Source organism: Pyrus communis, chromosome 1 (genome assembly GCF_963583255.1).
Source record: "Pyrus communis chromosome 1, drPyrComm1.1, whole genome shotgun sequence".
NCBI classification, from domain to species: Eukaryota; Viridiplantae; Streptophyta; class Magnoliopsida; order Rosales; family Rosaceae; genus Pyrus; species Pyrus communis.
Genome location: NC_084803.1, coordinates 43191417 through 43260566, shown reverse-complemented (window position 1 = coordinate 43260566; position 69150 = coordinate 43191417). Strand labels below are relative to the sequence as shown.

The following is a 69150-nucleotide window of genomic DNA, read 5'->3' as shown; positions in this document are numbered from 1 at the left end:
CACTCAAAGGGAAGTGTTATAAACATAGTATTTAAGGATGATTGTGTAAATCCTAGGGCTTGTATTCCTTGGAGGAGAATGATTCTTCCCTCCCTTATTACTATAAATAAAAGTACTACGTAGAAAGAATAACACATCCTCTACACAACCCTGCAAACACATCTTTCTCTCTGCCATGCCCCCGCTCTCTCTCCCTATATATTAGAATAAGCAACAACACAATATACATACTAATAATAATACATTACAATTGCCATGAACATTTACATATAGAAGATATTTGGGTTAATCTCAGTTTACTACCCTGAAGTTTCTTGGTTTTCAACATTTCATACATGATTTTTTTTTCGTCCCATTTGATACCTAAAATCATAATTCTAGGACACTTTCATACATCAATTAAATTTTTCGTTAGAACATCTGTTAACTGATGACGTGGCATCCAAGTGGACAATGACTAGGCACCACGTGTCAATATGGGCCCATGGGGGTATTAAAAATTAAATAAATAAATAAAATAATAAAAATAAAAACGTTTCTCTTCCCCTCCCTCTTCTCTTCCAGATTCCATTCCTCCCTCTTCACCTCCCTGACCTGCCTTCTCCCTCTCCTCCACCCTCTTCACCCCCTTCCATTCTCTCTCCCTATATCAACCTTCACCCACCCCTTTTTCTTAGAACCATTCAAATGCCACCCTATATAAACCACCTCAATCTTTTCCCCTCCTGAAACCGTCGCCAGTCATCACCCTATTTCCTCACACCCTCAATCTCTCTCTCTCTCTCTCTCTCTCTCTCTCTCTATAGAACCTTCATTTTTCTCTCTCTAGAAATGGTGGGTTTAGGAGTGGTTGCGATGTACGGAAACAATGCAATTGCTAAGAGCAAGAAGTCATCATTCTCCGTCAAAGTGGATCTCGCCCAAATGTTTCACAGCGATGTGATTATAGACATCGTCAACGACCAGCAAACCCAAGTCATGGAGGAGGCCGGTGCATGCACCATCATGGCCCTAAAGCTTGTTCCCACTAATATTCGCGCCCAAGGCGGCATCGCCCGAATGTCCAACCCGCAACTCATCAAAGAAATCAAGCAAGCTGTGACAATCCTCGCCATGGCCAAGGCCTCTGATCAAGGCGTTGATCTCTTCGTTGGTGGCGAACTTAGCAGCGCCATCGATTTAGATTTAGAAGGTCTGGATTTAGATTTGGAGGGTTTGGATTTGTAGGTTTAGGGTTTGGGTGACGGGGGTGATGAAGGCGACGGGGGTGGCATAGTTTGGGTTAGGGTGGGTGAAGGTTGATCTAGGGAGAGAGAAAGGAAAGGGTGATGAGGGTGGTGATGGTGGAGAGGGAGAGGTGGGTCGGGGAGGTGAAGAGGGAGGAGTGTGAGGGATCGGGGAATAGAAACGTTTTTTTTATTTTTTATTTTTTAATACCCACGTGGGCCTATATTGACATGTGGCGCCTAGTCATTGTCCATGTGGGCACCACGTCATCAGTTAATGGATGTTCTGATGAAAAACTTAACATATGTATGAAAGTGTCCCAGAATTATGACTTTAGGTACCAGACTGGGACTAGAAAAAACTTCATGTACAAAATGTTAAAAACCAAGAAACTTTAAGGTAGTAAACTAAGATAGTAGATGACGACGTGGTAACTCCCATAGCATGGCGACTCGATATATTTAATTTCTGCAATAATATATATATATATATATATATATATTTGTACGTAGTGAGCTCATGACTTGCAATTACCTAAGTTAAAGGCCACATGCAATTTGACTCTATACCAAGTACTAGAAGAATTCACCACGAGAAACATATTTCTGTATTTATATATTCGTATGCATATTAATCAACGTGTAAGTTCATAAATGACTAACTGAAAATAATGTTAAATGCAAAAGTAATGTTACATCATGATGATAAACCTTCTGACTTGGTGTTTCCGTCCATCATGCATGCAGGTGAAGTCAATATCCTATATGTGTAGCTGAGATTCTGAAATATCTGAAGCGTCAAAAGGAAAAGAGAATCATAAAAATAAAGTTAAAAATATATGAACAAAGAGGTGAGAAAATACGAGGTCAATGGTATGGATCCGGAAGAAATTAAACAAGTGGGCAGCTAGTGCTACACCTTTCCAGTAAGGACTAATTGAGGAGGACAATTCCAGTAAGGACTAATTAAGGAGGACAATAAGACTTCATACATATATAATAGAATGTAAGATTAATTATCTGAGTAGGGAGCCAAATGGTCGGTCCATCCTGAAAATGACTCGCACGCGTGTATAATATCTATTATAATATATATTATAGTATTAGGTTATGTGTATATTATTAATTCGTGGCATTAAGACAAAGTCAATGTTGATCGGCTTGGTGATGCATATGATATTGGAAGTGGGTGAAAATTATAATCCTAACTCTTCATTTTTGTCAAATTAAGCTCATCACCTACCTCATATTTGATAGTCTGTATTAACAAATTGGTAACCAAATCTTTATACCTATGGATTCTAGTTGGAATAATAGGCCTCTTACCACTGTGCTTTTTGCTGATTCGTTAGCTAGGTTTGATCAGCTTCTTCCAGTACTGTATACAATGATAATAGCTAGGTTTTTTTTTTTTTTTTTTTTTGGTCGAAACATTCAATTTATTAAATTGTTAAAGATATAATTTGTGATGCAAGAGCCCAAGAAGCAATGTTTGAGGGAAACTTGATTGTATATTTTCTAACAAATAAGAAAGTACATTGTTAAATGCCACAAACCTTGCATATTAGGCTTTACTTCTTTAATATTAAATGAGGAGGTGGCAGAATGTACTGTCCAACATAAGATTATCTTACAACCGCCAAAGTTTATTGTCCAACATATATATTAGATAAATTCTGAGTTGATAGATTGAGTTACACTACCAATATTGATTGTTATATCATGAACATCTTCATCTTGTTACTGTGCATACGTAAATTATTCTTAATGAATGTTGTGGAATCACCGATCATCTTTATTCATTTTTGGGCTCCCTAACTTCACATTAACATACAACGTCAGCATTGCAAGATGGATAACATTACACTATCACAGTCAAAGTTTATAGTCCAAGACAACAAAATAATAGTACAGTTATAGTTATAACACAGAACGATATAGTTATTACTATAACAAAGTTGGTGTTTATATTGTAAACGCTCTAATAAAGTAAAGATATTATACATCAAAATCTCTCTATAGTGATACTCAAAAGGAATAACCTTCTTATAGTCATAAAAGTTCTAGTCTCAACTTGGGTTAATTATATATAGGAATAAACTCTACATTATAATAAGTTATATTTTTTCTGATCACATCTTAAGAAAATTGGTCTTTATTAGTTATAATTGTTATTTAGTCCAAAAGTATGCATGTCACAAATAAAAAATTTAGATGAACTACAATATTTTTCTAAAGTTTTTTTGGGACAATGCTTTATTGTTTAGAATTGGTGTCACGTCTTTGAACTTGTGAGTATCGTCAACATGAACACCTTCTTGTTGAAGTCAAGGTGTTTCTAACTTCTCAATCATTTTTACTTCTTCTTGACATGAAACTTTTGGTATGCCTTTAGAGATTAAGTGTCTCTCTTTTTCAACGTTACATCTCAGAAATTGGCGTACTTCATTAGTTACTAGTTCTCGGAATCCATACAACTTTTATTAAAGATAATTAACTAAATTTATTTAAGTAACTTTGTGCCAACATGACAGAGGGGGCGTTGGGGGGAGCGAAAGGTGCATTCGCACAGGGCCTCAAATTTGAAGGGATCCCAAAAATTTTTGCCATGTAAAGTTATGTAAAAGGGAATTGTTATTAGCACTCCAAAAATCTAATTTGACACTCCAAACTTTCTATAATTAGAAAGAAAAATACACTTGTGAGGAGTGTAGAATGAGATTTTTGGAGTGTTAATAACAATTCCCATGTAATAATGTTATATATTTAGAACATTGCTTCTGTTATTACTTTAAAATCTCATTGTGCATTCCTTATAAGTGTATTTTTTTTCCTTTCTAAATATAAAAGGGTAATTATAGGGAGATTAAATTTGTGAACTAAATGATGAGTTACTAATAGGAAATGATCACGTTTATTAATGCTTAAATAATAATTCAATCATCAACTTACATGTTACTATAGCGTCACTCAATATAAAAATTTCTAGTACAATGAGATATTCTGATTGTCAACAATAACACCCTAAAAAACGATAGTTTTCCAATTTTATTATATAATAAGGTTATATATTCAAGTGAACTTTAAAGTTAGAGTTTTGAAGTTTTTTTTTCATGTTTGGTTGTTTAAGATTGAACTGCTTTTGATTATCTAGTGAAGGTTATGTTTGTAAATTTTTTATTTATAATTAATGACATTTGTAAACTTGCAATCAGTGAGTGCTAAAGTTTATTTTGATTTAAGTAATTGTTTTCTAACATCAATACATTGTTTTACTTTTTTTTAATACTATTTTAAGGATGAGCCCTTTTATAAATTTTACACAAGATTTCCGAAATCTCAGAAACAACCCTGCAACATGACTATATAGAAATTTTACTATATATGGATGTGATTGTTATCGTTCAAACTAAAAGGTGTAAAGATAATTTTTTTTTTTTTTTCTTTTAAAGGGTATGTATATACATTGCAACCTCCCAGGATCCAAAGAGTCAAGGTGATCTTTCTCGAAGGCGGGCATCATTAGTTTCTTTCAACCCATTTGAGACTTGGAAAGAAAAGGACAAAAGTAAGCGCGCCGGTCATGTCACTTGTATGCCTAAATGCACAGTTCCATTCTTCCAGATGAGTTAACAACCCCTCTAATTCCAAGAATTCTTCACTTCTTCACGCGTTCAAATTTGTTGGTGTCTACTACTATCCAGAGGAACCTTAATTAGCCCTTTCTTCTTTTTTCTTGGATTCCTCCGGACCCATTTTATGATGTATATAGTCATATAATACGACACGATTTGGCTTTTACATAGCAAAGCTAAAAACAAAGACCCAAAAAGTTATATTTACAAAACTTAATTGTAAATGACTGGCTGCATCCAGTGGAGAAAGAGAGATGGTGATGTTGACGATGACCGGATTGGATGAGAACGAGGAGTCATCATCATCCAGTGAATTCAAAACTTGTCAACAAATTAAAGTTAGCTTCTAATGTTAATTTAGCAAATTTTTGGACTTGGACGAACAAACGGTAGGTATAAAAGGATGTGAAAGTCAGACCACTGCTACATTCCCTACATTTGTCTTCAAAATCTTATTCATCGATTTTTTTCTTACAATTATTCGTTGATTCTCATCACGTAATGTGTGGTTTTCCATTTTAGATCTTGTTTATCAATAACTTTGAGGTGGCAGAGAGTGGAGTCTCACTTTTGAAAAAGTTCCCTTAGCATTCATTTGAATTAGAATTCAAGAGTGACAATTATGCAGCAGAAGTGAAGGAAGAAGCAGAGAGAGCTAGGAGGAAAGCACGAAAATGGCAGCTGCAAAATATCTTTTATTACAAAACGTAAGTGTTGGCCATGGAGCAGGTTTGGTATGCGATGTCCTGCTGGAACTTGCCTAATCTTCTGTTTGGCGGATGCTTGTAAGAAGATTTGAAGATACGGCGCATCACAACTTGTTAATGGTATCCCAAATAATCATGCCAAAGCAAAAATTGGTGTACAATCTCTAATGTAGGGCTGGCCACATGGTGGTTCTCTATGGGCGGATGGTTGTAGTATACAATAAGCCACTCACGAGACGCTTCATCTTCTCTAGAATACGATTCTAGCCATATTTATAGAAGTGATGCATAGAAATTCAACTATGTTTTCTACAAAGGTTTCAACGTGATAATTATTGAAAGAGGAAAGATGTGCTCAAGCATGCGAAGAAAGCTCTTCAGATCGAAAAATAAAGAAATAGTTAATATATTCAAGATAATTACGTATTTACAAAATATTGTCTCAATAGCTTATCACAGTTCGGAAAGTCATATACGTAAGGGCCCTGGCCGAAGGTGCCTTAGGTCATATCTCAAATGTCTTTAAAGCTCAACAACGTTCTTCTGGAACTTGGAGAATAAAGGGCCTCTTTAATGACCAATTTAGTGTCATTTGACAACACTATACAGGCCTATTTGTATCCTTCTATCAGGTTGATGTGCCTGAGATGATTGTTAGAGGTGCATTCTTAGGTACGAAGTTAGTAAAATAGGTGCGTTCACACAAAGTGGTGTGCGTGGTTGCCCTATTTGCCAAACAACTAACTTCCCAACTAGTCATACATAGAATTAAATTAATTGAATTAGTCACTAGCATTCATAAGTTTAAAAACAGAAATGTCATTGAATTAATTATGCAAGAAAATAATCCATTAAACTTAATATCTAAAATTAAGACAAACACCAACAAATTATCCAAACATAGGAAATTATTCAAAACTTAAACCAAAAAACATAGAGAGGTTCGGCCACATAGGGAATTCGACTTGGGAAGGGTAAAATTCAGCCAGTATATGGGCCCATGTCTAAGAATCTAATCTTCCATTGGAGCAGATGCCTCCTGAAAGTCAGAAACCTCCATCTTTGTATCCTCTAGTTCCTCCACTTAAGCAAAGTTTGATTCAAACTTCTTACGACGAGAATGATACTCAACTACAATCTTGGAGAGAGCTCGAAAAACACAAGACCAATGGTCCTTCGCACCACGGCGGTAGGACATGTCCACAACCATGGTGTTGGCTGTTTTGCCCTTATTCTTGAAGTTTGACGCCTTTGGACAGAGGTTGAACACTTCAGGGCTCTATTTCCTCCCTTGGATGGGCATGCACCCTGTTGACCTTGGTGGGACGGCTTCTAGCCGTGCCTAAAATGACAGTTCAACCGTCAATTTTCATTAATATGTGTTTCAGGCACAGCGATCGAGCCAGTAAGTCAAGCTTGATGATTCTTCATCAACAGTAGAGTCTGTTTTTCAACAAGAAGTAAAATTGAGATTAAATCAAAAAACTTGGTGAACTTTTGAGCCCTATAGTGTTACTGCAAGACAATATTAATCGTAGAAAAGGCCGAATATGTCTTTTCCAGGAGAACTTGTTAGGTCAAGTCTTCGTTACAGAACTTAAGAAGTGAATGGATTCGACAAACTTCATAATTGTATTCATTCACAGACTTAAAGACATAGAAGTGCAAATGCTGCTAGTCGTGTCTTGTTTTAGACAAGAATATTCTCTTTAGTGATCGAAACGATCCGCCAAGAAACCCATAAAGCTTATGGATCTTCCTCGATGAGGTACTCGGTTTGCAATGCGTCGTGCATGTGTCTTTGTATGAAGATCATGGCGATGACTTTGTCAACTTCGCCAACCACGATATCAGTCTCAACTTTTATGGTTGCTCTAGGGCTCTTAGCAGTGAGGTGGAGCTTCACATCTTGGACCCATTTTAGGTAGTTTCTTCCAAAGACCTCTAAAACGGTAAAGTTGAGTTTGTTCAAATTCAACATATCCCTAACACAAAATAAATGGACAAGATTGTGGTTAGTACAATGGAGACAAAATTATCAATCCATCCACATAGAAGTAGAACATTTGGGTTCTATTAGGCATGTATTGGTTTAAATTTTCATGAAAAACTTCAGGTTTTCAAAGCTTATTATTTGAAACTTCAGGTTCGAAACTATATGAACTTCAAGCTCATGTGTTCCTACAAACACAATATATATAGAAAAATATGCAACAGATAAATGCATGTAGTTCTTCAGGGCCTACGATAATAATTTTTTAAGTTGACAATTGTTTGTTATTGAGCTTCGGCCAATAAGCAGTGATGGTCAAAAAATATTAAAACCCAATAATGCCTGAAAAATCGAGCGTTGAAATTAGTGGTTCGAAAATTGAACCAAAGCCCATATGGGCTAAAAACTATTTAAACCGAAAAGCCCAAGCCTAAAAATTGCGATGGGTTTAACTCGGGCTATGTGGGGCAAGAAGAGGTTGCAGGCCCTTCGGTGGTTTTGGGTTGTGGAGCAAGCCCATGCGGGGCAGAAGGCAGAAAAATCCCACGGGGAGGGGGTGATCTGCTATATCGCGGAGCATGGGAACACCATAGCCACGGGCTGGTATTCACGGCCCGAGCAAAAGGAAAGTAGTGGGCGAGCCCATAGAAAGAATTTCTTTCACTGCAAGTCGAGGGGAGAAACACCAAAGCCTAAAAGGCTGGTGTTCGAACCAAAAGGAAACCAAGCCCATCTAGGCTTGGGATTGGACCAAAGAACATCCCAACGTTGCTGGGGTGAAGTCACCAAAGAGGGGAACCAACAATGCCGCTTCTAGAGGCCATGTTCTGGGTCGGGGACCTTCGATGCAAGTTGGGGTTCAACAAAGAACCTCGAGTATGGGACGACAAAAAGGTATCTTGACGTCCACAAACCAAGAACCTAAGGATTTGAAATTGGGGTTTCGAGTTCCATTGAGATTCTAAAGAATCTCGATCAAGTCTTCATCGCCGATGACTGCAGGTCATCAGAGGTGGCCCGACATCACCAAAAACTAGTGAGTCACGGTGTTTTGGGTCAGCTTGAGGTGAGATCCACAGTGATGGTTGCAACACTGCCAAAACGGCATCGTGTCTGTTGTTCTGGTTTTGGAGCCTAATCAGCTTTGTGGTCTTAGCTTGCTCGGGGGCGCAGCTTCACGCGATTGCTCGATGGGTGGGTTTTTCGAAAACCCTAATTTTTAAAAAAAGTTTAATGCAATTTCGATCAACAATATCAATTCACATAATCGCAGTGTTATAAGTATAATGCATAGACAATTTATGTAGATTTTAAAGTTCGTAAAACGTAAAGTTGGATCATGCATTATGATGAAGGTTCATGCAATCATGGTTGAATAAAATGTTGAGATTAAAACCATTGTTTTTTGAAGAACCTGATTGCGTGATTATATTGGTGAACTAGTTTGTAGCAGAGAATTTCCCATTAGATTCCTTAGCGCAGTAAATGAACGTGTTGTGGCCTATATTTAACTGAAAGGGAAAAGGGAGATGCGGCTAGAGAGAGTATGGAGAAAGTAACTTCAATGGGAATAATAGAGACATCATGTATTTCATAAAAGTAACTTTAATGGGGAATAAAAAGATGGCTCTAGCATCTCTATTTTATTCATGAAAATGGCACAAAATGAATAACATGACCCGAATAAGAGTGTGCTTGCAAACAAAGACGTGAAACTGCAGCATAATCAATTAATAATCTCAGATATAGCAACAAAATGAAAGGAGGAGGATCTATAGAAACCAATACTCTAGTGTTAGAAGATCATATGAGAGATGAAATTCTCAAACTAATTGTGGGATCAGAAAATATGACTCTACAAAATATTTATACGAACGGATTTGAACTTAACTCGATTGCAAAAGTTAATACTAATCAAACTGAGATACAAGAGTCGCTTGTGATAACTCTATTATTATTAGATTTTGGTTTAGAAATTATTATTATCAGATTATATACTGTAATTTTCAAGATATGAATGTACAAAAGCAACAAAACAACAACCACTTTATGTGATTATCAGACATAAGAAAAAGAGAATGGTCACGGGTTCCTCTTGACTCACCTATGCACTCAGCATGTCATCATAGATAACTACGTATAATAAAAACATATATATATATATATATATATATATATATATATATATATATATATATATATAACCTTACATGCATATTGAATAAATATATATACTTCTTTTGAGATTATGAATCTATTATCGGAAAAAGAAAGGACTTTGTACTTGTTTATAAGTAGTTGAGTTACTTCTCATATAGAAAATTGTTTTATGGTAAAATCTCAACTTTCTCTATGGTATAAGAGCAAGTTGTCCCATTGTGAAACTCAACGACCACATATGCTTCATGACACTCAATTTTTATTGTCCACGTATTAAGTTTGAAATTCACCACACGTAATGATGCATATTGAAAGTATGAATTTCATATTAAAAAAGACAAGAACTTATATTGCATGTGCTTATAAACAGTTGAATTACTCTTTATATTGCGAATTTATTTACCCACGTAGCCAAATGTTTTGAGGCCTAGAATATATGAAACGTGTCTATGAGTCAATATATAATTGTAAGTTATCACCCACATTATGAACCTCCTTGTATATATATGTTCCCACCCCAACCTATAATGCATATGCATGCGTTACTCCTGTCAAGCCCCACATCACCACTCCCAGCCAATTACTTTCATACAAATTTGGATGCATGAAAACGAGATAGATTCCTTGATTATCCTTAACATGCATATGTGTTCTTCCTAATGCATGAATACATGTGTGCGTATATATGGCTATTATTTTCAGACACGGGTTAATGATATACAAACATAGACTTCACCCCTTAAATTTTTTTTTTTTTTCTTGAAACTTATCAATTTTATTTTAGTAAATATGCATAAATGTTTTGTAACTTACTAACTAGTTCTTAATTCTATTGGTTTTTCCATTCCAATTTGTAAGAGATCTCAAATTTAAATCTTATGTTTCCCGTTGAACAAAAAAATTAATATTTTGCCCCCTTATAATTCTCATATTGCAAAAATGAAATTTACATAGTGGATGACGAAGAAAAGGAGGGAGGTAATTATCATAGTGATTAAATTTGATTAAATTTTTACACGATCTCTTATTTTTGTCAAGGAGGGAGGTAATTATCATCTAACGACCCATTTATTTTGACTCTTTAAAAATTGTGATAATTTTTTTATCGTTAGATGAAATTTAGAAGATTCGGATCACTTGATTCGATGACTTTGGAGGAAGAGGATCTCTTCCCAAAATAATACACCCCTACCCTAGCATCGCATCACTGAGCATGTTCAAGTGTGGAGTGAAAAATAGGCCTAGGTTTGAAAATTATAATAAGAAACGAAAGGAATTTATAAAATTAATTTTTAACGATAATGAAAGAAAAGTCCAGGGGCACCGCTAAGGGGCTGTGGCCACCCTGTCTTGTTTTCGAAATGTCACTTTCTCATCTTAAACACCGCGCATACCTCTTCTATGTGGGGCCTCAAAGCTTTTGTAGATCTTTCTATTAACTACGCTCTACATTTTTCTTTTTCTTCTCTCTCTCTCTTTCTATTTTTTTCCTCCTTGTTCCTTTCCTCCCCTGTTAAACTGGAGAGAAATAGAAAGAGAAAATGAAAGAAAAAAGAGTAATGTTATTCGTAACATATTTTTGTACCATATTTTCATATCATTTTAGATGGCATTTGATATGAACAGCTACATCATTTGAATTAATCAAATTTTTAAATTTAGTTCATTATTTAATAAACTAATAATTAAGAAAAAAAACTAATTAATTAAATAATAATTGAAGTATACGAGGAATCTTTCTTCTTCATTTCCTTGGATTTTGCAAATGTTTCAAATGGATGTGAATGTCCATATCAGATGCCACCTAAGGTGGTAACGTAGTATAAAAATATGGTATGAATAGTATTAATCAAGAAAAGAAAAAAAACTTTTAATTAAGGGCATGGAATGACATATTAACCTTTCTCTTTCCTCGCCTACCACTTGCGCGCAGTTGCATATACCAGTTAATAACCTTTCAAAATAACTGTTGTTGAGTGAGTTTTTGGTATAAAGAGGGCAGCGGGATGCCCAAGCTAGGTATAGGAGGAATAACGAGTACAGACTAGTGCTTGACGAACTAGCTAGCTTTAATTAATTAGTTAGTTTCTAATCAGTTTATGGCAATTGCAGCAACAAGAACAAACACCTCATCATCATCAACAATGAGCCACGACGACTCCAACAAGGCCGATGATCATGATCATGAGCATGATGAGCATGTTGATGAGCATGAGCACGACATGGTGATGCCGGGCTTTCGCTTCCACCCTACTGAGGAGGAACTTGTAGAGTTCTACCTACGCCGTAAGGTTGAGGGCAAGCGCTTCAATGTCGAACTCATTACTTTTCTCGATCTTTATCGCTATGACCCTTGGGAACTTCCAGGTATATATTCACACACACCGCACACACAGATCGATCCAAATAATCATTTGGATTCGCCATATACAAAGCAGTACATATATGTGAAATTCAACTCACCTTCTTTAAGATAATTTTATTTTATCTCAACTTGTATGAATGATTTTGTGCAGCTATGGCAGCAATCGGGGAGAAGGAATGGTTCTTTTATGTACCAAGAGACCGCAAGTACCGCAACGGCGATAGGCCAAACCGGGTAACTACTTCTGGGTATTGGAAGGCAACTGGAGCCGACCGCATGATCCGAAGCGAAAACTTCCGCTCAATCGGCCTCAAGAAAACCCTAGTCTTTTACTCTGGGAAAGCTCCCAAGGGTCTTCGTAGTAGTTGGATCATGAACGAATATCGCTTGCCTCATCATGAAACTGAACGATATCAAAAGGTACATATATACATATATAGATTAAAACTAAATTTTCAAACTCATTTGGAAATGATTTGGCTCTTCGGGATTTCTTCTTTCTCTATTTACCCAGAGCCTTTGGGACTTTTCGAGTACTGATGGTGAGCGAGTAGGACTGCTGCTTGTCATACCTCAACTCACAATCTTCAACATATATGAGAGAAACTACATGAGACATATGTCTTCACTACTACCTAAACTTTGATCAGTTCACTATATATACATAGCTTAATATAATTAGCTAGTCTCACTATCCAGATTATAGATCTTGAGTTTATCTTAATTCTTTTTTATATATCATAGACAATTTGGCATAAGACGTACAAGTTAGTAGAAAAGACAGAAGATAAGAAAACTTCTAAGAACACGGACTAGATAGTTTGACATGCACTAGCTAGTTTGAAACGGATCATGTATTTTCTCCAAATAAATCAATATTGCTTCCTACTTATTCAACATATGGATTGATCCTTTGATTCTGCTTTGGGTGAATCGATGTCTAATTTACATTAATTTAATTTTCAGGGAGAAATATCGCTATGCCGAGTATACAAGAGAGCGGGAGTTGAAGACCACCCATCACTCCCTCGTTGTCTCCCAGCATCCAGGGCATCCACGTCTGGATCATCAGTACTAGTAGATCAATCGACGACCATGTCAGACAATAAAAAGCAGCACACCAATAATACCAACACAATTGATACTGTGATGGAAAAAATCCAAGCTTTCAATGAAGGCCAATCGCAGCAAATTCATCATGATCATGAACATCAGATGGATCAAAAGATTAGCATCGAAACTGAAGGTAGTAGCGGAAATTCTGATGTGACAACAGTTTTGGGACTTTCCAAGTATAAGGTGTACCATCACGGCCACCACCAGCCCCACAACATTGAGAGTAGTACTAGTACCGCTGCCGCACTTGGACAACTGGGTACTCCAACTCATCCTGTGGATCGGGAAGAAGGGATGCCTGCTTTCTTGCACCACTTAACAAACTCAAGGCAAGTTGCTGCTAATTGCTATTCGGGGATCTCAAGTATTGGCAATTCATGTGCAGCGCTCTTCACCGGTGGTTCTTCTTCTGTTTCATCTTCCAATATGAATGCAATTGATGATCTTCATAGACTTTTGAATTACCAACCTGTACACGTACAGCAGCAGGCTGCTCCCAATCATTACCAACAGCAACAATATGTACACCATCATCTAGTACAATACTATGATCATCACCATCATCCTCCTCCCCAACCCAGCAACTTTTTCTCCACAAATTTACCTGCAGCAGCGGCAGCACTATCAACTATACAGCCACAGCCGCAGCAGCAGCTCCCCCCCAACGCACTTCCAACTGCTTTCTCTGACCGCCTATGGGACTGGAATCCAATATCAGAGCCAAACCGGCCGGACTACAACAATCCGTTCAAGTAATCAATCAATTATATATATATATATATTGTTAAAGTGCTGATGACCAATGTTATTCTTACATATAGATCGATAATAGTTCTATCGATAAACTTCTTAATTAGTTATGCTATTAGCTATCTACTCTCATGAATGATTTATCTAGCTAGCTAGCTAGCTTACCCTTAATAAGTTCTAAGTCTAGAAATCTAATTGCTTAATGTTCTAGCTCATTAAGCTCATAATTATTTTTTTTTTTCTTTTAATGTTATGACTAATATGTATCTTGTTTCATAGTTTCTCTTCCGGGTTTTTGGTTAAAGTAAGTCTAATTGAATTATTCCCAACTGCCTTCTCTTTATGGCCACTCTATTTATAACATGTGATAGCGCTAGCCTTAGAACTGTTTTGGATGAATATATGAGCACTACGACTGCATGCATTGGTGAAGGTGCTTAATGAATTACTAATTAGGGTTTCAAAGTAAATCGTATGGGTGAATCACTGAATCTTCTTTTCCTTTTGTGAACGTCGTCTCTTATTCTCTTTATGATTTCAAGTAGTTCAGAGATCCTACAACTTAACTGGAGATCAAGTGCTGATTAGGGTTCCCGGTCATGTGTTATTCTCTAAATTCCTCAACATCACTTCTTTGCTTTATCAAAAGTTTCATTGTGTACGATTCAGGTGTAAATATTTATTTCCAATGACGACAAGAAAAAAGAAATTATTGGTGTGTGTGTGTGTGTGTGTGTGTGTGTGTATTTGTAAGCGTTATTATACATACTATATGAACATGTGAGGTACGCGTATACTTTGTGTTCGGGTGAAGATTTCTCCGGAGATGGCTCCTCGGCTCTCAGCACAGCTCCCCAAGGGATTGGCACTTTGGATGTGTAGTCAGGCTCTTGCTTGCTAATGTACTGCAAGAAGAGGATAGAGTTAGTTTTGAAAGGTGCCTTTGTAGGGCCTTAGGTGTAGGCCTTGAGGCTCGCAATCAAAACTAACTGAGTGCTAAGCGTGCCACTGCTATCTTAGTATAGCAGATGTAGAACAAGTGTGTTTTAGTTGATTGCTTGCGCCCCAAGTTACTCAGACTTCTTGTTATCAAAGGATTGTCGTGGATGGGTTAGGTCCACATTAAGTTCTTTTTCTTGCCTTTTAACAAAGGACTTTAAGTTCATAGTCTTGTATGTTCGAGTAAGGGGAGTCCAGATCCCCTTAAGTCATCTACTGGGTTCTTGATTGGTTTTAAATGAAGGCATATTCATTTAGGTGACTAGATCCAAGCACAAATTAGACTCTTAAAGTAGGAAAACAGATGGATATAACTTGAATACATGCTAGAGAATACATTAAACAGTAGATCTATTAACTTATAAAACAAACAAAGAGCTTTGAGCAAGATTTCACCTTGTCGAGCAAGGTTGAACTTCTTGCAATCACTTCTCTTTTGAGTTTACAGGGTTTATATGCTAAGAAGGGATGGATGGTAAACAAGTTTACACATGGGAATCGATACTACGCCACTAGGGGTGATAGCAGAGCTTCTAAACTAAACAAAAGATGGCTTTTGTGGGGGATGATCCTGAAAAGGATTGAGATTTGGGTTGATTACAGCTTTTAGATACAAATCTGGTTGAGAACAGAGTTTGTATGTTTGTTTGTTTGATTGGTTGAGTGTTCTTGTCTCTGGGGCCTCTTCCTCCTTTTATAGGCAGATTAGCCCAACTTTTGTAGCTTTATTCCTACCCAAAAGCAATTGAAGGGTAGTGAGTCATTAGCTTTTTACTTATATTACCACCGAAAAGTGATTTTGGGTTGATTATGAGTTAGTCCCCATCACTTGACGCTTAAATCATAGGCACATGCCCTATGCATTAATGGAGAGGCTCCAATTTGTCACTGGGCTTGATGCTGGGCTTCAGGCAAGCCTTCCTTTAATCGGTGTTTTTGGGCTCCTACACACTTGCAGTCCAAAATTCAAATATTAACCCAAATACTTTGTACTGAGTGCTAAACAGAGAATGGAGGGGCGAGGATGATCTTAAATTGCATTGGTTAGTTTTAGAAGAGTTAATCAAGGTTGATAATGTTTATATTCCAGTATAATACTCTTATATTACAGAGATTTTTTTTTTTTTTTTCAAAAGATAATCTGATTTATTAATTATCGAATACAAATCGAAATATTAACATAGCCTCTAGGATGTTAAAGAGCCAAATTGGCTCCCAATCATCCCGGTGAAACACACCACTTAACAATATAAGCAGCCACCTCAATTAGAGGCGGCTTTATTACACTTCAGAGGAGAAAACCTAAATGCAACGGACCTCAAACAGGAAGCCAGAATATGAATGTGGGACTATCCTAAACCCTAGATATCTATCACCGCCTTTGCATGTGTCTCTACCTCCCCACTCCACACAGGCCGTCAACCCAGCACGTTTGGCCTCGGCCTCTGCCACGATGCTATAAAAATCTCCTACACCACCAGCCGTGACTGTACATAACAAGTTTGATTTTATTTTGGTGCTGTGACAATACATGTATGCGCGTGCGTGTGTGTATAAATTGTAAGGGGAAGATGTAAATCAAACATTATTTGATGGATCGGAGTGGCATGGATGAGGGCCTGCATTCTAGTGCAACTCCAAGCCGCCAATATTCGTCATATTATAATAATTTCTTAAGACTTTAGGGGTGCATCGATGTATTGTTCTTCATGTGATATATACAGGAAGCTGGGTGCAGACCTTCTCTCACGGTACACGCACACTACATTCGAAGCATGGGAGAGGGGGGTAGGCACCAGTATTCAATAGCCAGCATTCTCAATGGGATTACTAGAGCTTCATATTTTAGGGTATATTTGTGAATTAGTAGGTTGGAATATTAATTATTACTTCTAAGTCTCTGACAAGTCAATGAGGCGTGCATCGCATGTGTGCAACTTTGCGGGCAAGTACGCGTCATGCTGAGCTCGGCTTTCGTGGATTGTTTGAGGAAAAATATTAATATGACATGGTTACACTTTTATAATGACTTTTCATGATAATAATGCAATAATATGTTTTAAGGTTTCTCCACATATTATTACATGATTGGAATTAAAAAGTTATTGTAACGATGTACCGGTGTCATACAATTTATTCTCTTGTTGTTAGAGAAACTAGTCCAAAGAGGTCCATGTGTATGATGGTTTTGCCACACTAGCTAGCTTTGTGGTATTAGAAAGTGTTATTCACATTTCTATTTTACTTCTCACACATTTTTGTTAATTTTTTGCCATTGATTTTCTTCAATACATTAGATCCGAAAATAAAATATTAAAAAGGATGTGTGAAAAGTAAAAACGTGTGTAGCACTACCCTTGCACAATGCCCAGGCCCCAGCATAAATACAAAACAATGCTTCTAGGTCTTCACGTGACCTAATTAGTTGTTGGCCTCTCTAGTTCTTTGTACATTTCTTGGCCAAAATGTCACGACAACATGAAAGTCCTTCTATCACACCCAATATGCGTCATTGAACGCATTCATTTAATGGAGAAATTTTTTTGTGACTGGAATACAAGTAGTACACCACATGTTTTAATATAAATGATGAGAAATTTTGTTTTTTAAGTAATTAACTTTTTAGCACACATATCCCACCATTTGTATAATGACACGTGGTGTACCATCCTGTATACCGGTCACAATGAAAAATCTCTCCATTTAATGAAGCGGAGAAGGCATGATAGCGCGTGTTATTAAAAGGGGTACAAGGTGAGATGATATATTTTACTAAAGAGAAATCATTTTTAATGAGAAATTCCAACGGTACGAGATGAGATTTTATTAAATAAAACAAGAAGAAATTACACATAGTCAAGAGAAGCCATAAACTGTACCCTCATAACAAAGAAAAATAAGTACTCATGTTTCAACGGGCTAGATGTCATCCTTAACTTTCAACGGCACACATTGAATGTCACACGTCTATGTAATTCAAAAGACACTATTTACACGTTATTAGACATTATTACTAACCATTTTCCGCCCTTAGTAGTATTTTCCAGCTTTATTAGTATTTTTGCGCCATAAGAACTACATCATCAAAATACATTTTTCTTTTAGTCATTACAGATAATTAGATTGCACTCAATTTATTTAGAGACTGAATTTAAGTTGAAATCTTGTGGAGAGCTTTTTCCCCTAGTCTTTGGGGCTAGTTTTATATTTTCCTTGCATTTGCAAGGTTTTGCTTTTCGTTCCATAGTTGTTTTAGGGTCTTCTCTTTGGTGCTCTTAGTTGATATTGGTAGATCTTGGGCTTGGTATAGAAGCTCTATCATAGAACAAGGCGAAGAGGAGATGCTAATAATCTTGGTGGTTTTGTTTATTGTTCGTGCTTTGGCCATGCTGGTGGATATGAGGCATCTGGACCTTCTTTGGTCTTCCACAATGTTTAAGCGGTTGTTTCCCCTCCTCATAGAGGCGTTTTTCTTATCCCGATTTAACGTGATCTGCCCTCTTTGGGTCTGTCTTTCTACAATATTGGCATTGCATTCAGTAAAGCCTTGTATGAATGCTTGATCGTCTTTGGTGAGTTTGGATAACATGTGAAGGAAATCTTTTGAAATAATTAAGGTGTTATTTGAATAACTCATGCTTTAAACAAAGGTTAGGCAACAAAAGCTAGATCATCATATATTTATAAAACAAAATGATTTTCTCATTATCTTCAAGGCATAACGAATCTAGTTTCTAAAGAGATAAGGGAGTAAAATCATTTAATCAAAATCCACACTTTGGTTCTAAAACCAAAGCCTACACCTTGGATAAAATGTCACCAATCAAAGCTTCTCTATACTTTCTTTGAACCATGAAATGATTCTCGAAAAGTCACCCAGGGAGATGAGATCTAAATCTCCACACGTACGCCAAGTTGATTTCCAAAGAAGATGATGAATCTTGAGGAGACAATGATGCTAGCAGCTTCTTCTCAACATTAGTGTCTTAAAGGAAGAGGAGAGATGTTCTCTCTACAAGAATGAAACACTAAAGCCCTAAACAAGGCAAGAGACTTAAAGTCCTTTGTAAAGAGCTTACACTTGAGCGAAAACTCTAGCCTTGCTATGTATGGCCGCCGGTTAAGTGTTATTGAGCATTTTTGGGATGTGTAATTGAAGTTGTCGTGCGCAACAATTTATAAGCTCAATTGGAGTGGAAATTCAAAACTTATTTGAAGGCCCAGTAAGAAATCTTACAGTCATACGATTAATTAATTTTATAACAAGAGTGGAAATATGTTTGGTGAAGGCTCATTCACGAAAGATTTTGCAATTTTTGCTCAACATAAAGTATGATGGCTGATTTTTTTTTTTTTTTTTAAATAAGACTTGATTACTTGTGTTGTGTATTTATATTTATGTGTTCCATATTGTATGTAAAATCGGATAACCTCATCTGGATGATGTATAATTTTGTTTGAACAAAGTATTAATTGATACTAAACATGTTCTAAATCTTAGTTCACTCCCTAATTCAAGAATATTACGACCTGTTTGATTTGCTACTTAGAAACTCGAACTTAAAAAATATTATTTTTAGTAAAAAGATATGTTTTTATTAGAAAATTTTAAATAAAAACTATCTGGTATAAAAATGAAAATTATTTTTAAATCTTACGAGTTTCCAAAAATAAAAAATAAAAAAATACCTACACCCACAAAGAACTCCCATCGTACCTTTCCTCTTCCCTCAACCTCCCATATTAACCCATTTCTCTTGAACTCTTCCCCTTTGCCACGACCTCCCTTTTTTCCTTAGCGCTAATTCACTTACAAGATCCATTGGCACTCACGCACGACCTCATTTCTCCCCTAACTCTGAATCCACCATTAATCTACGAGATCTACACCACATCACCAGATTTAATGATCTTTTTGCATTGACTTGTAAGGGCACAACAACGAAAAGAGCGAGAGAGAGACAGAGGTGTGAGACTGTTTTTTTGGAGTCTCGGATGCAGCATCTGGAGTGCCCGGAGTGGCTAGTAAACTCCGGTGTGGGTGATTCAAACTGGATCAAGTTCACCGGACCAAATTGTCGGACCAAATTTCTCTGGTACGCTCCAAATTGGTAGGCGAGATTCCTTTCATCGAGAAATATCTACTTATCCTCCATGAAAGGAAAACCTAATCAAAACTTGATTAGGGAAATCCCTCGAGTATTTAAAAATTCTTATTGTAACGAGATTGACGTGCGTCTCAAGCAATCATCATCCTAAGAGGAAAAGATTTCCTCTAAGATTCACCTGGTTGACTAAAGATTACTGTTCTTAAAAGTTATAAGGAGTATTCTTTAACTAGTATATATAAACCCCATAGGGTTCATATCAAATGTATCACATATGTTGGAACTAAAATTTTGCACCACTGCTGATCATAAAGAATGCGAGAACGGCCACCTACAGACAAGAACAAACAACCATAGTTAACTAAAGGTGCTGGGTGTGGTACCGCCAAAGGATCTCCGAATGTCAAGTTAGGATAAAATCTTATAACTTAAGCAGTAGGGAAGAGACTGAAGTGTGTGATATGTGCGTTACCATAGATGAGTCCTAGATGAGTGTATTTATAATAGTCGGAAGAGAGTCCTTCAAGATATAGAATTTGTATTAAATCGAAAGAATCCTAAAGATATTCAGCAAAAACAAATTGCTTCATTTGAGGATTGTAATTACTTGCAAGCGTGCGGCGCACACCAATCTCTAGATTGTATGAATCTCCAAAAATACAAGAAACCAATATGATCCTTAGTTAGATCAGGTTTTTGTATCTTGCAGAGCAAGTATGGTCGATCTCGACGAGGCTTGCTGGTTGGCCTACCATTTTGGAAACCAACTAGATGTGGTGGCATCGTTGATCCGTTTAGCCTTTACTCTAGTCTCAGAAAATTATGATCCCACATCATACTATCGTTCTTGAGCCTACTATCTAAGTTTTAAAGACACTCCTATTGACTTGATCGTTAGAGAAACCTTGACCGGTACCATGCCCGTGCACAGGTTCCTTACGATCTCTACTTTCTTTTGCATGTTACTGGTGATGGTTCTTAAATCTATATATGGAGGTACGGAAGTTTAATTACAACAAGAGGTAGATCGAATGTATAACTAGATTTTGTACTCTGGGATTTTGTTTGGGTTGGAGGACAATTCCACAACTGAAAGAAAAAAATTAACTGTAAAAACACATTTTTTGTCTTCTCAAAGAAATAGGTTGTTTTTTAGTATCTCATAAGTTTGGACTTTTGAAATAGGCTTATCAAACAAGAATTTTAAATTTGTGGCTGAAAAGCTGTTTTTAACAAGATGGTGTCAAGAGCATACTCGAAGGGCTATATTTTTTTAATCAATTTGAAACCTTTTTTTTTTAGCAAGCAATAGCGATAATATGTTAAATAGTTAGTTATAAGGAAGAAGAAAAAAAAGTGAAAATTGAACTCACACCAATGTAGATAAACATGATTAGTTGTTCTCGTTGCGGCAATCTCCGTGTGGAATCAATTGAGAGACAAAAGTTGATGAGTTTCTAAAACGTTATGGACCATTTGTTTGATAAAAATGAAAAGCTGTTTTCGGGAACAAGAAAGTGTTTTCGGAAACATAACCAAACGGGCCCTTACCACTAGCATTGCAAATTTTGCAAGTAAAACCCACCCAAATATGAAATATCAACCCTTCCTTAAATCCTCCCATCCTAATCCGAGTCCGACTCATATATTTATATTTCTCTTCGATTCTGTCTCCGCTTGCTTGCAACACCTTTTTGGCGTCTGAAACAAAATTAAAATTTATTTATCAACAGCAACAAATAATTAGAATTCCCAATTCACCAGACCAGCAAACCCTAATTTCCTAATCAGAAGAAAAAAAATCCAATTCAATTCCACCACCATGTCCCTCTGATTTTCCCGGGCGACCCATTTCTCTCCAATAGGTAGCAGTTGAGATTGAGATTGAGATTGAAGAAATTGAAATTGAGGCAGAGATAGCATAATGGAGGGCATACCGCACCCAATACCTCGAACAGTGGAGGAAGTCTTCAGCGACTTCAGAGGCAGACGCGCCGGCTTGATTAAGGCCCTCACCAATGGTTTGCCCGCTTCTCATTTTTTGTTATTTTTAACCTCTTAATTCTTTTGCATCTCTCTCTACTTTCGTATGTGAATTTCCTTTCATGGTTTTACTAAATTTTTTGGTTCATTTTTGTAGACGTTCAGAAATTTTATCAACTGTGCGATCCTGGTGAGTTCTCTTTTCTTTTTCTTTTTTTTACGTTTATGTTCTCTTTCTTTTGAGTAAAGGGACCATCTTTGTGGTTCTTTTCCATTCATATGTTTGTTTGTTGTAATTTCTAACTGTTGAACTTGATTTATAACGTGAATTTGCTGCACCATGAGCATGGATAAAAATACCCAATCATTTCAGCTGTGTTTTGTGCTGTATACCAAAGTAAAATATATATGAAGTAACTCCTCTTGTGCAGCACTTTAAACACCAAACATCATATGCCCGCTTTCGGTTACTAAAATACCCCATTTTGGTATATAGAGGCTAAGGCACCATTCTTTATAATAAGAAGTTTACTTACCAAAATTAACCTGTTCGACGGTGCATTGAATTTTATGACCTCCGAGACCCATTACACTGGCCTACTGTTGTGGAGCGATGGTGCCAAAGGAAAATGCTATAAATTTCCTGGTTGCTTTAGGTTGTTTGACTTCTTGCTATGGTATTGCAAATGTTCTATAAACTTAAGTCCAAAAGTATGTATTTGAGATTTATCTTGCTTTTTGGGTGGGTTTCTGTATAGATGGAGTACCTACTTTTCAAGTTGATCTCCAATCAGGGAACTAAGTTCATGGCCCGTAAATCAATTATTAGATCATTGGAGGAGAATTTTCCACCTTTGAGGTTGGGGTTCACTGTTATTTTTGTTGTGTTTTTCTCTTTTTTTCATTTGGTTACATTAGTAATTTTTCAGTGGATCTTTCTGCGTCATGCTTTCTTATTGGATGCTGAGCAGAAACAAGAATTTTCCTTTTCTTTTGGACCAATTTATGCCCTTTCCTTACCTCATGTATTTGGACTTTGGAGATATTAAGTATTGATTAAATTAATAAAAAAGTTTTGATAATTATCAAGTTTGCCTCTTTTCTTCAAGTTTGAATGAAAATTCATTCTATATTTCTCTTTTAATTTATAGTTGAACACATAACCAAAATAGTATTTGATGGATGTGGAGTCACTTACAAGTTACAACGCGGTTAAAATAGATTGTCTTTCGTTTTGTTTGTTTCTTTTAACATATGTTGTGCTTGCAGAGAAGGAGAACTTGTGTCTATATGGACTACCAAATGAGACATGGGAAGTTAACCTGCCTGTTGAGGAGGTTCCTCCTGAACTTCCCGAGCCAGCATTAGGTATAAACTTTGCTAGGGATGGGATGCAGGAGAAGGACTGGTTGTCACTGGTTGCAGTTCACAGTGATTCATGGTTGCTTGCTGTTGCATTCTATTTTGGTGCACGCTTTGGTTTTGGTAAGAATGAAAGGTACGAACTTGGTTTTCCTCTGTATTTGTATAATCTATATTGTAAAATTTTATTTAAAACAACTCACCTCTTAAACATATCCTATTATCAATTGGGAAATGCACAGGCTGTATTGATGAGTTATCTTCTTTTTGTTATCATATGTAATATTTCTATGTAGCACCTAGTATTGAATATAATTATTCATCCTTAGTTCTTCTTCTGCAAACATATTGAAACTTTGTTTAAAAATTTATCCAAAGTCTGTAGTACAGAGATCACGCTGTTGTTTGGTGTATTGAATTTTATTTCTTAGTTCTTACAGAATATATTCTACTTTAACAAAAGTTGCTAGAGCCCCAATTTATTATTTTATTATTTTTAAATCTCCATATTACAACCTCTAATGGCAGTTTTGAAAAGCAGTAGAGAAAAGATTTACCTGCCATATGAAACATTGAGTCAGCACTTTCTGTTGACATATCTATCAACTGAATACTATATGTCTTTTTGGTATCAGGTCCTGCAGGTTGTGGTATCTTATTATTGATAGTTACCTTGCATATGATGTGCTAAGCTGTTTACATATTCTGTATGCATGTTTGAATAAGTTACTTTATCCATGTATGACATTATCTGGCTGGTTAAAGTAAAGAAGTTCAAGAAGTTCTCTTTAAAGCTAATTCATAAATTTAATGCATATACTTATAAAAACCTAGTTTTCTACCTCGTTCTTTTTCTTTCTAGGCTATTCCAAGGAAGATGCTTATCATTTGTTTGCTATCCTCATGGTTTATATAGCCTATCCGTTAAATACTAGCATTTGATTATGTTGAAGAATCAACTAATGCTAGGTATGTAGCAATACTGATAGATTTCTTGCATGGACTGTGTTCAAGCAGATGAAATTGGAGGTCCCTTTCTGCTTTCTAATATTCTGCTCTTTGTTGCACAGGAACATCGTTTAATATAAGATATCTGCATACACTTTAGGTGGTGCTTTTTTCACTTGCACCACTGCAAGGCCTCTTTTAGGCTGCATTGGAAGCCAGGGAATTTCTTTATTGCATGGTCTAGAAAGGTTGCACCGTATTCCTTGGCCTAATTAAGTATTCCTGGTTGTAGTAGGTGAAAAATTATGTTCGTGGAGCAATCAGCTGCCTCTTTTGCCCCTTTTGATTCAGGATGCTAAAAGGGTTTTAACAATCGATAATTGGAATTTTCAAACAACCCTTCTGCAGTTCTGCAACCAAACTGCTTAGAATAAGCCTCACTGTCCTTTCATTTATGAAGGCTTCTATCTTTTTTCTTTTAGTAATTTTCAAGGCTTTCCTGTCTTCATATCTAAGTAGCTCACCTTTAGGCCATGATCTACCTGCATTAGACGAGTGCTGACATGCGAGAATGATAGACGAATTGAGAAGAGATAGTTATGGTATTTTTATCTGTACCTGATGACATTTATGGTTTTTTCTTCTGTTGAGAAGAGATTTAATTTCTTATGATATAGGAAAGAGTAATGCTATGTAGATCAACATTTTAGGCCAAATTTACAAGCAATGTAATGTGTCACCAATAGGAAATAAGCACGTTAATCAACACTTAAGTAATAATCCAATCGTCAACAACCACAATGGTCTATGAAATTTGGTCTAAATACTTGGTCTCCCTAGCATTACCCTATAGGAAATTGGTGGCTGGGATTCAATTTGGCTTGACCTTCTCAGAGACCACTGTCTGAGAAATTTCATTGCTTGGCTACCTGAAAATCCTTAAATTACAATTGTTTTACGATATCTCGAGATATATGAGCATGTGTGTGTGTGTGTGTGTGTGTGTGTGTGTGTGTGTGTGTGTGTGTGTGTGTGCGTGCGTGCAGGGAACTTGGGGGTTTAGTTAATTTGTGTAACTATATCAATACTGATTTCAGATAATCTTACTCCGTATACTTCCAATCAATTTTCCTCATTTTTTGGCTGACTGTCGTTGAATATTCTTCTGGATACCTTACAGGCCTAGCCTTGAATGAGTGAAGACACATAGTTTGATGTCTGCATTGTTATTTACCTTATCATACATCTGTGATGTTTGGCTATTGTCTACAATCATGTTTGCTTGGTGATTATGGGTATTCTGAAGATATCCTGGAGATTGAGAATGCCATAAAGAAATGTTGTGCAAACTTCTTTTTCTTGGGTCGGTGGTGTGGGAACTGATTGCAGATGAATAAATTATTGAGATTAAAGTTGACTTGCAAAATTATAATGTCAACTTAATAATTTTATGATTAATAGTTTCAATTCAGTACCAGTTGTATCTAATCCCTAAGGTGTTGGACGAGTGGATTTCTTTGTTATTGATGGGGTTGAGAATGTCAGAGTAGAGCCGTTCATGCTGTAGGATAAGGAAATATACCCTTTCTGCAAAAGCCAAGTGATAGGAGCTAAGTTTGTCTGAAGCTTTAGTGGATAATATCATATGAAGGTGGTTCTAATTTCATTTGGCTTTGAAACTTGCAGGAAGAGGCTTTTTCAGATGATAAATGATCTCCCCACCATATTTGAAGTTGTGACAGGAAATGCTAAGCAACCAAAAGACCAGTCTACTCCTCCCAACAACAGTAGCAAGAACAGATCCAGTGGAAAGGTGGTAAGCAGTGGACTAGTTTGCATGATATGATTTTGATTTTCTGTTTATACATCTTCCTTCTTTAGCCTTTGTTTTCACGTTATAATTAATCCTAGCTCTTTCTTTGTTGGTGCTGCCTTTAAGCAGTCTCGGCAGTCTGAGCCCCTGCAGAGCAAAGGAGTGAAAATGTCTCCGCTGCCCAAAGAGGAGGATGAAAGCGGGGAAGAAGAAGAAGATGATGAACAAGGTGCGACTTGCGGGGCATGTGGAGACAATTATGGGGCTGATGAGTTCTGGATTTGCTGTGATGTGTGCGAAAGATGGTTCCATGGAAAATGTGTAAAGATTACACCCGCAAAGGCTGAGCATATCAAGCAGTACAAGTGCCCAAGTTGCAGTAGCAAGAGGGCTAGAGTTTAAATGTAGGTTCCGAATGTGGAGAAGAAACACCAATCAAAGAAAGCAGATGAGGGTTTACAACTATCATTACAATTTGGAGTAAAACAGAGTCAGTTGTCTATCTTAGTTGATGAATTTGAATGATTGCAAATGGGATTCTTCTAAGTTTTGCTACTCCTTGCTATTGTTCTGTCAAATTTTCTCAGGAATTTGTTTCTAATATGAATAGTAAGCTATAAATATGTCCGTGCAGTCTCCTGGTTTGATGTTTGATGCATTTAGTGGACGTGTTTATTTATGCATGATTACGTGCTGTTTGCAGTGCAGCTTACATGCTTTGTTGTCCTTGCTGTCTTCTAATTTTCTTGGCTAGTTTTATGTTTTAGTAGTACTAGTACAATAACGTGTTTTATAAGAAAGCACAGATGTTGAGCGAGTTCTTTGTGCAGTCGTGGAGTAACTGTGAATGCTGCTTTTCGGGTAAGTTTCTCCAAGAAATCTAGTTGTGCTGGAAGATTTGGCTTGGTTACTGATGTACCAAAGTTTGGGGAATGAGTGGATGTGCCACATTTGTATCATGTTTTTAAGAAATTGCTGTGCTGAGTCGGGAGTGAAGGCTTTGGTTGTTACAAACAAGAGGTGCTCCAACGTAAGGATCTCCTAGTGTGGCTGGAAAGGTCAGTCTTTGATTATGCAGTTTCTCTTGATTGAGCAAGTAATGAGCAAGCGCAGATGCATGCTTCTCCCCTTCTGACTGAGGAAGGCGGGGTGGGGGTGGGGCTCTACACTGAATCACGGATGAACTGAAGAGAGGTTTTTCGTTTACCAAAGTAAAAAGAGACTCTGACTCGGTTTCTTTTATTTTGTTTCTTTTGAAGTTGTGTGATGATGAAAGGTATCTCTGTCTTTGCACAATTCAGAACATAGGACTCTGTCTGATGCAGTTCAAAATCGCACATAGGACTGTGTCTGAGATGCAGTTCAAATGTAACACCAACACTTTTGCATGCTGTACTCAGGTACTATTTAATTAATTCGCATGCACCACTCGATCGCATTCATTCCATAATGTAAGTACAATCAGTCAATCAATTATGGATGTTAAAAGTAAGTACAACATTTTCGAGTAAACATGCGTTGCGTGCAGCCATTCTCTTACTAATACGCAAAGCTAAACAAACTAATACAAACCCTCGTGTGGTGCCACAACGGCTGTACCCCTCACCAGTACGTTGCCAGCGTAAATGCCGCCTAATATGAACACGTTGGTGATCCTCGGCGAAAATCCATAACAACCAGAGTAGCAGCGCTATGTGCAAGTGCGCCTAGCACAACAAAGATGTGGAAGATCTGATGGCTGTGCCCTACAACATCAAATTTGCCCGGCTTCCACCGTTCTGGTATCCTAATCACATAGAATGCTGCTCCTGAAGCATATAAAATGGCCATAGCAAGTTCATAAGCCAAAGCAATGATTATATGTTGATGGCCCCAATTGATAACTAGGGCATGAAACACAGGAATGACTCCGGAGAAGCCCATCGAGAGGAAAAGGGTAGCCCTAAAAGAGCGGAAACGGGGTGCGGAGAGACTAGAGGAAAGAAGGGTAACGATGACAAGGATCCCGAGCAGAGATATGGAAGAAAGGTAGAAAAATCGAGAGTAAGGGTTGCAGGAGAAGGCATAGTAAATGGGAGCAAAGAAAGAAGAGACGATCATAAGAGAGATGCCGGCATAGTCTAGGCGCCAGAAGAAAAAATTGAAGCGTTTAGAGTGACAAGCGAAGAGGTGGGAAAGGGAGCTGCAAACCAAGCATCCCATAGCCCCACTTAGGAACACAAACCACGGCCACATTGGAAGTAGAATACCATCGTAATCAACTTCTTGGTTCGCACTCGCATTCCCATTTGCATGAATGATTGATGATGCATATCTCTCTGAGTCCTGCCTCCCAAACTACAAAAAGACCACACATATAAGCACATGTTTAAGCGCTTTTAAATAACTTATGCAATTTCAGGAAGCACTAATAATGAATTTAACCTTGGTCAATTTGACTTCTTTTTTTTTTTTTTTTTGTCTAATATTCTAGTTAACCATGGGTACATTTATTTTTGTCTTCTTTTACAAAATATGATTAATTAGAAAAGCAATAATAATGAATTTAAAAAAGAACAATACGATAATTGTAAACTAGTTCATTTTAGGTTATTTCGGTATTTACCATTTTGATCTGCTAATACTGATTGTATTTGTATGCACTGTAGCATGCGGTACTTCTCTTCATAAATATAAGTAAAAGGTTTGAGATTTGAAGTCCACTAAACCCAAATAATGCTTCCTATTTATTTCTCTTTATCTATATATAAAGCCTGAGGCCCAATTTGGGGTCACGGGTTCGACAAAAATAATAGGATCAAATTGCCTCTCAACCAAAAAAATCCGAAAGTAGCTCGATATAATATATCAAGTAATGCAGGGGTAATATGGTAATTTGGTAGTTTGGCTAGCATAAAATCTAATATAAGTTTAAGTGTGAAGAGAGAGAAAAAATAAAAAAATGGAAGGATAAAAGTTGATGGTGCCTACGTGAAGAGGAAAGAAAAATATAATACAAAATAAGAAAAATCATGAATATTGTGTTCAAAACATCTTAAGATAAATGTACTACTGATTATAAAAAAAACGCAAATAATAATGTAATTAAATAAACTGTCAAATGTTTTTTTTTTTTTAATAAACGAAATTATCTATACTAAGGAGAAGGTGGACTTAACTTCATAATGGACTAGCAATAATGTAATTTTATCGGTTGTTTATCAAATATTATTTTCTTTATAAAAAATATCTTTTGCAAGGATAATAATGTGATTAAATTAATTGCCAAATTTTTTTTTTTTAACAAACGATATTATATACGGGGAAGGGGGTGAGCGTATTCTCATAATGAGTTAGCAATAATGTAATTCAATCAATTGTTTATTAAATATTATTTTATTTATTCTTAATTTAATTATATAGAAAGGTTTATGAGAGATTTCTTCTAACAAGATTTAATAAATAGATTTAAAACATGTAAATTATGTATACCATGACATGATTCAAAATATGTCTTATGCACGGCGTGAGCATGTGCATAGTTTATTGAATAAGAAAGCAGAAAACAAATGGAAGCGTGTAGAAAAACCCAAAATAAAAACTTATGTACGCACAAGCAAGGGGACAGACTTTGTGAGACCCACGCCACGCGTAGTATTGATCATTTTGATTCCGTGGTCGAGTAAAGTTATTCCCACCTTCACTTTCCAAAAATATAAAAAAAAGTTATTCCCAACTCCCGAAAACAAATGTTAAATAATATTTAAAAAGAAAAAAGAGACTGACCGGCGAACGAGGAAGAAATGCATTTACATTGTGCGAGGAGGAGGAGACATTGATCAAGGGACCAGGAACCGCAACAGCCCTGCCATATTTACCCACCAAACAGAAAGCAGCAACAGTGAGTGAGTCGTTGTCCGTCAAGGTGATGAGCGTCAGTCCCAGGAATATGAAGAACCCCACCAAGTGGCTGCAGCACAAGTAATTATAAGTAGGCCAATTTCTTAATTAATTCAATATGATGACTAATTTGCAGGTAGTTGGGCAGAACTAACTAAGTAATTGAGTTAATTGAATAGAGGATTATGACGATACATAAATGAGGGAAAATGAATGGAGGAGGGAGAGAGATGCGTACGTACGTCCAGATGTTGAGGGTTTCGTTGTGGAAGGCAAAGACGCTGAACAAGAGATCCTTCAAGGGCCACTCGCATCTGTAATAGTCCAATATGTACTCGTTGTCTTTCATGTAGGGCGGAAGCTCTTCCAACTTTCTCAACGTCGTCGTCTCCGTCGTCGTCTTCTTCTTCTTCCTGCTATTACTGGTGCTACTACTACCCCACCACTCCATTCGCTTTCCGTGATTGCACATGAAAGCGCACCCACTCTCTGTCTCTCTTTTTTCTTCTTGTTCCAATATCGTATTTCGTGTCTGGCCTCTCCCTCTCTCTCTCTTTCTTGTCCGATTTATATACGGATTGGACGGAATTGGATCTCATCGGGATTAGACGGATAGGAACCCTTTCCGGATTATACGCCTCCAATTAATTTTTTACTTTTCTTTTGTAAAAGGGTGTAAGTAAAGAGTAAGCAAGTGGGTGGGCTGCTTTCTTACGTGTTACTTGGCTGGTTGGACTTTGAATTCAAACTAAATCAAAGTCAAAGGAGTTGAGCTAGCTCTGCTGCCCTACCCTCTAACTTTGCAAAAAACGTGGAATTACCTGGAAATCTATCTGTCTATTATTATTATTTCTTATATTTTATTTTATTTATTCCATTTCGCGTCAAATATTATTCAAATTTGGTGCAAGGCGGAGAAATCTACTTTGGGTGATCATGACTCATGAGCATACATATACATATGATATTGAAGCCATTTTTCTTTCTTGGTTGCGTGCTAACAAATATATACACCCAAATGACAAGTTTATTTTCCTCATTCAACACAACTTTCAAATGCATTTGGGTTCTAAGGTGCGATGTTAGAAAGTTAGTTCACGGGAACACAACTATGCAGTGATGGATATAGGTAATGAAGAAAGAGAGAAATCACATATAAGAGGGCAGTGCAACATTTCTGAAATAGCATCAGCACACTGCTTCCAGCAACATCCGGAAAAGCACATCTGCTGAGACTTGATAATAATTTTAAATCAGATAGATTGAACCTTAGGCAACAACAGAGAGACCATTACAAATGATAGACACTCCTGTTGTGTATAATTATGGAGACTTTCTTATTATTCCCGACTCACGACAGAAAAAGAAATAATTTCGTCTTTCCTTCCCTGGTACCGTGAATTTAACTTCCTTCTGGATCTTAGGTATGGGTGTCAGAACATTACATGACCAACCAGCCAAGAGCCAATGCATTTCCAAGGAGGGCAGGGCAAGGCAAGAGAGCAAAACATGTCTAAAGCATAAAGTTTCATTCACTTTACAATCCTTGTTTTAACATTGTTCATCCAATTCAAAACAGTATCCATCCATCTCAATTCTCAAGGGATATGATTAAAAAGCATTGTACACTCTAAAGGCAATCTAATACATGGTGTTCACAACTAGTTGGACAACTTACTTGGTATCAAAGCTTCTCTCCTAAATCATAAGAGTTCCCCAATTAGGTTGCTGAGAATGAGAGTGCAGTAATCTACCTGTACAATGCAATAGGCTGGCCTAAAAGCCAAAGATATTGCTTTGGCATGTTGGCATAGTTGCCCAGAGCATTAGCAATTTGGTATGTCTTCATTAGCATGAAAATGACAAATTAACAAAACCCATTACCAATAGTCTCCGCAAGAACATACCCTATCACTGCAACAGTGGAACCTGTTAATATCCCTCATATTGATAGCTGCATGCCAATCCCAGCACACCCTCAGATTCTTAACCACCCTAATCACTGCCTCTGCATCTGTACCAAGAAGGTGAGTATTCTGTTTGCTTAGTAGCTGAGTATTTTCTTAGTTACTATAACTAGGATTCTTGTAAGAGGAGAAAGGCTATTATTGTACAGTCATTTCTGAAATAGAAGGTTACTTTTACTGTACAATTGAGAAACAAGTAGAGAGGGTCTAACAAGTAGTATAAGAAAAAAGTTAAAGATCAGTAGTGGTTTATTGAGGTCAAAATTTCATTACGTCCGACTATTAACATGTATTCAATATTTTCAAACAGTGCAAGTGGCCCCTTACCATAGTGGTGGAAAGGTGTTGAGCCCTTACACGAAGGCATGGGTTCAAACCCCGTCGGCAACTAATCTAACACCTAATCTAACAAAATCTATCGTTTGACCAAAAAAAATTCAAACAGTGATATGTCAAGATAAGTAGCACCGCCTAAACCATAATCCATAAGGAACTCATCAAACACATAGTACACAATGTAATTGGCTGACCTAACAACGGAAGATATTGCTTTGGCATGCTGGCCTAGTTGCACAAACATATAAAAGAGCATTGTCATCTGGTAGACTTGGAATTAACAACAAAAGCCGTAGTTAAAGATGATAAAGCATTTGAATTCATATTCCATTCATACACAGGCAAATGTACATGAAGATGAGAATTTGATGATCAACTGGGGAATATAGGGAGATAACAACATGGTATCCAACAAGACTTACCCTCATCCTGCCCTTCCCTCAAGCCAAAAGAATCACCGATATGTTTTTCTCTTTCACTAGTCTAGCCTCTGCTTTCTGCATTATCAAAATCATCATCTCCATAACTGAATTGTAAATAATAATTGAACAGAAAGAAAGGTAAATTTGAAGATTTTACATCATTATTGGCGACCTTCGCAGAGAAACAAGTGAAGGTTGAGATTGCAATTCTAGCTACCTTAGCCTTGTGCCTGAAACTGAAGCTGAAATGATGGCCTGAGACAAGATAAACATAGGTAATTAAGCAAACAATGTTTTATTTTGAATTGAATGATATGAAAAGAGAAGAGCTTTGGTGTTGACTTGCCTGCAAGTTTAATGCTAGAATTTGAAAGTGCTAGAATTCGGAGGTTATAACTTGAAAAGTCTGTGTGTGAAGAAGACTCACTGGTCCAACCCAAGAACACAAGGCACCATCTCAACCTTGACAACTCAGAGCTGACACTGAGATCCAAATTCCAAATTCTTTGTAACTTTGCAGCTGTTTTTATTCTAAATTCCAACAGATGAGGAGTCTAAATATTCCGTGAACTTGAAGACAAAACACCACCGATCCAGTTGTATATATTTTTTATTTGTCCTTCAGTATTTTAAGGCTAATAAATGCTTCTTTGGTGAGAAATAACACAGAGGAGCAGCTATGACACATCGTACGTTTAAGTTTAATATCTTACCCTCACCCTTCATTCAATGCTTTGAACCAAACTGGAGTATGTAATTAACAAGGTTATGCTGCACTCCCACCTTGATCAGTTGACTCAAAAGCTTCACAGATTCTTCCAAATTTCCTTGCTTATAAAGACCATTGATCAATGCAGAGTAAGTGATAACAGAGGGAGCAATCCCTTGTCGAATCATCTCGTTCCAAAATTTAAACGCTTCCACAGTATTTCCAATTCTGCAGTATCCACCAATCATTATATTGTAGGTAACATCATTAGGAACTAACTTCTTTCGGTAAAGTTTACGGAAAAGCCTCTGTGCTCTATCCAAATTTCCCGAGTTGGACAAGCCATTTATAAGAGCATTATATGTGGTAATGTTAGGAACAAGATCCCTCTTCAGCATTTCATCTCGTAAGTTGAAAGCCTCAGTCACATTACCACCAGTAGCAGTGGCATTGATTAGGGTGCAATATGTAAAATTGTCTGGAGAAATACCATTGAGCAATAACGACGATATTAATCTCCTTGCATCAGCAACTTTCCCTGATCTGCAGAGCCCCAAGATAGCAATATTGTATACAACCGGGTTGGTCAGAGAGAAACTTTCAGCACTTTCATCAAGAGAATCTGCAAATTTTTGAATTTCTTGATTTCTACTACCAACTTTGCAAAGCTTCGAAAAACATTGCTGATCTGAAAAAAAATCAAAATCCAATAGCTTCTGCAACAGACTATTTCCTTCATCAATCCTACCAAGCCTATACAGAGTACTGACAACTTTGCTGCAAATAATTAAATTGGTGGTGAACCCTTTGTCAATCATCTCAAAATATGAACTCAAAGCTTTATCCAGCATCCCTTCATTGCACCAACCAGTGATCAGGGCTCCATATGTAACAATATCCGGGGTTAATCTCCTTGTCTGCATCTCAGCAAGAAGACCATTCACTTTACTTAATTTCCTGGACATAAAGACACCACTGATGAGAGAATTGTACATTTCAATGGAAGGAAGTATTGCTTGCCCTTCCATCAAACTCTTAACTTTGAAAGCTTCTTCAACGTTCCCAATTTTACAGTACCCATCACTCAGGGTTCTATAAGTCATCTCATCAGGTAAACATCCTAGCCCCTTCATCTTTTCGAAAAACTCTCCTGCTTCAACCATTTTTCCCATCTTGCATAACCCATTAATCATTGTATTGAAAGCAAACTTACTTTTGGTAAAACCCTTTGCTAGAATATCTTTCCACAGAGTTATAGCCCCATCAAGATCTTCCTTCTTCAAAACCACATCAAGCAGAGAACAATAGCTAACCTCATCAGGAGCCAACCCTCTTTTCAACATTAGATGCCAAAGATGCAAGGCATCATCAAAAGCACCCGCTTGACATAAACCCTTGAGAAGCGTATTATAAGTTATAACAGTGTGATGGATTCCTTCCTTAAGCATCTCATCAAAAAGCTTCAATGCATCACTTGTCTGACCTTTCTTACAATACCCATCCATAAGGGTATTATAACTATAAGAATCAGGGTTTAAGTTCCAATATCTCATCCGCAACAACACTCCCTCCGCGTCACGAACTTGACCGACCTTGCAGTACCCATTGATCAAGGAGTTACAAATGAAAATATTCATACTTAAACCCATGGTCAACATCTCATCCCGAATCCTAATAGCATCATCCATTCTGCCAGCTTTACAATACCCATCTAACAAGACGCCATAAGCACGTTCATCCACAACCACAAACTTGTCCCCCTCCTCCTTCATACCTCGAAGCACCTTCTCCGCTTCCTCCATCTTACACTGCTTGCAGTAACCCTTAATCAACAGTGTATAACTCACTACATTTCTCTCAATTCCTTTCTCAGACATCAACCCCAACACCAATCGGGCTCCTTCAACATCTCCCGAACTGATGTACCCATTAATCAGACTATTATAAGTCACCACATTTAATTCAAAACCCAAACTTTCCATCTCTTTGACAAACTCCGCCGCTCTACTGAGCCTCCCTTCCTTACAATACGCATTCACCATTATCGAACAGGTATAAACATCGGGAACAATCCCCAACCTATTTATCTGCTCATAAACAAGCAATGCATTGAAACATTCACCGTTTCTGACCAAATTACTCAACAATGAATTACAAGACCTCAGACTAGGAACTCGACCGCACTTACCCATATTATCAAACACATGAAGTGCATACTTGGTCATGCCCTTCTCAGCAAACACCTTGAGAACCATATCAAAAACCGTTGGCGAAAACGTAAATTCCCTGTAAACGCGAACAAGCTCATCCCAGACCACGAATGCTGAACAATGGTTGCTGCAGAGACGGACCAATTCGTTCAAATACGCTCTGGTTTGGTCGTGCATTCGAGCTCTGGACAAGATATGAACAATCATACAGTAAGACTTGAGGTTGGGCCTGAACTTGTGCTGCTTGGAAGCCAATTTGAAAAAGGCTAAGCAGGCGGCAGGGTTGAGCTTCAGTTGGCGGAGGACGGTGCTGAGGAGGCGGTCGGAGAAGTCAAAGGAGAGCTGGTGAAGGGCGTCGTAGCGCTGGAGGAGGAGGAGGCGGGATATGCGGTCGTGTAACTGGGGGCGGGTGAGCTTGTACTCGTCCCGGAGCTTCCAGTGGGGTGTTCGGGACACGTGGAGGGACCTGCGCGCGAAGTAGCAGATCATTTGGTTCGGCTGAGGACGGAGTAGTCTGGCGATGGCAAGTTCACTCCCTAATAGCTCCCCGGCGTTTCATTTGAATTCAGTTTCTTAAATGAAACGGGTAGGTTGAAATCTTTGATTTTATTGTTTGGTTGGGACTTTTAATATTTAATTTTGTATAACACTAATAATTTACTCTAAATTCACAACTAAGGAAAAGGAGATCCGATCTCGGGTGCAAAGGGACAGGGCAATGCCACTCTGATCGTCAACATCTCTTGGCACACGGTATTATTATTCAAGTTCAATTTCAATTTGATTAGGAATGATATTCAGCTTCTAATTACACACATAAGCACTTTTGGGTGAAACGTGATTCAATTAATCACAGTATTTTCTTATAACTTGGTCTTGGGCACAGTCACATTAATAGATACTACACTTGTATAAATATGATACAACTTATTTATACGGAAGAAGAACAAAACTAGAAGCAGTGGCACAAAATCTCATCCCCTTTAATGACCATTTTTTGAACTTAAATTAATTTTCGGCTTTAGTTTGGCCTCCACAAGGGAAAGGAAAGAAGAACAAAACTACAAGCGCTAGCACAAAATCAGTACACGGAGACTATTCAGGAGAAGACTTTCCTGAGTTCATACTCAGTATTCTTTCCGCAAGTAATAAATCATCCGGCGTTGTCACCTGCAAAACCAAAACACCAGCATCGTTGCATTACATAGCATTAACGAACTTTCCAAATACACTGAGAAACGTTTACGTCAGACATTGGAACTGGACTGCTCAACATTGCTCAACAGTCAAAGAATCAAGCTTGAATTAGGATACATATTTCACTACCTTGATGTTGGTATAAGATCCTTCACTGATGTACACCGGATGCTTAAGGTGCTCAACAATAGACACGTCGTCAGTCACTTCAAGCCCTTCTCTGTGGGAAGCACAATTTGTTCAGGATTTGTATACCAATCATATTTAACTTGAAGGACAAGGATACTTGTAAATTCTAATTAGGAGCCCACATGAAAAAAAAAAAAAAAAAAAAAAAAAAAGTGAAATATCGAGAAAATTATAGATGGCCAACAGAATATTATGTTTCACTCGTACACCGACGACAATTTCAAAATAACATAAACAACAAGCATCAGCCTCTTAAGGGAACGCTCTCATTTACTCAGTGCCTCAACATTTATCAACATGGACTCATTACGCTAGTTTTGCATTCTTTAACAATCAGTATGCTACTAAATTGTGCACCATGAATTAGTTAGTAGTTAGTACCTATTGACAAGCTCAAAACCCTCTCTGAGCAACTGAGGTTTGATGACCTGTAGGAATTGATCAGCATTCTAAATTAGGTCCTCAAATGACCAACTAAGATATATAAGTTGAGGAGCAAACCTGGGGTGTCTGCATTTCCCAAAGTGTTCTCCTGTCAAGGGTTTTGACTACAAAAGACTCACTGTTTGCCTGCATATAAAAATGGAAAAGAAAAATAAAGCACACGCATAAGCTCATCAAGTTTTGGTTCAATCTAATCGATTGACGAAAGTCGAGTTATTTGAAGCACTGACACGGCAAATTGCTCGTTGGTCTAGCAATGCGTAGTTAGACTGGAAAGCAACAATAAAACAAAAGGGTTCTGCTACCCCCAATTATGATTGCAATTCCATACATTTCCAAAGTGCGCTTTCCAAAATTTAGACATTGTATTATTTATGTGGTCTTCAAGTAATGGCCATCACAGAGTCAAGGAAGACCATTTCAAAGTCAATTAATGGCGATCCTCCGAGGAGTGGATCATCGTAACTTGGTGACAAAAGATGGGAACAGAAAACTACCACTAGTTGAAAGAATCTTCTGTAAGGTCTATGTCACACTACTATGTCAAATGTGGAGTTGAACTGTTGGGTAAAAAAACATAATATCCTTTGATACAACTGAACTACAAGGAAGCATGAAACTAGGAGCTGCAAGATACGGATTAAATGTGTTTCACTGAAAAGAAACCAAGGAGATACTAAACGGACACAGCTTTAGCATAAATATTACTAAACTGAAGGTAGTACCTCTTTGATTGTAGCTTTTACTGGAACACCAAGTACGGCTGCACCATTTAAGCAACCATCTTTGAGAACCTAAAAGCATACAGTTCCAACTCTAATCATTCTTTTAAATAGCCAAGGGAAGAGTCCGACTTAAGAATACAAACAGATAAACAACCATACATAATATATAAATGCCTAAATCTAGCAACTCGAACCCACAATAAAATTTCCATTTCTTTTATTCTTCTTCATTTATTTTTGAGAGGGACCAACTATGACTGGACATATTGACTCCAGCACTCAGAATGTGTAAGGAAACGGCCAACTGTGACAAGTAAGTCTTTGTATCCTATTGGTGAAACTAACTATTTGAAATTCAACAGATCCTCTGTTTTCTGTTTTCGTCTTTTTCTTGTTGTGAAATAACTGAGATGAATGAATTTTTTACCATGATCCAGAACGAACGCATAAGAACATAGTACACTACATAATAAAGGCCAATGCCCCATTAAGTACGTATAGTCAACAGACAATAAAAGCCAATGCGCTAGATAAGCAGGGAAAGAAATCTGCATCTCAAACCTTCGCTACATCTCCTGATGATACCAGAGGTCTAGCAGAATCATGGATACAAACAAGCTCCGAGGTCAAATCAATTGCCTGTCCACAGAAGAATTGTATTCAATCATACGAAGATAAGTTTATGCTCCCAATAATCGTCATACATCAGTTTCATAATTAAAATTAAAATAAAAAAGCACCAAACGATCAATGCAGTTGAATATATCAATGTGAGAAATGCAGAATCATTGGCTTCTGTCTTGTTACTAGGTGGTTACAAAGTGCAAGACCAATACAGAAAAATGGAAGAGTATCTTGTTCATAACAACAACAAACAAACTTCAAAATAAAAAACAGAGAATAGGTCTAATGGCACTATCACTCCAGAGAGTGTCGTTACAGAAGGATTTTTTGGTTGCTCTTGAAGAAGATTTCAAAATTCATCTGGAAAAATTTAAATTCAGGCTCCGGGCTACCTATACCAATCTCACATTTCTCACACTGAGGCTTAGGGATTAAAGTAAAAATGCATCCTGCAAAATAGGATAAAGTTGCATTCCTACTGAGAAGAAAACATTCAACAAACTTCAATGATTGAACCAAAGTTTCATTACAGAAGCGTTGTCCCGAAAGAACAATAGACAGCCTTCTCAGTTTCATATATCAAGTAAGGTAATGCAACAGACATTGAGATAAAGCAGAGCCAAGACTTCATTATAATTTTAAATCAGATAGATTTTGTTTCTACAAAGAGCCTTTGGCAACAACTGAGAGGCCTTTACAAAATGAAAGAGGTTTTTTAATTCTTGATTAACAATGGAAAAGAAGGAATCTCTGTGCACCTGGAGTCCACTGTAAACCGAATCTTGTCTTTCCTTCCCTGGTAGTGTGAATTTAAGTTCCTTCTGGATCTTATGTTTGGCGTCTGAGAACATGACCAACCAAATTAGTTTCAATGTCTCCTGCATCACTACATCGAATATATAAAGCATGTCCAAGCCAAGAGGCAATGCATTTACAAGGAGGGCTAGAGAGTGAGGATTATAACCTTCAAAAACATCCTTGTAGGAGGGATCACAAACTACAATTATTTCCTTTACTTCAATCATTTGGGAGAAAGTGTAGAAGCTGCATGGAGTGCGAAATATCATTCAGAAGAGCATAAGAAATGTATCCCCGGAAAAAAATAAAATAAGAGAGTAGAAAGTCAATTAATATTTCCACGAGACATGAATAAAAAAACCTACACAAGAGAATCTGAAAAGGACTATTGCAACTAGAACTATAAAGACCCAAAGAGGTCAGGTTTCCGTCACAAAAGAGTAACTGTGTCTTGAAATTGGCATCCAATAATCCACCAACTCAAACTTGGTATTGTCGGTGTGAAATTTTGGCATCTACAAGCAACTGGGTCTTGCAGCCAAATAGTCCAAAGCACCAAGGTTCATTCATTTTATAATCCTTCTAAAGTTACAAACTGAAAGTGCTTATTCATCATTATAATGAACCAGATAGACATTCAGCTAATTAAAAAAAAATAACGCGTTGTAGTTGGTTTGATAAGTTGTGTCCTAAAATTAGAAAAGTTCCCCAAGTGGTTTGACTGAGAGAGTGTGAGTCAGTTACCTGTATAATGCAATTGGCTGGCCTAAAAGGGGAAGATATTGCTTTGGCATGCTGGCCTAGTAGCACAAACATAACGAGAAAACATGATCATCTTGTGGGACTAGAATGACAACCAAATCCATAGATGAAGGTGATGGGGATTCTATTTCATCCATATGCATTATGCAGGAAAATGAAGATGAAGAAAGAGAATCTGACGATGTAAATGGGGAATGTGAAGAACTTACACCCATCCTTTTGCCCTGCCCTCCAGCCAAAAGAATCACCGACACGCTCTTCTCTTTCACTATTGATCTAGACTCTGGTTTCTGCATTATCAAGTAAACCATTTACAAAAGTGGTGGTGATAATTGAACAAAAAAGAAAGGGAAATATGAAGATTTTACATCTTCATTGGCAACTTTCGCAGAGATTCTAGTATGCAGGGCCTTAGCCTTAGCCTTGTGCCTGAAACTGAAACTGAAACTGAATTGTTTGCCTGAGAGACAATAGAAGCATGCAAGCATATAGCTAATTAATTAATTATTAAGCAATTAAGCATACAAAACAAATGTTTGAATCAAGGAATTTGAAATGAGTAATTTAATGAGATCAAAAAGACAAGAGCTTTGCCTGCATTCCCAATGCCTGCTTCTGCTGCTGCTGCAAGTCTGCGTCTAAGGCCTCCTCCTCCTGCTGCTGCTGACTTTGAAAGTGGTGGGATTCGGAGGTTATCATTTGAAAAAGCTGCTGAGGAAGACACTTTGAGACTGAGGACGTCCATGTCTCAACCCACAGACCTCAAAACCTCACCCTTCCTTCCTTCCTTCCCTGTGCCTCTCTGTCTCTGCAGCACCTCTCTCTATTTTATTCAACACAAGAGATGAGGAGGATTCTGTCTGTATATTCCCTCAACCTGGAGACAAAAACACCACCCATCGCTTCCTGTATAATATTTCTTTTTTTTTTTTTCTTTTTTTTTTCCACCTCAACTAGAAACAGAATTATTGTGTATTTACATGCGGCGGGTCCGTTGGTAGATTAATGATCACTAATGGGCCTCCATCAAGTCCCAGTATTTCATCACATTAAGCCCAAACTAAGCCCACCCCTACCCACCCTATGACAAAAATGATGAGAGAACCCAAGTCAAGTGAGAAATTCTCGTTAAACAGAATAACAAACAAGAAAGAAGACGAAAGGGTAATCAATCAATCGAGAGAGTTAGAGAAATGGGTGGGAGTAAGAAGGCGCTGGGGACGACAGGGGAGTTCTTCAGGAGGAGGGACGAGTGGAGGAAGCATCCGATGCTCTCCAATCAGCTCCGCCACGCCACGCCCGGCCTTGGCATCGCTCTCGTTGCATTCGGCGTCTACCTCGTCGGCGAGCAGGTCTACGACCGCCTCATCGCTCCATCCTCCTCCTCCTCCCATCACGCCCACTCTCATTCCGTCACTTCAGCCTCCGCTACTCACTGAAGAAAGAGAATTCAGCAGGTCAGGTCAGGTCAGTCTCCATGATCCAACCTTTTTCTTTTCTCGGTTATCAATTACGGTTTCTATTTGTTTGTTAGGGATTCCAGCTGAAAATGGAATCAATGATTCCATATAGCAGTCGTTTCTAATTTCTAGGTTTTAATTCCAAATCAAAAATTAAATCTTACATATTTATATTGCAGTGTTCATCAAATTGGTACTTAGATTTGAATACAATGTATTAAGGGATCATTGTCCATTTGGGTTTTCGTTATTGCCCTACATTACTTTTCAAGTCATAGATGCCAATCTTTTCGTGTTTGTTTTGTAGTTGTGGTCTTTTAAGTGGTCTTATATGTATGTGGGACTTTCAGTTGAACTTTGAAATGGGAAACAACTACTTGTAACCTTGTAGGAAAGATGGTATGCATACACATATGATTATGTAGTGTATGCATACGCATACTTGAGATTAAACAAACTACTTACCGACGGGCAGGTGCAGAGATTGTTGTCATCTCTCGGGAAATTTGTTTAACTTCCTTTTAGTGGCAATTTGATTAGGATTCCTCTGCATTGGTTTGTTAGTTTTTGTGGTTGTGAATCTTGCAACTTGTTAGTTTTAGTGGAAATTTGTTTAGCTTCCTTTTAGTGGCAATACATAACTTCTTAACATGAAAAGTTCATATTCTTTGACTGAAATTTGCCACTTATAAGTCTGGACTAGCACTTTATATGTAAAACTAAATTGGTGTCCAGGTACTTTAATTGAAACCTGATAAGGCTAGTGCTCGCAAGCTAAAGTTGAGACAGAATGTATTTGTTTTCTCTCCTGCATTCCAAAGAGTTTTTCTATTAAACACCATTTTTTCTGAGTTTAACTCAAAAAATGTTAAAAACATTTTAATTGTGCAAAAAAGACTATATAGGACTATATTGGACATATTGACAACAAAGAAAAACACTCGTCCAATGCACATCCACCCAAACGGCACCACAAACTAGCCCACAAAGTCCCAATGGCAACGGCGGTGCTGCCATCGGCTCCAACTCCAGCGGTCGATTGGTCGATTGGCACAATATGATGATGATGCTATACGTATACTCTTGTTGATTGGGGATCATAATGTAAAATTTAGGTATATATCTAACCAGGTTTTTGGGTTCTTTTAGGGTTCTGTTAATTCAACGCTCAGACTTGCAATGGCCTTATAGAAGGCAGCCTGAGCAACTTAATCTTTTGTTCCCTGCTTGGATTCTTTGTTTGAAACAGTATTGACAACTCCATAATAAACTTAGGGCATCATATTGATATCGACATCCACAACTAAAACTGAACACAATAAAGTGTCTTCTTAGGTTCTATTTAATGAAAGCTTGGTGGGGGTGTCTGTTGATGTGTTGGTGGGTGTGATTTGGTGTTTAATGGGGTGTAAATAGAAATCGGGGTAAACTTAGATCAGAAGTGGTGTTTAAATAGAAGAACTCTTCCAAAAATATGTATGGTCCTTTTATGTTCTTATTTGATAGTTAGCTGATCTTGCAGATGGGTGCTCGTGGTCAACAGGAGTCAGCAGGAGGAAAAAGTTGTGGAGTTTCTTATATTTCTGTGCCCTTTTCTGCTTGATGTTTGAATAAAATGTTTTCACTTCACTAGGGCCTTAACAAACTTGAAGGCTTAAGTTTTATTTGTGCAGAGTTTTAATGTGTTGTCGCTACTCCCAGAATGTCTTATATTTGAAGATTGCATCATTTAAAGTTTGTGTTTTGTTTCTATTCGTATAGTACTTTGAATTGCATTTTTCAACTTCTAAACTAAATTCATTTTAGGCCTATAATTGAATTTGGTTATGGTTGTGAGTGTGGTCATTGCCACGGTTCCTAATGCAGCCTTTGGGAGTCAAATTGCTTATGAAGACTGAAGAGCGGAGGGTGTTCCTGCCTTCTTGGATGGTAACCAGATATGAAACCCAAGCCTACTGGCAATTTCTGACACGACCCGATAACCCGACACGACACGACACGAAATTAACAGGTGTTTGGGTCGACACGATAACAAATCGGGTCTTATCGGGTAACCCGATAAGCACCTGTTAAGATAACGGGTTGGGTCGGGTATACACGTGGGTAAACACGATACACGATAAGCAGAATATTATTTTTATAATTTTATAACCCTAAAAAAATACTATAATAATTATATACATTAATTTTACAATTTTATACCCCTAAAAATTATAATAAATATATATATATATATATATTAAATTAACTATAAAATTTATAATTATTATATATACTATAATAATTATACCCCCAAAATATTAAGTCTATCTATACTAATTATATATATATATATATATATTAAATTTTATAAAAACTATAATGCATATTAATTAATAATTTAATATGCATGAATCATGATCATGCATTTGCCAACTTGCCGCCATTTTTGAAAAAAAAAAATGGAGGGAAAATGAAAATGTTAAGAAAAGTTGAAAATAAAACAAAAAAGTGAAGGAATTAGGGAAAGATGTTGGAGGGAAAAGTGAAAATGATAAGAAAAAGTTGAAAAGGAAACAAAAAAAAGAGGGAAAAATGAAAATTAATAGAAGTGGTGAGAAATTTTTTTTTTTTTTAAGTTATTAACTTTTTATCACACACATGACTGTCATGACATATCTCACTATTTTTATAATGACACACGTGACACGTGATGTATGTACTATTCCGTGTACCAGTCAATTATAATTTATACGTACAAAATAAATAGATTTAAATCTACTTAATAAATATATATATACACACACACACACACACACACGGAACTTGATTGATGGCATACGAATTCAACAAAACTAATTTCAACGATCCCAACCGTCAAACTTGTTTGTATATGCTTTGAGATCACATCAACAAAAAATCATAAAAAATAAACATTCAGAGATCAAGTAACGAGACAAAGCTTTTCAACGGTTATAAACGAAAAATCACGATTTAACGGTTATTTTAACTCTGATTTTGATGATTTTTTATAACTACACTCCTTGACCCTATATGAATACAATGAATGAATTCGATCTTCAATTTAAAATATTTACACAAGTGGATACCACAAAATCTTTTGTTATACTTAATGAAAGTATAAATAAACTCTAAGTGTTAGTCAATCTATCATTTTACGAATTCTCCAAAACTAATTTCAACGATCCAAACCGTCAAAATTGTTTGTATATGCTTGGAGATCACATCAGCAAAAAATCACAAAAAAAAAACATTCAGAGATCAAGTAACAGGACAAAGCTTTTCAACGGTTATAAACGAAAAATCACGATTTAACGGTTATTTTAACTCCAATTTTGATGATTTTTTATAAATACACTCCTTGACCCTATATGAATACAATGAATGAATTTGATCTTCAATTTAAAATATTTACACAAGTGGATACCACAAAATCTTATGTTATACTTAATAAAAGTATAAATAAACTCTAAGTGTTAGTCAATCTATCGTTTTACGAATTCTCCAAAACTAATTTCAAAGATCCAAACCGTCAAAATTATTTGTATATGCTTGGAGATCACATCAGCAAAAAATCACAAAAAAAAACATTCAAATATCAAGTAACGGGACAAAACTTTTCAACGGTTATAAACGAAAAATCACGATTTAACGGTTATTTTAACTACAATTTTGATGATTTTTTATAACTACACTCCTTGACCCTATATGAATACAATGAATGAATTCGATCTTCAATTTAAAATATTTACACAAGTGGATACCACAAAATCTTATGTTATACTTAATGAAAGTATAAATAAACTCTAAGTGTTAGTCAATCTATCGTTTTACGAATTCTCCAAAACTAATTTCAACGATCCAAACCGTCAAAATTGTTTTTATATGCTTGGAGATCACATCAGCAAAAAATCACAAAAAAAAAACATTCAGAGATCAAGTAACGGGACAAAGCTTTTCAACGGTTATAAACGAAAAATCACGATTTAACGGTTATTTTAACTCCGATTTTGATGATTTTTTATAACTACACTCCTTGACCCTATATGAATACAATGAATGAATTCGATCTTCAATTTAAAATATTTACACAAATGGATACCACAAAATCTTATGTTATACTTAATGAAAGTATAAATAAACTCTAAGTGTTAGTCAATCTATCGTTTTACGAATTCTCCAAAACTAATTTCAACGATCCAAACCGTCAAAATTGTTTGTATATGCTTGGAGATCACATCAGCAAAAAATCACAAAAAAAAAAAACATTCAGAGATCAAGTAACGGGACAAAGCTTTTCAACGGTTATAAACGAAAAATCACGATTTAACGGTTATTTTAACTCCGATTTTGATGATTTTTTATAACTACACTCCTTGACCCTATATGAATACAATGAATGAATTCGATCTTCAATTTAAAATATTTACACAAATGGATACCACAAAATCTTATGTTATACTTAATGAAAGTATAAATAAACTCTAAGTATTAGTCAATCTATCGTTTTACGAATTCTCCAAAACTAATTTCAACGATCCAAACCGTCAAAATTGTTTGTATATGCTTGGAGATCACATCAGCAAAAAATCACAAAAAAAAAAACATTCAGAGATCAAGTAACGGGACAAAGCTTTTCGACGGTTATAAACGAAAAATCAAGATTTAACGGTTATTTTAACTCTGATTTTGATGAATTTTAACAGCTACACTCCTTGACCCTATATGAATACAAAGAATGAATTTGATCTTCAATGTAAAATATTTACACTAGTGGAATTTATATACTTAATAAAAGTATGAATCAACTATAATATTAATAATTATATACATTTAATATTTGTAATAGATTAGTAGTGTATGTATTATTTTTTTTATTAGGCTTTCATTTTCGAGTGTAGATATAGTACTTGAACGAGAAATGTTTTAATGTTTTCAAGTAATATTTATGTCGCAATGTGTGGTATGTGCAAATTGTAAAAAAATATATTTTTTTCTTAACGGGTCATAACGGGTTGGGTCACTTTACCCGTTGGGTAAAGTGACACGACCTGTTAAGGACCCGTTAAGATAACGGGTGTGACACGACACGACCCGTTAAGATAACAGGTGTTACACGAAAACGACACGAACACGACAGACACGACCCGTTTGCCAGGCCTACTTTTGACTAAGTAGCCATGTCTAAGTTCAATTAATAATGAGATTATGAAAACAAGCCCTTAGTGTTTCAAATGGTGTCACTGGCCCTTTCCTTTTTTAACAACACGGGAAAGTTTTGTGTCTGTTCATGGCGTAAAGCAAGGATCATTAGGGGCAGAAACTAAGAAGCGCATCAAAGATTTCAATCACTTTTTTGGTCATTGCATTTTTCACAAAATGTTTGGATACAAGTTGGTAAGACATCTTCTGTATTTCGTTCTTTTTTTCTCGTGACCATCGTATTGCCTAGATTATTTGCCCCCTTTTATGCAGTCATAACTTGAAAGGGACTTTTACAGTCTGTTTGCAAATTTGGAAGCAGAGAAATAGGTTAAGTTCTAATTCTTCATTTTCGTCTCTACTCTACTCTACCCAACTGAGAGACATATCTACTTGAACTTAGCATTCCTAGTACTGACAATACACCTGAGGCTCTGAGGCTCAGCCAAGCAGCAAGCAGCACCGTATATATTTGCAACAATCTTGAGATTGGTTGAAACAAGTCTAACAACATAAACGTCTTCTGTCATTACTCCGTCTCCGTTGTTTATTTTTCATGACAGCTATTAGCAAAACTTATTTCTCATGAGAGCTATTAACAAAACTTAATGGCTCGTATGGGGAAGAAGATCCTCTCTGGATCTTGTTTGTGCGGACCCTCGGGATCCATTGATCCTGGTCGTTCAACACAGATTGAATGGTGAAAAAAAACACAGCATCTAAGCGTGCCGTCGCAGCTGAAGGACCTCCAAATCCATGGATGCAATGTCTCATCCACCGCCTTTCTGTTCCCCACGGTTTTGCCCAACAAATCTCGTCTCCGATCTGCTCGCTCATCATGCACTGAAGCACATCTGTCGCAAACTTGTTCCATGTGCCAATTGAGTTTACGACGAGTTGATAACATGCCTTTGTCGTGAACTCGTTCCATTTGGGAACAAGAGAAGACAAGCATTGAAAGAAGAAAGAGAGAAGGCAATGAACAGGAGGTTGGTGGAATCGTAGCCGTTTGATCTATGGTGAACGATCATGATCAATTGATCCCGAGGCTCCGTACAAACAGGATCTACAGTAAGGTAGTCAAAGTGGTTAAAGTACACTTTTACACAACAGTGGATAAGTTCATACTTTTAAACAAAGCTAATATCAGAACTGTCGGAGGTTCCTAGAATGCCACAAAGAGTACAACTACCTAGGTCCTGGAGGGGCGAAAAACAAAGTTGAGTGGGTCAGCAAAACAATGTTTGTAAGAAAAACCTTTATTTTCGAATATAGTAACCCCTCGCTAGAAAACAAATATAGTTTCCGTAAAACATACTACGTAAGTATGTAAATAAAAGTACAACAGCAAAATAACCAGAAATATGCCAAGTCATGATATATATAATGCTGCAGTAATATAATCATGTGATAATCAAGTATAAACAAGTGCTCATTCGTCTAAGTTAACACACAAATTAGTACAGATAATCAGATAATTTCTAACACGAACATGACTGGGTGTAATCAACACACTCTAGTACTATGACACATGAAGGCTGGTGCCGAAGCAAGGTCACATACGAGTCAAAATTGCCTAATGCAATTTGTAAGACAGGACTGGCACCTAATTTGGATCCAAGGCGAGCAAACGATGCCGATGTGAACATACACATTAAGGATTGTCCCTGGCCCTGGGGCAAGTACTAACACCGGGGTGGAGCAATGATAAGCATGTGCAAATATGTATAAATGTCATGACAGTAATATCCCAACCATATAGCAGCATTTATCACATTTAATATCACAATAACGATACTTGGCAACATAAGCGTAAAAATTGGAGTAAATACGCATTTATGGAAACTATAACTATGTATAGATATAAAAACAAACTGCCCACTCACAAATACATTGTCGAATTATAGCCTTCGAGCCTTGCCTGACCCATACGTCATAGGGATACGTTTCCCCTATATGTGAAATAACTATTTTAAATTAATTAATAACACATATACAAAAACTTAAATAAAACCCCCATAGTTTGCTCAAACCTAGGGTTTAAATATACGAAATCAAATACTCGATGTCGCGGACCTACATAAATTGACAGAAGGTAAAACGGAGGTCGAACGCACCCTCATGCACCACCTAGGGCACGACCATACATGCCACTACACGCAGGTAGAGGCTGACGGAGGCCCTAACGGCCATTAAGAATATTCCATTAAAGTGACGGAATATTCCGTTAAATAATAACGTCGTTAGCTAATGTCGTTAGGATATTCCGTCGTCTTCTTCGGTGGTCCTCGCAGGTCGCCGCCGTCTAAACTTGTTGGATTCTGGAAAATGTCGCCAGTTTTTGGGAAATTTTTTCAAACTTCACAATTTGCTTATTTCTCAACCATTTTTCACAAAATTTATATGGAAATGAAGCTTATGAGGAGTAGAACAAGATTATACCTCTTGGAAGTCCAAAAAGTGGATGGAGGTGGCCTGAAAAAGCCTCGAAAGGCACGGTCAAAATTGGAACTTCTCGAAAATGGGTTGTTTCTCATCAAAGTTTCCTCAAACTTGTCCTAGGAGCCTTGGGGAGTTGTAAGAGAGCTTCCCCGACCTTCAAAACTCCTTGACTCAGCCTGAAATTCGTTGAACCCAAACTCACCAAGTTCGACGTCCAAAACTCGGTCAAATCACTATCTGGTTACACGGTTGTCTTCGTAGTGGTGAAGGGAGATCAACCATGTAGTTTTCAGGTCACGTTTGTGAGGTTTAGTGCTCGCTTGAGTGAGTTGTAGAGTGAAAGCGAAGAGAGAGTCCTTCGAGGAGAGAAAGTGAAATCTGAAAATTGATTTTGTGACTGGTGTGAGTGTGCAACTCATTGATTGGTTATGTAAAAGAAGGAAAAATCTAAATGGGTGGTGAAGAGAGAAACAGGGAAAAATGAATGGATAGGAATGATTGATGGAAAGCAAATTTAATTTGTTGTTGATTGGGAGACACAGATCCACTTTTTAGGGATATAAAATCTGATTTCTTACAGTGTTTCAAACACTGATAATTTGTACGCATGTGTATAAAATAACCGTGGTTATCGTACTGTAATGGAGTGTAACTTTTTTTTTGTTACAGATTCGATTCGAGTCTGACACGCGCTTACGCGTTTGTAGTAACAAGTACAATTTAAGTACGAAACTAGGAAATGAAACAACAGTCGAAAACAAAGTCCACGTCAGATTACACTTTTCCCCAAAAAGGGTAAAAATGTCAAATTACACAAACGAAAAGGAAATTACAGTGAAAATTAGGGACGGATCGTCACAGGGGAGGATCCAAGTACCCTCTGGCTCGCTCTGGTCGATTGCTTCGATCACCAAAAAGACATTTACTTGCCTGATGCAAGACATGATTGACAACATTTACGCTTCCAAAACTGTAAGTCTGTGAATGAATACAACTCTAAAGTTTATAGAATCTGATCTCTGCTTAAGTTCTGTAAAAATGACTTAACCGAACAAGATATCTTAGAGAATACTAATTTGATCTTCAATGCCATCAATATTGTCCTGCAGCAACAATATAGGGCACAAAAGTTCACCAAATTTTTGGATTTGATATCTGTTTTACTTCTCACTGAAAAGCAGAACCAGCTTTTGATGAAGAATCATCAAGCTTGACCCACTGACTCGAACACTCTGCCTGAAGCGCATACGACTAATTTTAGCAGCCACAACCGACATAAAGCTTGTCGTGGTCGTGAAAAAGAGGGGCAAGCTCCATTATGGGCCCAAGGTCCACAAACAGAAGCCCACCCTAGTGAGGAAATTTGACCCAAAAACGCCAACCCCTTTGTCACATCCCGGCCCAGCCCTCCACCACATCCCCGGCTCGACTCCACCGTAGCACGATATTGTCCGCTTTTGGCCCTGACCACGCCCTCACGGTTTTGTTTCTAGGAACTCACACGAGAACTTCCCAGTGGGTCACCCATCCTGGGAATACTCTCACCCGAACTCGCTTAACTTCGAAGTTCCGATGGAACCCGAAGCCAGTGAATTCCCAAAAAGCCTCGTGCTAGGTAAAGATAGGAATATACATATAAAGCTTATAGGATCCACTCCTCTGGGCGATGTGGGATGTTACAATCCACCTTTTTTAGGGGCCTCACGTCCTCGTTGGCACACTTTCGGCCAGGGATTAGCTATGATACCAAATTGTCACATCCCGCCCTGGGCCCCCACCACATATAAGGCTCGACTCCACCGTAGCACAATTTGTCTGCTTTAGGCCCCGACCACGCCTTCATGGTTTTGTTTCTAAGAACTCACACGAGAACTTCCCAGTGGGTCACCCATCCTGGGAATGTTCTCGCCCCGAACTCGCTTAACTTCGGAGTTCCGATGGAACCCAAAGCCAATGTGTTCCCAAAAGGCCTTGTGCTAGGTAGAGATGAGAATATACATATAACTTTTACAAGATCAACTCCCCTAGGCGATGTGAGATGTTACACCCTTGCCCCTAAGGCCCCAAACTTCAAGAACAAGGGAAAAGCTATTGTTCAATCAGCTTCCACTGAAATGGACATGTGCTACCTCTGTGGATCAAATGATCATTGGTCCCGTGTATGCCGAGCTACTCACAAGACCATTGTCAAGTATCATTCCCATCATGATGCTAACTTTGTTCATGTAGAACATCCCGAAGATGCTCTCAAAACTCTAGAGGTTTCATATTTTAAGGAGGCATCCGCTCTTATGGAAGAATAAAGTTATATTTTTCTGAGACATGTTAGGGTGTTTTTACACCCCTAGTGGCCGAAACCCCTTAAAAAAAAATTTAGGTTTATGGTTTAATTTTTGGACAATTTTTCTAAGTCTGTGGAATTATTTGTTTGGATTGGTTTGTTTTCAATTATGGATTATTATTATGGACATTATTTCTCAAATTGATTAATTGAATGAATGGAATTATATTTATGCATGTGACCGATTTAATTAATTTATTTCTAGGTATGACGAGTGAGGAAGTTAGTTGTCTGACTAATAATGCCACCATGCACACCATACTGCGTGAGAAACACTATTTAACTAACTTCTTACCTAAGAATGCACCTCTGATAACCCTCTCAGGCCCATCCAACCTGATAGAAGGATACGGAAAGGCCCATATTATGTTGTTCAATGGTATTCAATTAACCATTAAAGAGACACTTTATTCTTCACGTTCCGACAGAACGTTGCTAAATTTTAGAGATATTCGAGATGATCAATATCATGTTGAAACCACTTAAGAGAATGGTTCAAAATTATCACTTTTTATGAATATGGTCGAAGACGTATTTATGAGAAGCCGCAACGTCTCCCAAGTGGGTTGTACATAGCAACCATTCGAGCCATTGAAACCCATCACGTGGCCTACCCTATGGCTGGGTTCCAGAGCATTCTCATGCTTGGCATGATCGAATAAGACACCCCAGATGAGATATGATGCGTCGTATCCTCAAAGTATCTCATGGGCATCACTTAAAATCTTATCCCGACCATCCGTTTTGCAAAGCATGCACCCTGGGAAAGTTAAACATTCAACCCTCACTTACAAAGATTATTCATGATCCTCCATAAGTTTCTTCAGAATATTCAGGGGGATATTTATGGACTTATCCAACCAATGTGTGGACCATTTAGATACTTCATGGTGTTGGTTGATGCATCAACGTGATGGTCACATGTCTGCTTATTATCCACATGCAATGTTGTATTTGCGAAACTCCTAGCATAAATTATTAAGCTTAGGGCTCACCACCCTGACTATCCAATCAAGTTGATTCGACTGGATAATGCTGGAGAGTTTACGTCACAAACTTTTGACGATTATTGTATGTCTGTTGGGATTGAAGTTGAACATCATGTACCCTATATTCACACCCACAACGGTCTGGCAAAAGCTTTCATAAAGCGCCTTCAAACGATAGCTCAAACTTTGGTTATGCGAACCAACTTATTGGTATCTGCTTGGGGCCATACAATATTGCACGCAACCATGTGGGTTTGCCTGAGGCTCACCGCTACCCAACCTTATTCACCATTACATTTGGTTACTGGATACGAGCTTGACGTTTCGCATTTATGTGTGTTTGGGTGTGCAGTCTATATGTCAATAGCGCCACCACTATGTACCAAAATAGGTCATCAGAGAAAAATAGGAATCTATGTCGATTATGATTCACTGTCCATTATTCGTTACTTAGAACCCTTGACAGAAGATCTCTTTATTGCACGTTTTGCGAATTGTCACTTTGATGAGATAGTCTTCCCGTTATTAAGGAGAGATAAGATCACTAACATTCCTGTAGAACGCTGCAAATTGTCGTGGATTACTCCCATTATGTCTCATTTAGATCCATGCACCCCTCAGTCTGAAACTGAAGTGCGACGTATTCTAGATCTTCAGAACATCGCTCAAAGCATGCCAGATGTTTTTACTGATCTAGATAAGGTGACGATATCACATATACCCGCTGCAAACGCACATGCAAAGATGAACATACTTAACGTACGTCATACCATTGCCTTGAAATGCCGGACCGTCCCAGAGGGTGGGGCGGTCGTACCTCCCACATGGCCTAGTATATTGGCAACTAGCCAATCATCTTTTCCTACCCTGAAGCGTGGCAGACCCCCTGGTTCAAAGGATTCACAACTCTAGAAGAGGAAAACGGCACAAACTAGTGAACCTAGTCTGATTCGACCATTGCTTACTCATCTGGTTCAACGCATGAGGTTATTATAGATTATGATGATGTCTTAGATGAGACAACCCAACCTCTAGAGAATGGTGAGATTTCGGTCCATTATGTAGTCTTTTATGAGGTTTGAAATCAGAATAAGATGATTGTTGATGATGCATTTGCTTATACAGTTGCTTCTGACATCATACTTAGCGATGACATTAAACCACGTTCCTTTGATGAATGTCGATATAGAAAAGATTAGTTAAACTAGAAACAAGCAATCTAGGTCGAACTTGATTCGCTTGCAAAACGTAAGGTGTTTTGGCATATAGCTTCTACTCCACCAAATGTGATGCATGTAGGCTACAAATGGGTTTTTGTAAGGAAGCGTAATGAAAGGAATGAAATAGTGCAATACAAAGCATGCCTCGTAGTGCAAGGCTTCTCTCAACGCTCTGGGATTGATTACGAGGATATATATTCCCCCGTAATGGACGTCACAATGTTCTGCTACCTTATCAGTTTGGTAGTTTTCGAAAAATTGACTATGCAGCTCACAGACGTGGTAACTGCGTATCTCTATGAGGATCTAGATACAAAATTCTACATGAAAGTTCCAGAAGGACTTCCATTTACTGGTTCAAATAGTTCTAGACCACGGAACACTATCTCGATTAGATTGAGGAGATCATTATACAAATTGAAATAATCGGGGTGGATGTGGTATAACCGTCTGAGTGAATATTTGATAAGTTAGGGTTATGTGAACAACGAACTATGCCTATGCGTGTTCATTAAGAAGTCACATTCCGGATTTGCGGTCGTTGCAGTTTATGTCGACGACATAAACCTCATCGAGACTCCTGGAGAACTTGAGGAAATTGTCGTTCACTTAAAATCGGAATTTGAGATGAAAGATCTTGGAAAAACTTGATATTGTCTTGGCATGGAGATCGAACATTATTCAGATGGAATCCTAGTACATCAATTGAACTACACCTAAAAGATGTTGCAACATTTTAATGAGGATAAAGCGAAGCATTCGAGTACTCTTATGGTCATTCGGACTCTATATGCTAAACAAGATCCCTTCCATCCCAAGAAGGATGAAGAAGATATTTTAAAGCCAAAAGTTCCATAGCTAAGTGCAATTAGTGCTTTATTGTACTTGGCTCAATGCACTAGACTCGACATCTCCTTCGCTGTTAATCTTTTGGCTAGATACAACAATGCGCCTACACGTAAACACTGGAATGGTGTTAAAGATATTTTTCGCTACCTCAAGGGTACGACGGATTTGAGCTTGTTCTACACCCATGAATCCTCGAGAGGAATCGCTACCCTCTTAGTCCTCGGGTTGATTCCCGCCTTGTTGGTTACATAGATACTGGTTATCTGTCTGACCCACATAGGGCACGTTCTCAAACAGGCTATGTCTTTACTGTTGGAGACACCTTTATTAGTTGCAACTTCTTCAAACCATGCTAGGATTCTCGCCTTGCACGAAGCCTCACTTGAGTGTTTTTGGTTGAGAGCAGTCATGGAACATATTCGAAGCACTAGTGGTCTTACTTCCATCGTTGACCTTTCTACGACGATCTTTGAAGACAATGTAGCATGTATCAAACAGCTAAAGAAGGGATACATCAAAGGAGACAACACCAAGCACATATCGCTGAAGTTCTTTTATTTTCACCCACAACAACAACATCATAACATTAAAGTCAAGCAAATATGTTCCCAAGACAACTTAGCCAATCTTTTTACCAAGTTATTGCCCAAGTCTACTTTTCAGAAGCTCATCCAAGGAATCGGTATGCGTAAATTGTTTGAGTTGAATTTCATGTAGTTCTCTTATTTGGAAGTTATGTCGAACTTAAGGAGAGTATCCAGACGCATACTCACTTGATCTTAATATACTCTTTTTCCTACAATTAGGAGCATTTTTCCCACTGAGTTTTTGCTATCTAACGAGGTTTTAATGAGGCACCCATTCTGGGATGATCATACTTCATTGAGTTCATTACTTTTGTCTTGTTTGACGTTTGTTTTAGACATTATGCATACTTCTCACTTTTCTCCTTAGTTTATAGGTTTTTACCTACCTTAGGTTTTATCATAGCGAGGGTTTTGTGAGTTTTACTACCTATGCATGCTTTTTTTTAAATTTGAGACTCACATTCACCCGTTGTGTCAACGACTTCATCAACTATTCTACCTCATCTGCTAAAGATTTGATGCGACGTTTTATTTGAGTATTTACACACTTAAAGTGGAGTGTTGCATTCCTATTGGATTAGGAATGTGATTGTGTAAATCCTAGTGTATCTAAGAGTATCTTTTTATTAAAGTTGTAATCCTATTAAGGTAAGGATTTAACTTATTCTACTACTATAAATAAAGGCAGGGTGATGCAACACACACCTCAGAATTACATCTCTATGTTGCCACCGGCCCCTCTCCCTCTTTATCTTAAATACAGTTTAGTCAAATAGGCCTACAACAATGTTCGATTTTTCCCTAAAACAAATTATTATAAATGGAATAATATCTTGACCTAACCAAAGAAACTAAGAAATTATTTTTTAAAGAAAGGAATTAATAATAAAAATGATACGAAACAACCGGGAACAAACCTTCTCCTTGCTACCTGGCCTTTTTTTCTTTTAACAATAAACAACCAAATTCCAAAGCCCACTCTCCTCCTTGTCTCGCTCTTTATCCATCTTCATACTCTCTCTCTCCCCCTCTCTCTCTCTCTCTCTCTCTCTCTCTCTTCCTCTACAGAAGAAGAACAAGAGAACCCTCATCACTTGGCTTGCCTGAATCATCGTGTGAGTGACAGAGTGAGTGAATGGCGAAGAACGAGGCTTCGTTGGAATCGGTGGACGACTTCTTGAAGCGGTGTCGGCAGTCGGGAGATGCCGCATACGCCGCCTTGAGATCAGTGCTGGAGCGTCTCGAGGATCCAAAAACCCGAACTCAAGCTCGGATCTTCCTCACGGACCTCCAGAACCGCTTCCCCTCCAAGGAGTCCTGCGATCAATGTTTTCGCACCTACCATTTTCAGATTGAAGACATCTTCTTCGATCAGTATGAAGGTCTCTCTCCCTCTCTCATTCAGTATCGATTCTGTTTGGTTACCGAGATACTGTAGGAAATGGAAAATTGAAGGGTTTTTTTATTAACACCCCATAATCAAATTTTTCTTCTATAATTCCAAATTTACCCTTCATTTAAACCTGCATAAAATAAAACTCCCCAGTCCATCACCATTGTTCAGATCCTCGCCTTTTATTTATATTATACTGTTTACATTTTCTCAACATCATTATAATCATCTTTGTACTTATTTTTGTTCTTTTTCTTTTGCATGATATTCATATCAATTTTCGATTTGAGAACTATACCAAGTCCAACCAGGAATTCCCAAGCAAGGATATGAATATTATCCAGATGAAAAAGTACAAAATAAGAACAAAACCCTACTGCAGTAGCGTGAAACCTGGATAATAGGATATGATTTTAATTTCAAGATCATTATCAAAAGCAATTAGCTAGGAATGAACTCCTAATACAGTTTCTAGAAACCTGCAGAAAAAGCTCCTTAGAAAACAGGGTACATGCAATGCTCTTATTGCCTCTCCAAAGGTTCAGATGATCCGAAGTTTCATACTTTGATAGGTTGGTTGGTTGTGAGATTTTTTATTTTTATTGGGAAGGTAACAAAAAGAAGGGTAAAACTGAAATTATCGAGAAAATTTTTAATTGTGGGGTGTATTTAACAAATTATGAGGTGTTCATAAAACAATCCAAAATTGAATTATCCAATGACTCACTGCAATTGTTTGTCTCAGTTCTTTTGACTGTCCTTTTGCTTTGTGTGCGTGTCTGATTTTGTGGGCGTTTTCGTAATGGCGAAAAATTGGTACTCTGGCATTTGGCTTCTTTTTGCTTTTACTCGTCGTTTTCTCAGTAACCAATCCTATATTCCTATTCCTTGTTTGGTTTGTTTCTGGGAAACCAAAGTCACTTTTCCTTCTCCAGCGGCGGACTTCAAATTTTCTATTTTTAATTACCGAACAAGCACAATTTTTATAATATCGTCCAAGTCTTTTTTTTTTGTTCATTTTCAATTGTCGATTTAATCTTAATGAGTTCGAAGTTGGCCATAAGATTACAGTATAACAGGACAGTTCTGAACAGATAAACTGTAGCATACGATGGGGATATCGCAATTGAATATTGCGGTTTCCGAATGATAATCTGAAATCATGGATGGATTTACGCTTCTTGTTGGCTATACTCCTACGGCCTGTTTCGGACGGTCGAACGGGGGGTGGGGGCATTATAGAATCACTAATGGCCGCACAATTGTTTGCTTGCCATGGTGGTTGAATCAGCTGGTCTGAACCTGTTATTGGGCTACTACAGGTCACCAGGGTAGGAAGAAATTGACGATGATGGTTATCCCCAGTATTTTTGTTCCAGAAGACTGGTCTTTTACTTTTTTTGAAGGACTAAACAGACATTCCGATTCTATCTTCAAGGACAAGTCAGTTGCTGAGCTTGGTTGTGGAAATGGTTGGATATCCATTGCCATTGCTGAGAAGTGGTTGCCATCAAAGGTAGTTTTGGTTTTTGTTTGTCCTACTTTACCATGCATGTTATTAGTCTTTATTCTGTTCACATTTCAACCTTTCCTGCTTCTCTGAATGATGAAGAAACTACCCTTTTCAGGTGTACGGCCTTGATATCAATCCTAGAGCAGTAAAGATGTCATGGATAAACTTGTACTTAAATGCTTTGGACGAAAAAGGTCAACCCATCTATGATGCTGAGAAGAAAAGTTTGCTGGACAGGGTAGAGTTTCATGAATCGGATCTGCTATCTTATTGTAGAGATAATGACATTCAACTAGAACGAATTGTTGGATGCATACCTCAGGTATTGTCGACAATTACAATAAGATAAAGTTAGTTTGTCTAATGTCCGTTTTGAAGGTTCCTCATGTGAATAATCATTTGACTCCTCATTCATTTTCCTTGTTTGGGTTCTTGCAGATTCTTAACCCAAATCCAGATGCTATGTCTAAAATGATTACAGAGAATGCAAGTGAGGAATTTCTACATTCGTTGAGCAATTATTGTGCACTTCAGGTTAGGACGGAACCTTGATAGTGTGTTCTGCATTGATTGTATAATTTGTATCTTAAGAGGCATCCAGTGCTACATAGATATTATCATAATTAGTTTTTCTAGTTACACATGGAAACTGTTTGCTAATGAAATGTAGTATGGCCTTGTGACAACTGGCCAACTGATTTCTAGTAATTCCAGTGTCCAGTCATCATTAGAGACTATAATAGTATTTTTATGTAAACTTTTGTTTTCTACGCAGGGTTTTCTTGAGGATCAGTTTGGCCTAGGTCTGATTGCCCGGGCGGTGGAGGAAGGAATAGCTGTCATTAAACCTATGGGGATAATGATCTTCAACATGGGGGGTCGTCCAGGACAAGCTGTTTGTAAGCACTTGTTTGAACGCCGTGGTTTCCATGTTAACAAGCTTTGGCAAACCAAAATTCTCCAGGCAAGTATACCCCTAATTATGGAAAAGAATTTTATCCTTCAAACTTCTGCAGTTCTCTTGAAATGTGCATTGTTACAGGCTGCAGATACAGATATATCAGCCTTAGTTGAAATTGAAAAGAACAGTCCACACCGTTTTGAGTTCTTTATGGGGCTTTCTGGAGATCAGCCTATTTGTGCTCGTACAGCCTGGGCCTATGGAAATGCTGGTGGCCGAATCTCTCATGCTTTATCAGTATATAGCTGTCAACTTCGCCAACCAAATCAGGTGTGCAGTTCATTTATTATAACAAAGTTGATGTCATTGCGGCTGAAGATAGGAAAACTAAATGGATGCTGAATTAAATAAACTGACAGGTGAAGACAATTTTTGAGTTTCTTGAAAATGGCTTCCACGATATAAGCAGTTCTTTAGACTTATCATTTGAAGATGATGCTGTGGCTGATGAGAAGATTCCCTTCCTAGCTTATCTATCCAGTGTTCTGAAAGGGGGTTCTTTTGGCACATATGAGCCACCAGCTGGAAGCAAACATTTTCGTAGTCTCATTGCTGGGTTTATGAAAACATATCACCGCATTCCGCTCAAAGCTGATGTAAGATGATAACCTCTTGTACAAAACATATATCAACTTTTTCTGTGATAGATGTTATTGATTACTCAACTAAATCATGTTAACTAAAAAGTGGTAGGAAGATCTCACAAACCTGCATGATTATCATCATCCCAGAAAATAGAAAATAATAAAATGAAATGAAGAATGCCATTGAATTAGACTTATCAGGTGACAAATAGATCCCAATGTGAAAATTAGCATGAATTTACATCCTAGAAATGAAGAATGCCATTGAATTATACTTATGGTCAATATTTTCCCTATGGCTTGGAGAATTGAGATTACACAAGTAACAGTGATGTATCCCTTTGTTCTGTCCCCAAGTATAAATTTAATTGATTTGATAAAGTGTATGATGCATGAGGTCTTCAAGATGTTAGTTATCTTGATACATAGGTCAGTTAGCCTTTCTTCCATGTTGGTTATGAGTTTCTCATCACCATTGTGAATATACTGGCTGTGTTTAGTGTCCCTAGTTCTGAATGCTCCTGAAAAATCTGATTACCCCGCTAACCAACTTTTATATGGCTCTTTGATGGATGAGAAAATATGAAATATCTAAATTAATCAAATAATCACAAGATTGGTCATAATAATTAGATAGTTTAGATAATAGATGGCCTGGTGATTTTCCTGTTCAGTTTAATTATATAAGTTCGATGATATTATGACATGTATACACAGATTATCTGTGATTTGTTTTTAAAACTGTATAGTGATCCTCTCCTGCTTTCAAAGTGATGTAGCCAAGAGTTATCTAGAAACATACTTTTACTTCTTTTAAAGTCTAAGTTTTGTAGCAAAATAAAAGAAATAAATTATACCAAAAATAAAGGAAATCTAAGTATTTTTCATTCTTAAGTGTAATCTGCAGAAGTTCATGTTTGTGCCTTTCCTGTTGTGTAGTATAAGGTGCATTCTGACTTGTTTTCTCTCTTTTCTTGTACAAGAATGTGGTTGTCTTTCCTTCAAGGGCTGTGGCGATAGAAAATGCTCTTCGACTGTTCTCGCCTCGTCTTGCAATTGTTGATGAACATCTGACCCGACACCTTCCAAGGGAGTGGTTAACATCGTTAGCAATTGAGGTGTGGTATTTTGATAGTTGTGGTGCTTCTATTTTAATTTGTTCTCTATTACTTTTGTGGTTAAGTGTAATATTAACCCAAAAGTCTGCCCTTGTAACCTTATCATACAAATTTGTAAGTATGTATTAGACACCAAAAGTGACAACCTGGGAAAACAATGTTGATTGCAGTTTAGTGGAATAACTAAAATTTTATTGGATCAACAGTGGGAAGTTGTAGATGTGACTGATATGGTATTCCGAGAGTTTCAGGGCAGGATATAGAAACATGAAGTATAGAAGGACCCAAATCTATAATTTTAGTTTCCGATAAAAGTTTAAAGTAGTCTTGTGTTCATGGGAAATGAGTTCCACAGTTCCACTTATTATCTTTTTGCACTTGAGGCATTCTTCATAACTACGTTTATTTCTGAATCTTAGTGTGCAGGAACTGATAATCCTTCAGAGGATGTACTTACAGTTATTGAAGCGCCTCGCCAGTCTGACTTAATGATAGAGCTAATAAGGAAGCTGAAGCCACAGGTGGTGGTTACTGGGATTGCTGATTATGAAGCTGTTACTAGTTCAGCTTTTGTGCACCTTTTAGATATCACAAGAGAAATTGGATCTCGTTTGTTCTTGGACATATCTGATCACTTTGAGCTATCCAGCCTTCCAGGTTCCAATGGAGTCCTCAAATATATTGGAGGAACTGTGTTGCCATCCCATGCAGCAATTATATGTGGCTTGGTGAAAAATAAGGTATTGTTCTTTCAGTTTGAATTCAGAAATTCCCCAACTTAACCCGGCTATCTCAGGCTTTCTATTTATCTAATTGAATACAAAGCTGTAATGTTAAGATGTCATCTTATCAATTTATCCTTAGCTTTTTTACCATGCAAAATCTTCACATGAAGAGCAGCCAAAATTGTTTTCCAGGTTTATTCGGATCTAGAAGTAGCTTTTGTAATTTCTGAAGAGGAGGCCATCTTCAAGGCCTTGTCGAAGACTGTTGAACTACTAGAAGGGAATACTGCACCAATTAGCCAATGTTATTATGGTTGTCTTTTTCATGAACTTTTAGCTTTTCAGCTTGCTGACAGACATCCTCCTGCACAGGTAATTCATTTCCTTAAAAAAGTATATTTAACTTGAGATATTTGCAGCCAAGAAAGTAATAAATATACCATTTATTTATTTTCTATGTTTAAAGTCTTCCATTTTTTTCATTTTTTGATAACTTTCTCAAAGACATTGTAAGTTGTTATTCTGATTGGATTCGAAAATGCAAATTTTTCTTCTGCCTTTTGTTTTATGTCTATCATCTGTTATCTGCTGAAGATAGTCTGCTTTCTGTTTATGATATTAGGAAGGGAATAAGGGAATGTTTATTGTTGTTAAGCACAGTAAATGTTTGTTTGTCCTATCTAAATTCTTTAGCCCGGTAAATCTCTCTCTGAAGGGTAAATCTCTCTCTGAAGTGTAAAAGTGACCTTTATATAATATTTAATTTCTGACAAAAAACCTGAATATTATGTGTACCTAGTGTCATAATTTGGGAACATAGTAGTTTAGACAATTCTGTGGTGTACCTGATATTTAGGATGTTGAGATTTATCACTTTACCATAAGGACAAGCTTTTCTCTTTTTTTCCTCCTTTAGGATGTTGAGATCTGCCACTGATTTATTTGATGTCAATTATAATTTCTAACACGAAAAAAATTGTGGTGTGGTTTACTACCTGTTCTTGCTGTGAGAAATTTATTGAAGTCTTCAGTAAAACCACATTTTCTCTATTCATGAAGACAAGTTTGCTTATCCAGTTGATTTTCATATATGTTCTTCAGAGGGAATCTGCATTGCCTAAATCAGCAGAGATGATCGGGTTTGCTAGTTCAGCAGTCTCAGTTCTCAATGATGCAGAGCTGTCAATTAGCGAGGCAGAGAACTGCACCCTCATTCACATGGATGTCGATCAAAGCTTCTTGCGTGTACCCTCACCTGTCAAGGCTGCTATTTTCGAAAGTTTTGCTAGACAGAATATAGCTGAGTCAGAAATAGATATCACCACTAGCATCAAGCAATTCATCAAGAGTACTTATGGTTACCCAGTTGACAGCAGCAGTGAATTTATATATGCTGACAGCTCACTTGCTCTGTTTAACAAGCTTGTTCTTTGCTGCATTAAAGAAGGGGGTACATTGTGTTTTCCTGCTGGTGCAAATGGGAACTATGTTTCTGCTGCCAAATTTTTGAAAGCAAATATTGTAACTATACCTACTAAGCCCGCAGATGGCTTTAAACTGACAGACAAAGTGCTTCCTGGGGCACTAGAGACTGTGAGTAAGCCATGGGTATACATTTCTGGACCAACAATTAACCCAACTGGTTTGATATACAGCAACAAAGAGATTGAAATTTTACTCTCTGCGTGTGCTAAAGTTGGGGCTAGAGTTGTGATAGATACTTCCTTCTCAGGCTTGGAATATGACTTTGAGGGTTGGGGTGGCTGGAATCTGGTGGACAGTTTGTCAAAGCTAAATACTAGTAACCCATCTTTTTGTGTCTCTCTGCTTGGGGGATTATCTTTAAAGATGTTGAGTGGAGCACTCAAATTCGGGTTCCTTGTATTAAACCAGTCTGTTTTGGTGGATACATTTTACAGCTTTCCAGGATTGAGCAAGCCTCATAACACTGTTAAATATGCTGTTAAGAAGCTGCTGAGTCTTAGAGAGCAGAAACCGGGAGATCTGTGGGATGCTATTGCAGAACATATAAAAACTTTGAAGAGTCGATCCAAGTGCCTGAAAGAGGTGAACTCCCTCCTCTCTCTCTCTCTCTCTCTCTCTCTCTCTCTCTCTCTCACACACATATTTGTATGTGAGTCTTTATATACATTATACAATAATGTTTTAGCTTGCACTTTCTTGTTTTAATTTGCCATGTCTTCCTAATTTTGTTTGTAATAGACACTGGAGAAGTGCGGGTGGGATGTGGTTGAACCGTGTGGCGGTGTTTCCATGGTGGCCAAGCCGTTGTCCTACTTGAACAAGAGTGTTAAGGTTGATGACTCGAATATCCGGGAAGTCATTCACAAGGCTACTGGCTTATGCATCAACAGTGGAGCCTGGTCTGGAATTCCTGGCTACTGTCGGTTCACCATTGCACTCGAAGAAAGTGAATTCGAGCGCGCTTTGGATTGCATTGCTAAATTTAAGGATGCAACCAAGAACTGAAGTCTATAATGTCTCGCAGATTCTTATTCTGATTCTGATTTTTGCTTTTAATTGCTGGAGGTTGGAGCTGTTGTGGTACAAGCCGATGCGGATGCCGATCCCACTATAAGTTTTATTGCAACACTAGGGAAGTCAGGCTTGTATAATGTGTATTTGCCCTTTTACACAAGGAATGCACCAAAGTTTGAGTGAGCTCAAATGTTTTTACAATTTCGTATTTTCTTGAATACACATCTTCCAATTCCATTCCTAATTTCCCATGATCTCGATCCTATTCATATTTGAAACAATCTCAATCAATACCATATATTAATTTTGTGTATTTTTCTTATAGCACTTTGTGTGTGTTTTTAGTGGCACTTTGTGTGACGACACCTTCATATCAACTTTGTCGACTTTATAGTTTGAGGCGTTTTTATATATATAGTATTATTCATGAAATGTCTCTCTCTCATTCCCTTTCAAAAAAATTGAAGAGCTAATCTCGCTTAGTAATTTATTCTATGAAAAAAATTGAAGGTTAAGGTACAGCATGAAAAACTTAAATTGCAGGCATTTTTATATTGGTCTGGGATGTTAGGGTAAGAAATTCGGGGTGACAGATGAGAATTGATTTACATGAAACAAGATGCATAAAATTATCACACGATTGTTTTGAATAAATCTCATCTCATTCGTAGTTAAGCCCTAGCATAAGAATACTTGGTATTTTAACTTAAGCAACTCTACCTTGAGTTGTTTCTTTTACTATCTGGAACATTCGATAAACCTCGTCTTTTTTTGGGGTCGGTGATGTAATCTTCCATCCCAATCTCATTACTTTGCTAGATTGTTCTATATTTTTCCACAAAACACAAGAAACATCTAGAAAGATGAAAACCATCATCATCTCCCTCCCTCCCTCCCTCCCTATATTTGCATTTGCCCTATAAATAAACTCCCAACCCTCGCCCTTTCCACCTTCTCCCATCAGCGTTACAAAGTTCCAACCCACTCCTCAGTCTTGCAGATTTTCCGCAGTTTAATTAAAGCGCAACAAGCATCTCAGTTATTTGGCCAATTAATAAATTTCCTGCTTCCTCACCGACCGATCACCATTCAGCATTCACCATGCATATGAAGAATAACGTGATGATGGTGGTGCAGTCAGTACTACTTGTGATGATGATGTTCGGCCTCATGGCCCCCTCCCAAACCAATGCCTTGATTACGTACAACCCAATATCCCCCTCCTCCCTCTTGGACCACATGATGATCAATGACCCCTTCAGAACTCTCGAACAGACTCCCTTCACCATCCCAAACCCTACTAAAGTCGTTCAAGAGGCGCTCGCTCTGGCACGTGCTGACTGGAAAGAGACGGCGACTGCACACGTGATCTCATTGGACGTTCCGGGGCTGAAGAAGGAGGATGTCAAGATTGAGGTGGAGGAGAACAGGGTACTGAGGATCAGCGGAGAGAGGAAGGCCGACGACCGGGAAGGTGAACTGCAGGGCGACAACTACCAGTGGCACCGCGCTGAGAGGACAAACGGCAAGTTCTGGAGGCAGTTCAGACTGCCTGGGAACGCCGACTTGGATCAGATAAAGGCTCACCTGGAGGACGGGGTGCTGAAGATTACGGTGCCAAAGTTAGCGGCGGAGAAGAAGAGGCAGCCCAAGCTCATCAACATCGCCTCTTCTTCCTCGTCTGCTGATCATGGGGCGGAAGTCAAACCTACAAAGGTCGCATGAAAGTCAAGAAAGCAACTGAGTACGTAATGTACGTTAAAGCTAATTAAGCGCGCTCACTGCTATAATCAATAGGGTTATATGATGTGTCGTGTTGTAATGTTGATATGGGGATTGATTGAATCAAAACAAGTATTTGTAATGTGCATGCATCATTGAACTTGATTATATTATATTACGTTTTGGCATGATATGAATTAGTGTGATAAGTTGTAGCTATCTTCTGCGTGAGAATAATGCCTTTATTTTTTGCCTTTGCCACTGCCAATGTAACTAAAGAAGTAATATATTGTATAGGAGGATTTCAAGCAAATAACTACTAAACCCCTGAATGATTTGAAGTGAATTTGTTTAAACAAACAACTACTATACCCCTGAATGGCTACACATGCCACCTATACTAATTTGTCATAAAACGTTAGATTGAGCTAGTAAGTTTTTGGAACAACATTGATGAGAAACTTGTTGAAGAGATTGCACTATCTAACCCTTTGTTAGGTTGGTTTTATATGAACATTTATACTTCTTTTTCTAATATTTAGTCATGATTTTGTCTTAAACTGTTGGGTTTAAACATTATACGTTCTGTGCAAGTTTTATAACAAATTATATTTTGTGAAACAGAACTTGGAATTTGAGGCTTATATGGAGAAAACCTGATGATTTCCATGATGTGCTTGTGAGGGATCAATCCAAATATTTGATGCGGTGATTAATGGGTTTTGGCGGTACAAAATGAGACAGGCTTGCGCACATATCAGACAGAAAAGAGAGAGAATATTGAACCAGTAACCAAGAACTTAGGAGCAAGAATTGAATATTATAGATTTGGCCGTGGAAGTGAACCAAGTTGGAATTTAGGTGTCTTCTTTTTATGTTTTTAAGCTCAATTCTGTTTTTCTTTTAAGTTATCGTGAACTAAATTTTTGTTGTTAGATCATCTCCAATAATTGGGCTAAAAGTCAAATTTTTTAGCTTGGAAAATTTAGTTTTTAGCCCAGAAATAACTTTTTTGCTTTAACCGTTTTAGCCTAAAATTTTAACTCCGGATAATTAAAGAATGAACTTAGGCTATTTTTTTTTGTTAAATTAATTTAAAAAATAAATAAATAAATATGTAGACTATCGTAAATTAATTTTATAAACATTTTAATCTAAAAAAAATTAAATTCCGATAAATATTAGATGTAGTTCACTTTGATTTCGGGGCTAAATTTTGGAGGGAATTTGGCATTGATTTAGCATTTAGCATTTACCCCAAAATTTTCTCTTGGATTGGAGTGGGTTTGGACGGAGATTTTAGAAGGTAATTTAGCTTTTAGCCCATCATTGGAGTTGATCTTAAGGTTAAGATGTAGCTTAGTATTAATTTCGTATTATTATTTCATGTTGAGTGTTCGTAACTGTTCGCAATGCTTTGAATGAACATTTAATTGATTTGATGATTGAGACTAGAAAGAGAGATTTGGTGTATGCGTATTGTAACGAATGTCATGTCTTGAATAAGTGTCAAGAATGGATTGACATGATTCATGCAGTTTCTTTTGGGGATTTTCATAGTCGTAATGGATTATTTATTTTCTAAATTTGTTGTGTGCAAAAGAATCAGTTGCTAGTCAAAAATACTTTTGGTTGAGCCTTGAAAACGGATATCAAATATTTTAACAAAAGTCAATTGTCCACATGAATAGTAAATTAGTAATTAGGATTAATATGCTATTGACTTGGGGTGGGATCGGTTAGATGACCTAGTATTTTATTTAACTTGTTTAGTTTTCTATCAAATATCATCTTTACTTGTGCTTAATTTCTTGCATATTTAAATTTTGTCAACGTAAATCTAGTTTAGTTACTTTTACTTTTAATTTGATCAAAATAGTATTCTTTAAACTAATATGATCTGTGTCGGAACGACATTGAAATTATCATTATAAAATTTGAGTGATATTGTACACTTGTCATTATGACAACACACCTCTGTTTGAGTTATGTTCGAAAAGCCAATTTATGTAATATTGGATATTATGTAACAATTCCAAATTAATTAACTAATAAAATGGCAAGTTTTATTCTTCATGAGTTTGGCTATATATCATAATGATAATATGCTATGAATGAGTCCATAGGATTGAAGGTATAAAAACAATGTCCTAAATGAGGTTAAGACAAGACGACTTGTATTCAATGGTCACTTACCCCTGGTTTGGTACAGCTTAAATTTTTTTTTTAAGTTGGGATGAAAAAAAGTTGAGTTCAATGTTGTGTTTGGTAACTCAACAACAAAGCATTTACTTCCAAATCTGCTGTGAGAAACAGCTGGAAATGGGAAGCAGCTATTTCCTGCTTTCAAAAATCGGCTTTTTATCACAGCAACACGGGTGAACACTAATGTTTAATGAAAGTTTTCAAATGGTGATCCTACCCTCACCCCTCGCGTCTCACTTCTCTTCCTTGCTCTGGCATCTCACTTCTGAACCTTTTGTGTATTTCACTATCTGCGATGCCGATCTCGATGACTCTGAGGCGCTTTCGTTCTTGAACCAGTTGAAATCCGGTTTTGAGGATGTTAGTGGAAGTGGGTCGATCTTGGTTCAGGATAATTTTGCTCCTAGTTGGTTGCAAGTCCAGTTTGATTTGATTATTCGAAAAGTAATGGCCTCGGAGTTGCCCAATTTACCGGCAGCCAGTCGGAATCTAAGCTTTGGTGCGAGTAAAGGGAAGAAAATGGTGCTGACACCGCTGCTTGGGAAGAATCCGAGCGAAGGTTTGAAGAAGAAGAGGAGGTTATCTGGGGAGGTTAATGGCGATGTTTGCAAAGATGTGACTGCAATGGAGAAGAAGGTGGATGTGTGCGATGATGCTATGACGGCGGGTTTAGAGATTTTCCATTGCCAACACAAAAGAGTGGTCTTTTGCATTCAGGTGACCACCAAAAGGCCAAGCAAGTTTGGAGGAGGCATGTTTGGGTTGTTTTGATCCTTGACTTGTTTGTTTGCGCCGTGTTGTTTGGGATTTGGCTGTGGGTTTGCAGGGGATTCAAGTGCATTGACAGTTAAATAGGCAGATTTGGGAGGTTTTGGTGTTTCAGTGTTGTAATGTGCTTTACTTTGAAGATGGA

At 37.4% G+C, this 69150-nt stretch overlaps 9 protein-coding genes, 1 long non-coding RNA gene and 1 pseudogene across 17 annotated transcripts; 7 read left to right on the top strand and 4 right to left on the bottom strand.

The window, feature by feature from the left end:
* The first annotated feature begins 831 nt into the window (after positions 1-831).
* LOC137728345 (pyridoxal 5'-phosphate synthase PDX1-like 4) lies at positions 832-1227 on the top strand. The gene has a single exon (XM_068467158.1). The coding sequence runs from the start codon at positions 832-834 to the stop codon at positions 1225-1227; it is 396 nt and encodes a 131-aa protein (XP_068323259.1).
* A 10503-nt stretch (positions 1228-11730) lies between these two features.
* LOC137719267 (NAC domain-containing protein 35-like) lies at positions 11731-13964 on the top strand. The gene is made up of 3 exons (XM_068458412.1): positions 11731-12088; positions 12238-12506; positions 13053-13964. The coding sequence occupies exons 1-3, from the start codon at positions 11821-11823 to the stop codon at positions 13956-13958; spliced, it is 1443 nt and encodes a 480-aa protein (XP_068314513.1). The 5' UTR covers positions 11731-11820; the 3' UTR covers positions 13959-13964.
* A 7702-nt stretch (positions 13965-21666) lies between these two features.
* Positions 21667-26802, top strand: LOC137713977 (PHD finger protein ALFIN-LIKE 7-like). 2 transcript variants are annotated; one of them, XM_068453339.1, is made up of 5 exons: positions 21667-22080; positions 22200-22232; positions 23312-23540; positions 26039-26168; positions 26295-26802. In XM_068453339.1, exons 1-5 carry the CDS (start codon positions 21984-21986, stop codon positions 26565-26567), a joined length of 762 nt encoding a protein of 253 aa, XP_068309440.1. In that variant the 5' UTR covers positions 21667-21983; the 3' UTR covers positions 26568-26802. The 2 variants fall into 2 exon arrangements, with proteins under 2 accessions (XP_068309440.1, XP_068309448.1); XM_068453347.1 differs by having other exon boundaries at positions 21669-22080; positions 26039-26165.
* A 769-nt stretch (positions 26803-27571) lies between these two features.
* On the bottom strand, positions 27572-30877 carry LOC137713944 (heptahelical transmembrane protein 2-like). Of its 4 annotated transcripts, XM_068453329.1 has the most exons (5): positions 30287-30877; positions 29931-30114; positions 29759-29842; positions 28415-28502; positions 27572-27973 (listed from the first exon to the last, which is right to left on the bottom strand). In XM_068453329.1, the coding sequence occupies exons 1-5, from the start codon at positions 30514-30516 to the stop codon at positions 27798-27800; spliced, it is 762 nt and encodes a 253-aa protein (XP_068309430.1). In that variant the 5' UTR covers positions 30517-30877; the 3' UTR covers positions 27572-27797. The 4 variants fall into 4 exon arrangements, with proteins under 4 accessions (XP_068309430.1, XP_068309410.1, XP_068309424.1 ...); XM_068453309.1 differs by having other exon boundaries at positions 27572-28502; XM_068453323.1 differs by lacking the exon at positions 29759-29842 and having other exon boundaries at positions 27572-28502; positions 29958-30114.
* A 970-nt stretch (positions 30878-31847) lies between these two features.
* LOC137707525 (uncharacterized) lies at positions 31848-33027 on the bottom strand. The gene is made up of 3 exons (XR_011064712.1): positions 32927-33027; positions 32770-32844; positions 31848-32058 (listed from the first exon to the last, which is right to left on the bottom strand). It is a non-coding gene; the product is annotated as an uncharacterized lncRNA (long non-coding RNA).
* Positions 33028-33119: 92 nt separating this feature from the next.
* LOC137707515 (putative pentatricopeptide repeat-containing protein At1g19290) lies at positions 33120-36382 on the bottom strand. Its single transcript, XM_068446401.1, has one exon. It carries the CDS (start codon positions 36175-36177, stop codon positions 33496-33498), a length of 2682 nt encoding a protein of 893 aa, XP_068302502.1. The 5' UTR covers positions 36178-36382; the 3' UTR covers positions 33120-33495.
* A 130-nt stretch (positions 36383-36512) lies between these two features.
* LOC137745984 (2-C-methyl-D-erythritol 4-phosphate cytidylyltransferase, chloroplastic-like) lies at positions 36513-41352 on the bottom strand. The gene is made up of 12 exons (XM_068486028.1): positions 41022-41352; positions 40796-40887; positions 40637-40717; positions 40410-40465; positions 39832-39911; positions 39626-39708; positions 38805-38882; positions 38244-38312; positions 37576-37644; positions 37456-37502; positions 37015-37105; positions 36513-36858 (listed from the first exon to the last, which is right to left on the bottom strand). The coding sequence occupies exons 1-12, from the start codon at positions 41170-41172 to the stop codon at positions 36784-36786; spliced, it is 972 nt and encodes a 323-aa protein (XP_068342129.1). The 5' UTR covers positions 41173-41352; the 3' UTR covers positions 36513-36783.
* Positions 41353-41556: 204 nt separating this feature from the next.
* Positions 41557-43639, top strand: LOC137737448 (NADH dehydrogenase [ubiquinone] 1 beta subcomplex subunit 3-A-like). 3 transcript variants are annotated; one of them, XM_068476945.1, is made up of 2 exons: positions 41557-41884; positions 43410-43639. In XM_068476945.1, exon 1 carries the CDS (start codon positions 41621-41623, stop codon positions 41864-41866), a length of 246 nt encoding a protein of 81 aa, XP_068333046.1. In that variant the 5' UTR covers positions 41557-41620; the 3' UTR covers positions 41867-41884; positions 43410-43639. The 3 variants fall into 3 exon arrangements, with proteins under 3 accessions (XP_068333046.1, XP_068333037.1, XP_068333029.1); XM_068476936.1 differs by having other exon boundaries at positions 41557-41889; XM_068476928.1 differs by having other exon boundaries at positions 41558-41894.
* Positions 43640-56303: 12664 nt separating this feature from the next.
* LOC137713860 (methionine S-methyltransferase-like) lies at positions 56304-64623 on the top strand. 2 transcript variants are annotated; one of them, XM_068453223.1, is made up of 12 exons: positions 56307-56899; positions 58233-58426; positions 58539-58745; positions 58862-58957; positions 59199-59387; positions 59466-59654; positions 59744-59980; positions 60952-61086; positions 61506-61826; positions 62004-62183; positions 62913-63878; positions 64035-64623. In XM_068453223.1, the coding sequence occupies exons 1-12, from the start codon at positions 56653-56655 to the stop codon at positions 64299-64301; spliced, it is 3228 nt and encodes a 1075-aa protein (XP_068309324.1). In that variant the 5' UTR covers positions 56307-56652; the 3' UTR covers positions 64302-64623. The 2 variants fall into 2 exon arrangements, with proteins under 2 accessions (XP_068309317.1, XP_068309324.1); XM_068453216.1 differs by having other exon boundaries at positions 56304-56899; positions 59199-59654.
* Positions 64624-65270: 647 nt separating this feature from the next.
* On the top strand, positions 65271-66035 carry LOC137728444 (18.1 kDa class I heat shock protein-like). Its single transcript, XM_068467230.1, has one exon. The coding sequence runs from the start codon at positions 65412-65414 to the stop codon at positions 66033-66035; it is 624 nt and encodes a 207-aa protein (XP_068323331.1). The 5' UTR covers positions 65271-65411.
* A 2298-nt stretch (positions 66036-68333) lies between these two features.
* On the top strand, positions 68334-69097 carry LOC137713877 (phytolongin Phyl2.2-like; annotated as a pseudogene).
* The last annotated feature ends 53 nt before the right edge of the window (positions 69098-69150 follow it).

Excerpts from the sequence above, each read along its gene's own strand:
- LOC137728345 (XM_068467158.1), top strand. The coding sequence starts at position 832 with ATGGTGGGTTTAGGAGTGGTTGCGATGTACGGAAACAATGCAATTGCT.
- LOC137719267 (XM_068458412.1), top strand. The coding sequence starts at position 11,821 with ATGGCAATTGCAGCAACAAGAACAAACACCTCATCATCATCAACAATG. Across the intron at positions 12,089-12,237 it reads TGACCCTTGGGAACTTCCAG|CTATGGCAGCAATCGGGGAG; the intron begins GTATATATTCAC and ends GATTTTGTGCAG. Across the intron at positions 12,507-13,052 it reads AAACTGAACGATATCAAAAG|GGAGAAATATCGCTATGCCG; the intron begins GTACATATATAC and ends TTTAATTTTCAG.
- LOC137713977 (XM_068453339.1), top strand. The coding sequence starts at position 21,984 with ATGGAGGGCATACCGCACCCAATACCTCGAACAGTGGAGGAAGTCTTC. Across the intron at positions 22,233-23,311 it reads TTATCAACTGTGCGATCCTG|AGAAGGAGAACTTGTGTCTA; the intron begins GTGAGTTCTCTT and ends TTGTGCTTGCAG. Across the intron at positions 23,541-26,038 it reads GGTTTTGGTAAGAATGAAAG|GAAGAGGCTTTTTCAGATGA; the intron begins GTACGAACTTGG and ends TGAAACTTGCAG.
- LOC137713944 (XM_068453309.1), bottom strand. The coding sequence starts at position 30,516 with ATGTGCAATCACGGAAAGCGAATGGAGTGGTGGGGTAGTAGTAGCACC. Across the intron at positions 30,115-30,286 it reads GAAACCCTCAACATCTGGAC|CCACTTGGTGGGGTTCTTCA; the intron begins GTACGTACGCAT and ends CTTGTGCTGCAG. Across the intron at positions 29,843-29,930 it reads CATTTCTTCCTCGTTCGCCG|GTGGGAATAACTTTACTCGA; the intron begins GTCAGTCTCTTT and ends TGGAAAGTGAAG.
- LOC137707515 (XM_068446401.1), bottom strand. The coding sequence starts at position 36,177 with ATGATCTGCTACTTCGCGCGCAGGTCCCTCCACGTGTCCCGAACACCC.
- LOC137745984 (XM_068486028.1), bottom strand. The coding sequence starts at position 41,172 with ATGGACGTCCTCAGTCTCAAAGTGTCTTCCTCAGCAGCTTTTTCAAAT. Across the intron at positions 40,888-41,021 it reads AGCAGGCATTGGGAATGCAG|GCAAACAATTCAGTTTCAGT; the intron begins GCAAAGCTCTTG and ends ATTGTCTCTCAG. Across the intron at positions 37,503-37,575 it reads GGGAAATGCAGACACCCCAG|GTCATCAAACCTCAGTTGCT; the intron begins GTTTGCTCCTCA and ends CAATTCCTACAG.
- LOC137737448 (XM_068476945.1), top strand. The coding sequence starts at position 41,621 with ATGGGTGGGAGTAAGAAGGCGCTGGGGACGACAGGGGAGTTCTTCAGG.
- LOC137713860 (XM_068453216.1), top strand. The coding sequence starts at position 56,653 with ATGGCGAAGAACGAGGCTTCGTTGGAATCGGTGGACGACTTCTTGAAG. Across the intron at positions 61,087-61,505 it reads TAACATCGTTAGCAATTGAG|TGTGCAGGAACTGATAATCC; the intron begins GTGTGGTATTTT and ends TCTGAATCTTAG. Across the intron at positions 63,879-64,034 it reads GATCCAAGTGCCTGAAAGAG|ACACTGGAGAAGTGCGGGTG; the intron begins GTGAACTCCCTC and ends TGTTTGTAATAG.
- LOC137728444 (XM_068467230.1), top strand. The coding sequence starts at position 65,412 with ATGCATATGAAGAATAACGTGATGATGGTGGTGCAGTCAGTACTACTT.